Genomic DNA, 72089 nt, shown 5'->3' on the forward strand with positions numbered 1-72089 from the left:
TTCTATCTCCAGTGTTGCCTCGCTTTGGGTTTTCTTTATTGTGTCTACTTCCCTTTTTAGTTCTAGTATGGTTTTGTTCATTTCCATCACCTGTTTGGATGTGTTTTCCTGTTTTTCTTTAGGACTTCTCTCTACTTGTTTGTGTTTTTCTACTTTTCTTTAAGGGCCTGTAACTCTTTAGCAGTGCTCTCCTGTAATTCTTTAAGTGACTTATGAAAGTCCTTCTTGATGTCCTCTATCATCATCATGAGAAATGTTTTTAAATCTGGGTCTAGATTTTCGGTTGTGTTGGGGTGCCCAGGACTAGGTGGGGTTGGAGTGCTGTGTTCTGATGATGGTGAGTGGTCTTGATTTCTGTTAGTAGGATTCTTATGTTTGTCTTTCGCCATCTGGTAATCTCTGAAGCTAGCTGTTATAGTTGTCACTGTTTAGAGCTTGTTCTTCAGGTGACTCTGTTAGCCTCTATAAGCAGACCAGGGAGGCTAGCTCTCTCCTTAGTTTCAGTGGGCAGAGTATTCTCTGCAGGCAAGCTCTCTTCTTGCAGGGAAGGTAGCCAGATATCTAATGTTCGAACCTGCCTCCTGGCAGAAGTTGTGTTCCACTCACTAGAGGTCTTAGGATCCCGTGGGGAATCCTGTGTGGGCCCTTGCGGGTGTCGGACGACTCTGCTGGCAAGGTACTCTGGTGCTCGAGTGGGGCGGAAGGGACTTGTGCCCCAGGTCAGGCCCAGGTAGTCTGCTTCCCTATCTCCCACAGTCTCAGGTTCTGCGTGATTGGATTGGGGCAGACACTGTGTTCCACTCACCAGAGGTCTTAGGATCCCGTGGGGAATCCTGTGTGGGCCCTTGCGGGTGTCGTGCGACTCCGCTGGCAAGGTATCCCGGTGCTCGAGTGGGGCGGAAGGGACTTGTGCCCCAGCTAGCATCAAACTTTTTATACAGAAAAAAATAGGGAAGTTAAGTTACATATCAGCAAGGTATGAATGAGGTTACAGGATGCTTAATGACTCTTACACTAAACAGAGGAATGTAAACATAAAGACTGGCAGGAACTGGGTAATAAAACAACTGAGACAAAGTCAGCTCTATCTAAGGTCAGCTATAGTCTTAGAAGCCAGGTGTGAGGTCTTTACACTCCTAGGGGAAGGGCTTTCACACCCAAGTTATGTTCTAATTAGGGAGTTCCGCTCTAGCTAACCATCTCATGAATAATGCAACTCTAAAACCACAGTCTAATCTACTTCCTAAGCCATTGTAAATTCCTGTATATGGCAGCGACTTGGCTTTTATTCTGATAGTGTGGGGGGACATTCTACTAATAAGTCATGTACTCTGCCATACATAACTATAATAAGAATTCTAAACTTACTTTGATAAGCTTGCCCTGAGATTTCTAACTCTATGTAGTAGATAGTAAAGCCTGATTTCTTTCACTATCTCTCTTACAATACTAGAGGCAATTCAAAAATGTCACTGAATAGACAACATTCTTACTGAATTCCAAGCCCAGGGTCTGTGAAAGCCAGGAAGCAAAGTTCTATTTTGCTTAGATATTTGGCAAGTCATTGCTTGGAGGCACCTATAACAAAACAATACGGAAAGGAAGCACACAGATCCATTCACAAGGACAAAATTGGAGCATAGCTGCTATGGAATGCTACAGTTCCAGGAGACAAAGTCTCCATGAAAGTCTTTGCCTCAGGACTGCAACCAGGCTTTTGGCCTGGCATGCATGTCACTACTGGAGTGTGTGTGGCAGTTTCATTATTTTTAACCTGACCTACTATAGTGGTGATAATTCTATATGCTTATTTGAAAGAGTTTATGCAGATATGTGCACATTGTGAATTGATTAAGTTCAATAAGTATCATATCTGTCCCCACAGGTATTTATAATTTTTTATGGTGAAACACCTAAATTCTATGGTAATAACTGTTATGAAATACATTGCCAAAATCTAGTAGCAAGTACTGTATTCTCACCTGCCATCACATTGCTTTTTATTTGGATATGTGAGAACACATTGTCCTGCACTTTGTGTGTCTGTATATGTGTGTCTGTATAATACACAGTAAGTGTCCTCGGGTACCATCTCAGTTATTGTAAATTCTTTCTTTTTATGGTTGAGTAGTATTCCACTATGTACACACATAAACACATGCACACACAGAGAGAGTCAGAGACAGAAACAGAGACAGTGACCCTCTCCTCACTCTCTTCAACTATCCAGCCAATGGCCACATGCCCACACACTTGCCAATGCCTAGGTTCTCCACAGTTTGGATGTTAATCTAAAGCTCCTGGTTTGTAACCTATTCATCTGCCTTCCTGTATCCTGATGTGGAAGACTCTGGTTCTTTTAGAAGTTCCCTCAATAAAGCTGTGCTTGAGAGTCAGCTGAGTTTATATATGTGTATCACATTCTCCTTATAAACTCACATACTGATGAATATCTCTTGGCAATAATGTACAATATAGAGAGCTACAGTACACAAAGATATCTCTGCAGCATAAAGAGTTTATTTCTATTTGAAAGTTTGGTTTTCTGAACCCTTTCTACAACCAGAAACAGAATACAAGGGATTAAGAGAACATATTTTTCTTTGCTTTACCAAATTTTCTTTGACACTCAAAGTTCCTCAGCTCATTTAAGAATCTTTCAGGTTAGAGGAAAACATTCTCCAGTCTAATGTTGCCCAGATGGTCTCCTTCCCATCTTCTTAATACTTGGACACCTTAGCTGACAGTGACCCTCTCCTCACTCTCTTCAACTATCCAGCCAATGGCCACATGCCCACACACTTGCCAATGCCTAGGTTCTCCTCAGTTTGGATGTTAATCTAAAGCTCCTGGTTTGTAACCTATTCATCTGCCTTCCTGCCTCTGATGTGGAAGAATTTTTGAGAATCATAAAGAGGAATTCTGATTAGCAAAATTGCTTGGTTCAGAAAATAAAGTGTTGCCCTGGCTTTGTTTCTTCTTCTTTTTCTCATAGCTCTCATATAATGGCAGATAGAATAAAGGGCAGTTCTAGAAAGAATTTGTATTGGAAATCCTAGAAAAATAACAAACACTTGCTAGTTTTTCTCATGTTCTGGCAATCACCAAGACCATACAGCCCCACCCCACTACATCCCTCCCCATGGACAGAGAACTGAACCCCACTTGGGTTGCACACTAATCCTGCATATTCATTGTAGGAAACTGGATATACAAAGAATGAGAAGTTGTTCATACAAGCATACCAAATAGTGCAGAATCTTATGTCACTGATCTAGGACAAGTTTACAAACTCATTATTAAGAAACTAGGTGAAAAGATGAAGTCCCTAATTCATCAATGCATTGACAAAGCATAGATTGATATTCAAACTGATCCACATAAGTCACACATTCTCTCACTGTATATGTACATGAACATGCTCTGCTCTCCTACTGCCCTGTAAGATATCATTGCCAGAAGAAGTGGATTTCAAACAACACACATAATGCGTTCTAACTCATAATTTCTATTTGGACATTGGTCAGTACCATGGGCACAGAGATGAGTGGATCTCTAGTATTTAGAGAGTTTATTACAGAAAACCTTTCCAGCATGGTTGCCTAGTTGGTGCTGGTTTCAGGAAGAAGCCAAGAGCTGAGAACAGGTATGCAGAGGACAACCATCCATCCTGGCTCAGGAGGGAGGGATCATCAGCAACCTGTCTGAAGTAAGTGGGTTTTGATGGAGGATGTTTGTAAACATTAGAAACCAAAATATTTTTCCCAATGCCTCGAAGATATGGGTACAGGGAAAAAATTCCTGAATAGGACAGCAATGACTTGTGCTGTAAGATCAAGAATCGATAAATGGGACCTCATAAAATTGCAAAGCTTCTGCAAGGCAAAAGACACCATCAATAAGACAAAAAGACCACCAACAGATTGGGAAAGGATCTTTACCTATCCCAAATCTGATAGGGGACTAATATCCAACATGTATAGAGAACTCAAGAAGGTGGACTCCAGAAAATCAAATAACCCCATTAAAAAATGGGGCTAAGAGCTGAACAAAGAATTCTCACCTGAGGAATACCTAATGGCAGAGAAGCACCTGAAAAAATGCTCAACATCCTTAATCATCAGGGAAATGCAAATTAAAACAGCCCTGAGATTCCACCTCACACCAGTCAGAATGGCTAAGATCAAAAATTTAGGTGACAGCAGATGCTGTCAAGTAAGTGGAGAAAGAGGAACCCTCCTCCATTGTTGGTGGGATTGCAAGCGTGTACAACCACTCTGGAAAATAGTCTGGCAGTTCCTCAGAAAATTGGACATAGTACTACTGAAGGATCCCGCAATACCTCTCGTGGGCATATATCCAGATGTTCCAACCAGTAAGAAGGACACATGCTCCACTATGTTCATAGCAGCCTTATTTATAATAGCCGGAAACTGAAAAGAACCCAGATGTCCCTCAACAGAGGAATGGATACAGAAAATGTGGTACATTTACACAATGGAGTACTACTCAGCTAATAAAAAGAATGAATTTATGAAATTTCTAGGCAAATGGATTGATCTGGAAGGCATCATCCTGAGTGAGGTAACCCAATCACAAAGGAACTCACACAATATGTACTCACTGATAAGTGGATATTAGCCCAGAAACTTAGGATACCCAAGATATAAGATACAATTTGCTAAACGCATGAAACTCAAGAAGAACTAAGACCAAAGTGTGGACATGTTGCCCCTTCTTAGAATTGGGAACAAAACACTGATGGAAAGAGATACAGAGACAAAATTTGGAGCTGTGACGAAAGGATGGACCATCTAGTGATTGCCATATCCAGGGATCCATCCCATAATCAGCTTCCAAACGCTGACACCATTGCATACACTAGCAATATTTTGCTGAAAGGACCCAGATATAGCTGTCTCTTGTGAGACAATGCCGGGGTCTAGCAAACACAGAAGTGGATGCTCACAGTCAGCTATTGGATGGATAATAGGGCTCCCAATGGAGGAGCTAGAGAAAGTACCCAAGGAGCTAAAGGGAACAGCAACCCTATAGGTGGAACAACAATATGAACTAACAGTACCCCAGAGCTCTTGTCTCTAGCTGCATATGTAGCAGAAGATGACCTAGTCGGCCATCACTGGAAAGAGAGGCCCATTGGACATGCAAACTTTATATGCCCCAGTACAGGGGAATGCCAGGGCCAAAAATGGGGAGTGGGTGGTTAGGGGAGTGGGGGTGGGTGGGTATGGGGGACTTTGGGATAGCATTGGAAATGTAAATGAGGAAAATACCTAATAAAAATTTTTAAAAAAAAACCCAAAATATTTTCCCCAATAAAGGTATCCATAACAATTTCCATTATACCACTCTTAGAGCCCTCAGTTCTTTCCCTGTAGTTCCCCTAAAAAGATTCAGAGTTCCTCCAAGTAGGGCTTTTTAGTTCCTGTGTGAACATATGCCTTAGTTCATTTGGTCTTATATAGCAGAACACCATATTACAAGTCATAAAATAATTGTATTTTGGATAGCAGTTGGGCCAATTTCCTATAGTTCTGGGGTCTATGTAGTCTGGGGTCAGATGAAAGTGTGAAAAGATTTACTCTGGTGAAGTCCCATATTCTGATTTGTAAAATTATTACAATTTAAATTGAGTCCATGTTCTTTCAGTGTTTTCTGAGTTTATAACAATGGAAGCTAGGATTTTTATTTAAAAATGTTTTGGATGATATCATTCTCATTCTTCAATCCAAGAGTCTTCACAAAGGCATACACCACATATTAACTGTAAGCTGTCTTGTTCCTGTATTGATCACGACGAGCCAGAACAGTTCCCATGAAAGAAGTCCTTTATTGAAAATGGAGAAGGAATGAAGAAGAGAAAGAGAAAGATTGGTTAGAGACTCTGACTTTTACCTAGGCCTTGAAGTAGGTGAACCAGGTAATGACATCCACAGGTAATGCAGGTGAGACATGCAGAGGGATTGTGCAGTGTTTGCCATGACAACAGACACAGTAGGTCCTTGTTGACTAGGGATGGCATCATCACTGGATTCATGGGCTAGCTGTAAACAGTTTCTGATACTAACACCAAATGTTAATGAAGTACATATAGTATGGATTTTCTAGAGGGGACTGAAGTGAAAACTTGATTGTTCTTTGGAAAATCAGTTGTGTTGGAAGGTGATTTACTGGAGCAACCACAGGTAAAATGCTAAGGTAGACTCTTGAAGGAACAATTTCCTGAAGCACACATAGGAGAAAAGATGTTCTGCTAAAGCAAGCAAGTGAAAGGACATGTGAGGAAGGATTCTTTGCTGACAACACACGTGTATTTGTCCACCTTACATGGCTTACCTGACCTCCATTTGTCAGGACTCCATGTGGGAAATGGACCGAAAAATATCTGGTAGTGTCCTCTGACTATATTGCAGGTTCAGTGGACTGGGGATAATCAGCAGAGTGATGTCAGCAAGTGATGAGCTTGTGTTCAGGCAAGACCTGTGGAGGAAACATGGTATTTGGAGGGTATAAATAAGACTCGATGGACAGTGATGGGGGCCGAGCTAGGCTTGCTTACAGAGCTAGTTGTGCAACTCTTCTTGGTCTCAAGGCTTAGTGATCTTCATTTCCCTGAGAGCTGAGAACTCCTGGCATTCCTGCTGGTGCCTCCTGCTGACTCCTGAAGTGGATGAGGCCTGCATGTCTGTGCTAGGTAGTACCACTACTGCTGATTCCTGTTGACTATCCTGACTTTATCAAACTGGACTACTGATGCATCCTTGATGTGCTTGCAAGTGGATTGAGCGGTTCACTCCTAACCTTGTGAACTGAACTGTGGATTTCAAGACAACACACATAGGAGTTGCTCCACTTCCAAAGTATCCTTTCTTATCCACTACTTCAGGTGGGTAGTAGGCTAAAAGTGAGCTTAACATATTTAAAAACCATCATGAAAAATAAGGGTTGGAAAAAAATAAAGTTACAGGGGACCTTGAGAGGAAAGTAGATTGAAGGCACATGGTGGTATTAATAATCCCTGTGTAATAAGAAAGCAGATTATGAGTTTACTCTTGGTCTGCTTCCTTTACAAATCATAGAGATGTGCTTCATCCTGTAATACAAGTCTTAGGTCAATGTCTTCTGGTGGACATCTTTTCATGAAAAAAATTACCATTGTTGGATCTAGAGACACAGAGGACATTAGGCACTAAAATTGGACCTACTACAAAGGAGCAGAGGATCTGAGAGAAGTCCCATGCTTAAATGGATGGGTTTGCTGTGCTGGATACATCAGAGCAAGCAGCTGGAACAACTTTTGTGGCAAGAAACAGAGGACATATTTTTCCTACAAAGATGTTAGGATTTTTCTTACTGCCTTTTCTTGTAGGTGTTCCTGTAATGCCCCACCCCTGCCCATATGCTTATACACACTCATACACTTCGCAAATATGTCTAGACTCTTCTAAGAGGTAGAGTGAAATTGACTCTGTCATTAAGCTTAAATATTGAACTATAATATGTACTACTCACAGTTTGCTCTCCTCTAACTTATAGTTAGCACATGTCAAACATATCTTGGAATCAAAAGTTCATGGCAGAAGGAAATCTCCTATACATATTTCATTCTAATGCTTGAAAGCACAAATGAGATATAAATAATCTAACAATATATGTATATTAATATTTGTTATTCATATATTTATAGTTATGTTTATTATCATGGCAGAGTAATTTCAATTGAGACAAATCCTCCTACTAAGGCAAGACCCATGGAGAACACATTTGATTTGATGTGTGTTTGTGTATGTGTGTGTGTCTCTCTCTCTGTCTGTCTATGTATGTGTGTATGTGTGTTTCTGTGTATATTTAAAACTTCTCCACTGGGGGTGAAGTGAGCTAATTCAAACAAGATTATTATATATTAAAGGCAAGTTTATTGGGTAACTCTCCTAGAGTGGGAAAGTTCACTGGACCCAAGGACAAAGGCCAAGGAAGGCACCATGGGGAAAGTGAGGGGGCATTGAAGAGAGAAAGAAAAAGAGAGAAAGGGGTTGAGGAGAGAGAGAGACAGAGAGACAGAGACAAAGACAGAGAGAGAGAGCACAAAAATGTCTAGATTATATGGGGAAGAGTTTCAGGAAAGAGCTGTTTACCCCCAGGTTTGGAAAATTCAAACTTGAGGGCAGGGTATGCCAGGGAGGGACTGAGGAAGGCTAAGAGAACCTGGCAACAAGGTCTGCTTCAATATATAAAATATGCATCTAAGTAAATTGTCCCATGGTCGGAAAACAAACATATATAGATTTATGTAAGTGTGTGTGTGTGTGTGTGTGTGTGTCTTTGCTAAAACTTTTATGAATCTAGTCCCTTATCTCTAGCTATCTTACCTCTATGCTGTGTGGCCATTCACCTGCTCTTTGATCATGTTAGGGTTCTCTACCCAAGAACTTCCTAGTCCAGAGATGCCTCAGGTTTTTCTCAGACAGCTGAATTCTGGGCCCCTGAGACTACGAGGAAAACAACAGAGAAGAGGGTGAACATCTCCTGGAGGATGAGGGAGCATGAGCTAAATGTGGGAAGGCTAACTGGATACAGAAGTCTCTTATGACTTTTTTAACAGTAAATTATTAGTAATCCCCCAAAACACACAGGAGCCAATCAGATGCAACTCACAGCAAGGTATTTATTTTATTCCAGCTATCTCAGCTCACCCACCCCAAAGCATCACCATCATGCAGGATGGTTTTGATGTGGGGAAACCTGAATGTCAATGGGGCAACTAAGCAGCAAACAGGGAATATATATGCAAGCATCTAATTGGTAAGTTCCTGTGGCCCTTAGTATAATTGGCTTAGTATAAACTTAACTTCTGCTCCTCTCTGCATTGGTCATCCTATACATTGGCTGTAAGGAGTGGGCTTGTAACCTTGGGTACAGGTTTTTTTGGGGAATAACCTGCAGACCTGCTTGCTGGAGAACACTTTTCTTTTTCCCCTACCCACACGACCTATGCTACTCACAGTAGAAGTTGAGCAAGACTTTAAAGGCAAGTTTATTGGAAAAAATCCTCCTGAGTGGGATAGTTCACTGGACCCAAGGACCAAGGTCAGAGAAGTCACCATGGGGAAAGTGAGGGGGAGTTGATGAGGGAAAGAAAAAAAGAGAAAGGGGTTGAGGAGAGAGAGAGAGAGACAGAGAGACATAGACAAAGACAAAAAGAGAGCACACAAATGTCTAGATCATATGGGGAAGAGCTCTGGAAAGAGCTGGTCATCCCCAGGTTCAGAAAATTCAAACTTGAGGGCAGGGTATGCCAGGGAGGGACTGAGGAAGGCTAAGAGAACCTGGCAACAAGGTCTGCTTCAATATATAAACTATGTACCTCAGTAACTGGTCCCATGGTCGGAAAACAAACACATATGTACTTATATGTGTGTGTGTGTGTGTGTGTGTGTGTGTGTGTGTGTGTGTGTGTGTGTGTGCTTTGCTAAAATTTTTATGAATCTAGTCCCTTATCTCTAGCTATCTTACCTCTATGATGTGTGGCCATTGACCTGCACTTTGATCATGTTAGGGTTCTCTACCCAAGAACTTCTGGTCCAGAGATGTCTCAGGTTTTTCTCAGACAGCTGCTTTATGGGCCCCTGACACTACCAAGAAAATAACAGAGAAGAGGGTGAACCTCTCCTGCAGGATGAGCAAGCAGGAGGTAAATGTGTGAAGGCTAACTGGATGCAGAGGTCTCATGACTTTTTTGCCAGTAAAATATTAGTAATCCCCCAAAACACACAGGAGCCAATCAGATGCAACTCACAGCAAGGTATTTATTTTATTCCAGCTAGCTCAGCACACCCACCCCAAAGCATCACCATCATGCAGGATGGATTTGGTGTGGGCAAACCTGAATGTCTATGGGGCAACTAAGCAGCAAACAGGGAATATGATTGCAAGCATCTAATTGGAAAGTTCCTGTGGCCTTTAATATAATTGGCTGCTGATAGGAGTCATATCATAAACTTAACTTCTGCTCCCCTCTGCATTGGTCATCCAATATATTGGTTGTAAGATGTGGGCTTGTAACTTGGGGTGCAGGTTTTTTTGGGGAATAACTTGGAGACCTGCTTGCTGGAGAACAATTTTCTTTTTCCCGTATCCACACAACCTAGGCTACTCACATTAGAAGATGAGCAAGATGTTAACTAGAAAGAGAAAGATATCTGGTCTTGTTGAGGTTGTAACCTGGAAACTCTGGTTTTCTTGGGGATTAGCCTAGTGACTGGAGCTAGGCTCAAGTTTTGTTAGGAGGCAACTTGGAAACTAATGCTAGGTACCAGTTTTTACTTTACCTCAATTCAAACTTAGGTCAGGTCCTCTGAAATGGAGTCTGAATTTAAAAGATTTGGTGTCTCAGTCCATGTCCAAAAAAAAGGGGTGGGGGGCTTAAACAGTTTCCCATTTGAGTTTCCATTCAAACTTGGAGAGGTTTTAACTTATTCAAAGTCATCAAATTGTGATTATTCAGTTGCTGATGCATAGCCCCATGTCCTCAACTACTAGCCTTCATTCTCTATTAGTGGTTTGGCATTTCACAGAACCAGCTATTCTCACTGTTTGGAATATTTGTGTTCTGTGTCAACTACCCAGTGGTTGACTGATCACCTAATATGAGTATATACTTGAAACATTCCTGCCTTTGAGACTGAATGGGAAGTCTTACTCTTTTATCTATAAGAAGTTGAAGTAAAGCTAATTACCAAGCATCATTGTAAGTTATAGTTTGCATATATTATCATGATTTAGTAAATGGACATGGTCTTTCCATGAAATTCTGCCTGGATTTGTATTGAATACCTTGGTCTATGGCACAAAACAAGAACAGCAACAATTGGCTCATTAAAGACTGTGGGAGGCAGAGAGTTGTAAGGAGAAATAAACTACTGAAGCAGCTCCCCATCTGTTGTTCAGGACTGTACATGCCATGAAAGTACATAAGTGTTTGTCAATAGGCCATCACTTCTGATCCTACAAATAAGCAACAAGCTGGCTGGAGACCAATTTTCTTTTTCCCCCATCCAGACAGCCTCTGCTATTCACAGGAGATGTTGAGCAAGACATTCACTTGATGGAGAATGATAAAACCTTAAACAACAAAGAAGTTATGCATTAAAAATAAAAAAAATTAGTATTAGACATTAGAGAGGGGATAATCTTGATTTTCAAAAGAAACACTGAAAAGAATTACATATATGTGTGTCTCTCCAGGCATTCTAATTATCAGGAAATACCTGCAGTAATAATGGAAATAGATGTTTGTCTACCCATTGAATTTAGAGCAAATGAGAGAAAAGGAGGAAAGGGATATTCATATTTTTGAGAGATATCAAGATTTTCATGAGAAATTATGGAGACAATTAGAAGGCTCAGTGGGAGCCCAGGTGAGGGATGCTGCTGCTTCTACAGGGCTTCTCGGCCTCTCTTTAGGGGGTATCTGCAAATTCTCTCCTTTGCTCTCACAGCCTCTCCTTAGGATGTCTCTCTTAATTCCTTCCTTTAGGTTTAACAGCATCTCCATGAAGTATATCTGCAAATTCCTTCTTCTGGGGTTTGATGCGAAGTCAGTGGAACCTGACTTTTGTGTACACTCTAGAAATAGTAAAATAGTACTTATCATCATATAACACCACCAATAACCCAAGTGTCCTGTGAAACTTGAGCAAAGAAAATTCTCCCCTAAGAAATGTTGATGTAAACTAACTCAAAGATATTTTAGAGAAATTTTTTTTCTTTCCTATATCCTGGTTTGAGCAATTTGTGAGAGGGAGGTTGAGACAGGGTTTCTCTGTGTAGCCCTGACTGTCCTGGAACTCACTTTGTAGACAGAGAAAACTGGTCTCAAACTTAGAGCATCCAGTGCACCACTGTTGGTATTAAGGGAGTGTGCCACAACTACCAGACATGGCTTTTTATTTCTTTAACCTTAGTATTCTTTTGCTCGTGTATTACATTTTACAATTTTTCAGGATTAATGGGTTTTGTTGTATGTGTATCTCGTCATGTGTATGAGTATCTTATGCCCTTAAATGTTCTTGTTGTTTATTTCATTATAGTTTATTTTGTGTGTGTGTGTGAGTGGGGGGAGGGAGGGAGGAAGAGAGAGAGAGAGAGAGAGAGAGAGAGGGAGAGAGAGAGAGAGAGAGTGCGGGCATGGGATTGTAATGGTGAGGAGGGATTGGGACGAGATGCAAGTGGGGAACTGTGATCAAAATATAGTGTATGAAAAAGTATATGTTCAATAAAAAGGTTAGAAACCAAGGAAGAAATGTTGGTGTGTTTATACCAGGTAAGTGACACAAGAAAGAAGCACTGAAGGCTATAGCCCCATCTTGGGGCCAGCATTGAGGCAGAGTGTGGTCTGGATGAAGCAGAGGAAAATATTACCATAGTGAGTGCACAAACGTGTCAGGCTCAAGGTTAGAGGTAACAGTGCAGGATCCACTCTGAATCTTCGATTAAAATATGTGCGTTGGCTGAACATGGAAAGAAGATTGCATTAAGAAGGGCAAAAAAATAAGAATTGCATAGGAAGAAGTCAACAAAGTCTCCTTGCAGGATCTTGACTCAGTAGCGCCATCTGCTGTTCTGCTTCATGTGAATTTGCTGTTTCTGTCAGAATGACAAGGTTCATGAGTGCCTTCCTTCAAGAGAAAGATTCAGGAAAAGAACATAGAAGGCATGTGTTTATGCTACAAAAAACAGTGTTAATGACAGAGGACTTAAAAACTATAAACCTAATGCCACACAACATTATAAACTTTCAACAATTTTGTAAATCATGCCCAACAGTGATCTTGTTATATATATGAAGAGCTATGTACTCTCACATCTGAAATTATAATTATTACATGTATTTGCATATGCACAAAATTTTAATGGATACACATGCAAATATGTATGTATAACAAAGTCTATTTAACATTGCTCATATGTCCATGTGTCTATGGCTAACCATGTGGGATTGGGGCCTACAACTGACAATGGGACCTTATGAAACAAAACCTTCCCTATAGCAAAGGAAATAATCAGTCCAGTAAAAAGGAAGCTCACAGTGTGGTACAAGCTACATAACTGTATGGGTTGTCATTCAAAATATACAAAAAAACTAGGAAAGTGAATGAAGGCAGGTAGTGAAACAAACTAATTAAATATCATACATGGATCTGAACAGAGAATTTTGGAAAAAAAAGAAATAAAGTGACTGAAATGAGATCAAGAATGTTTGACATGCCATGACTGTACTGTGCAAGTCCAAGGCAAAGCATATCCTAGCAGGGACCTGGGAGTTGGATACAAAAACTCCACCACTTGCCCTGGAGGTATTGCCAATTGTTAGCTGCTAGGTGAGCGACAGTTCTTTCTGAGTGTATCTTCTGGTGAATTGATCATGTTCCAGTAGAAAGTATAAAAACATATTGGCAGTACAAATTGATCCAAATGGATTTAAAAACAAAAATTAAAAAAATAAAAAAGGAAATGAACATGGGTGGATAGGGAAAGGGGTGGATATGGTAAGAGTTTGCTCAGTGGTGAGTATTATCCAAATAGCATAACCACTTATTGGAAAATTTCAAAGAACTAATAATAATAGCCAAGAAGTATGCTTTAAAATGTTCAACATTCTTATCAGAGAAATGGAAATTTAAAGTTCTCAGAGGTTTCATCTATGCCTAGTCAGAATGATTAAGATCAAGAAAACAATTGTCCACAATTGGGAGAGAGGGTCTAGGGAAAGGGGAACCCTCAGGCACTGTTGCTGGGATTGCAAGCTGGCACAGGAACCAAGGAAGTCAGTGTGGAGAATTCTTACAAAACTACAGGGAAATCTCCATGGCACAGCTGTACCACTCCTTAGCAAATGCCCAAGACTCAGGATCCTACCTTACAGTTACTGGCTCAACAATTTCTATTGTATCTGAGTTTTCACCAGCTATAGAAAGGAAACGACATAATGTCCTTCAAATGAAAAAATGGATCATGAAAAAGTGGGACTCATTTTTGAGGGTGAATTTTTCTTTTTTTTTTCTTTTTTTATTGTACTGTATGATTTTATATATTTTTTATTTTTTTAATTAGGTATTTTCTTTATTTATATTTCCAATGCTATCCCAAGACATCCCCATGCCCTCCCCGCCCCCCACTCCCCTACCCACATATTCCCATTTCTTGGCCCTGGTGTTCCCCTGTACTGAGGTATATAATGTTTGCAAGACCAATCAGACTCTCTTTCTACTGATTGCCGACTAGGCCATTTTCTGATACATATGTAGCTAGAGACTCTTATCTAATGAACAGACAAGTTGATAGAGAGAGAAGTAGCCAGAGCAGAGTGGTTTATCTCCTTGTATCTAACCTCCTGCTCACCCTTCATGCACACCAAATGCATCCTGTACTATGCCTGGCAACCTGAGTTCAAGTCTCAGACACCACATAGTAGAGGCATCAAACAGGTTGCCATTAGCTGTCCTCAGACCTCCACATGAGTTCTATGGCACATGAGTTCTCTCTGTACATACAATAAGTGTATAGATAAATACAAAACAAATTTTGAGAAAATGCTAATGTTCACATGACAGACTTCTCTTCCGTTTAGTTACAGAAAGCATGCTTTTGTCCTAAAAAAAGGTCCTCTAGTTTAGGCTAACTCCAAAGTGTCTCAAACATTCCATTTCACTTGGACTTGGACAAACATTGAGGACCTACCAGTTTTTATAATAACTGAGAGTTGCTGTAGGTTGTGATGCTCAGAAGACATGTCCCAATTGAAATCACATCTTCTCCATCAACATGATATTGTCTACATGTTCTACCATGTGGGCCAGTGTTGTGAATAGCCCTGGGGCTAATTATATTTGGTGTTAAATTTGTCCTCCTATGAGGGGTTGCAAACAAGGAATGAGTCAGCACTAAGGTGAATTCCTGAAAACCTGCTTCCCACCTTAATTAGAAATATAAAGGAGAGCTGATAATTGGGCAGAAAAAAAGGAGGGTGGAGCAGAATTGGGGAGAGGGAAGAAATAGAAAATGGAAGAGGGAGAGGACAAAGAGGAAGAGCAAGGAAGAGGATGATGCGGGAGAGGAGGGGGAGGAGGGGAAGAGGAAGAGGAAGAGGAAGAGGAAGAGAGCAGAATCACAGGGCCAGGAGAAACTGCAAGTTCTAAGGGGTCTCATAGATGTAGAAGATGGTAGTGTAGCAGCAGATCTGCCCAATCTAGGTGCACAGCATGTAATCATTTTAAGTGTGTTGTGTTTTCATTGCCAGGTCATAACTGGGTTGGAGAGATTTACTGAAACAGGCCAAAGGCCATTACTTATTGCTACAAAGAACCTCTAAAGAAATTTCAGTGACCAATCTAGCATGAAAAAAATACCCTATAGCTGCCCACGATATTTCGAAAATAACCTGCTGATCACAGAAAATTCAAATGGACAATAAATCTTAATGGCTCATACCAGCCAACATTATTACAATCCCATATTATAGCTTCTGAATGGGACTCTGCACCCTGTGTGTAGAACACAGAGAAAAAGTGTATACACTTTTTCATAATTAGAATTGCACTAGGCACCTTTAGTTCCTCAATGTGCATCTTTAAAAAGAAGGACGTTGTCTCCATGCTCTGAGGACGTTCCTCAGCCAAATATGAAGCTAAGCCCTCTTCCAATCAATAGTCTTCATCGTAGTCTTCTGGTGAGAAATACCTGCACGTTACACTGTCAGACCTTTACTAGTTTTCTTCTTCTCACCATCATTCATATCTTGAAGGTTCTCCATCAGTTCTCAGCTCAACCAAGGCTCATATATCCTTGCATGTAACATCTTTTATCTAATTTGTAAAACTGCTTATTTGGTGTGATATCTCTTTAACATACAGATGAAAGCTATAAAGTTCTTGAGGTATTTGAAACGAGAAGATACGTTCCCCATTAGTTTAATAAATAGAAACATTCCATATTGAATACAACATATAAATTCTATGGATTTTGACAACTTCTTACCTAAAGTAAACTTTTATTTATTGTAGAGACGAAACAGCTTTGTGTTGTAACTTTATAGAAACAATGATAATTTGAAATTTGTGATAAGCCAGGCAGCATTCTCAAGGTATATAATATGTGCAGTGTATTTCTATTAGTTGATACTTACTAATTGCTAAGATCTTTTTTTACTTTGATAAGAGGTTTTCAGAATAACCAAATAAAATAGTCACGTTCATTGACCAATGTTTTGTGGGTTCGCAAAGGAACTTTAAAGAGGTTAATTGCCATACTCAAAATACACGAAAGATTAGGCAACAAGCTGTGGCCAGATCTCTTATATTTTACCTCTATCCCATATTCCACCTTAACTCCTGTGTTTTAGAGTGATGCCTTCTGTCATTTATTGAGATTATTTGTTTTCCTTCTATAGAGCCTGATAGGAGCCCAAGGTTGAAAGACATCGTTTGACAGATGGTCTCTCTACTACTTCTCCTTGATCTTTGCCTCTACTAATTATCTCCTTTGAGATTTGATGTTAAACCATCAATAAATTACCCATATTCACTAGCAATATACAAAGAAATGAAGGGGATTTTTTGACAGTTATCACAAGTAATAGCTCACATATATGATCCCTACTACAGAAATAGTGTAGATTTTTAAGGATAATTTCGAGTTCTGTTGAGTTTTTACACATGTGCAGAACAGAACACCCCCACTGTCTCAAAGTCCAGGATGCAGTACAGGAGAGCATAAGAAGATGCAAGTTCTCAAGCTGTGACCCATCTTACCAAGAGCCTCCTGTGGGTAACCAGAGTCCTGATGCCTGTGAGAAAGGAAGACGGCTAGCCCTCCCATGTGCCTAAGTGGGGCATGTGCAAGACCAGAGACTTCAGATTCCACTGGGGGTTAACATACATTCTTTGCAGAACATATTTGAATACATGATGATGCTTGGACAAGATTCACTACAAGAAGAAATAGCAATGGACTACAAAGAGCTCTTTCACTTTTCCAACATCACTTCAGTGTCTGTGGCCCACCTGCTCCAAACACTGCCCTATTTCCCAACATCTCATTTGGCATTCACACGTGATATAATACCTTGGAACACTGAAGATCCTCAACACTCTCCATGAGAAGGGGGAACTTCCTCCCTTGTGGCAGAGGGTGTGTAAGAACTGTAACTGACTTAAACACAGGATGTGGTAGGAATTTTGCTAATGCCACTAAAACACAAAGCTTGACTCTTACAGATTTAAATGGAAAGAAAAATAACTCAGAAATATTATTAAGAGATTTAAATGCCAGACTGTTTGGAATAAAAAAAAAAAAACGGGAGGAAGAAAAATGTTTACCTTAAGAAGATTTTTAATATATGCTACAAAGAAACAGTTTCCAGACTTTTTAATCAGTAGCTAAAGATTCATTAGAGAAAATGTGGGCCTGGAAGGATGGCTCTGAGGTAAAGAATACTAGGTGCTCTTTTGAAAGATCTAGGTTCAGTTCTAATACCCACATAGCAGCTCATAGCATTCTGGACCTCCAGTGCTTGGGGATTGGCCCTCTGCTCTCCACAGACAATAGCCACACACACACATACAGTCTGCCAAATCACTTATAGAACAAAAATAAGTACATCTTTCTTTAAAAATGTAGAAAGAATGTGCCAACTAATCTCTCATTGAAACATTTGACCAAACACAAGTGCACACACTTCTGGTGTCAATGCATGATAAAAATGAACTGTTATAATACTGAAATATCAATTTTATCTATCAGATTAGGATGAGGAATATAAGAAAAACATTATACTACTTGTGTCAATCTGCAATAAAAACATAAATTCCAGTCCACAGTAAATTCACAAAGCAAAAAACTGCTTTCCCCCAAGGCTCAATAAACCTGGTGGTATGTAAATGACTCCGTGCAATTCCACAGACAGAGGAGTCTGGTTTCCAAATTCTCTGGTATCTGTCCTCAAGTGAGACATCTGATGCTACCAGGGCTTGATAAGAAACAAAAAAAGTGATCATAAAGCAATAAGAAAGTGAAAAGAGGGTGCAGAACAAACTTTGCTGTACTTAAAAAAGGCATTCTTCTCTAAGGATACATTGTGTGGTTCAGCATTCTGTAATGGCCAGTTCTGTACAGGACACTGGTAGGAAGGGTACAATGAGAAATTGCATAATAAAAATCTTTAACATGAGCATGGTGGCCTTTGAGCATGCATATTTTAGAAAGTGCTACTTAGATTAATTCTGTGATGATCAGGAAAGACAATAATGAGTCTGAAGTATAAGATGTGCTTCTTAGCTCATAAATCACAGTCTACAGATGTTTTTAAGAGGTCATGTCCCATTATACAATTACATAAGTATGTGTATATATATACATATACATACATACACACACACACACACACACAAATATGTGTGTGTATGTGTGTGTAGTTTAATATGTATGTAAAATAGTATTCTCGCTGCTTAGCTAATTCTTTTTGAGTCCTCTATATAAAAATCATTTTAACATATGAATAGTATTAATTAACATATAAATATGAGGTGGCATGTATGACAGGGGGACTCCATACAGAGAATGAAAACAGCATGAACTTCTGTAACTTTTGGTGTGTATGTACTGTGAGAAATGGGATGAAACACATAGAGAACAGTGGTCATGTAGGACATGATGACACTTCTTAAGATTGGGTACTAGCTTATGACCCTCTCACATTGTAGATGTCATTTCTTATAGATCAGTATTCATTTTCTGAAAGTAAAAACATTGCAGAATCTCAGACATGTGGAATGACACATGGCTTGAGGGTCCCAAGTATGGAGATGCTCCTGGACCACACTCTTGTGAAATATGTTCTAACACTTTGGCTTCTACCAAACAACTCACTCTAGCTTCGCTCTTACAAACTCTGTCTCTTAAACTCAATTCAATAGGGGCACAATGAGGCCATCTTACTTTCTCTATAATGGCCCCAAGTAGGGAGTTCACAATGTTACCTCACAGGAGGATGATTGATAATACCTGAATCATGCAAAGAACTGACTCTCCAGTCCACCTAGTCAAACTCTGCTCCAGACTACCTGAGGAGAGCATCCTGCAAGTTCAAAACATAAAAATCCTTTGTTCAGTGAGCTTTTTAAATTACAAACTGCCTACCTCTTTACATCCCTGACCACTGGGACGTAAATACTCCAGCAGATGGGAAACAGGGGAAGATAGCAAGGCCCCTTCATCATTATTAATGGGAGGGCTGATGTTACTGAACACACAAAGCAACATCATGATAGTAGGCTTCAGGACATTGGCACATCAAAGAGATCTTGATGATAACAGACTCTCCCAGTTCCCATCAAAGAGTGCCTTCTCTAAGTGTGGACCTTTCTCTGCCCTATAAATGTATGCTGCCTATTCTTTCTCCACACATTGGGCTCCTGCTCACCAATTCTCCAGGTGACTCACAGCCATGAAGACACTTGTCCTCCTCTCTGCCCTCGTCCTGCTGGCCTTCCAGGTCCAGGCTGATCCTATCCAAAACACAGATGAGGAGACTAATACTGAGGAGCAGCCAGGGGAGGAGGACCAGGCTGTGTCTGTCTCCTTTGGAGACCCAGAAGGATCTGCTCTTCATGAAAAATGTGAGTAATGGTACCCAGTGTGATGGATGCCTGCATTCTCCCGAGGGAGGGATGAAGATGAGTCCTAGAATCCTGGTAGAGTAATGTGGCTCCCAAGGCAACTCTATTTTAATTCCTTTTATATTCATAACAGTAGCAATGAGAGGAAAGTAATCTTAATTGAATTTCTTTCTTATAAGGCTTTTACTGCAAAAAGATACACATGGGAATTTCAACACTGACCGTACTCCAATACTCTGATTAGATGCCTATAGAACAGGATTAGTCTTGGGTATTAGTAGAAATTTTTCTTTCTCTAAAGGAACTTTGAATCAATTTAAGAGTATACAAAAGAGTCTACACAGTGACAAAAGGAGCACAGAAAATAAAGACACCTCAGAATGGCTCTCAAGGGCATGACCAACACACCTGAAGTGTTTTTTTGGTTGAGATGTCCATGCTGAAGGCTGTACTGTGGCCAATGCAGCACATCCATGCTTTATCACATATCCCCATAGGATCACATACGTGCTTCCAACCTCAAAACTTAATGCCTGATTCTTTTTGTGTCTCCAGCGTCGAGAGATCTGATATGCTATTGTAGAAAAGGAGGCTGCAATAGAGGAGAACAAGTTTATGGGACCTGCTCAGGACGACTTTTGTTCTGCTGCCGCCGCCGCCACCGCCACTGAACATGCAGATGACAGAGATATGACAACCATCAGCTCTGAGGCTACTGATGCTGGGGCCTGATAACCACTTCTCAATAAATTGTTTGCAATATGCTTCCTGTGAGTTTACATTCTTTGAATGTTTGCTAAAACTCTCAGACAAAACTTTGTATATAAACTATCAGAACCTTCAAGAAAACCTTTGCAATGAATGAATACTTTAATTTTTAACTTGGAAAATACTGGCTCTAAATACTATCAATTTAAGGATGACTCCAGGTTCAGACACAAAATGTATAGAAAACTCAGAATTCTCATGATCCTCACATATGCCACTCCTGACTTTTGACTCTATCTTTAGGCAGTCTTGACTCACTACCAAACACATTGCCTATATGTTAAGAAAAACTACCCCTTTGGGTTTCAGGTGTACAGAGTTCTAAAATGATATTTTTTAGGAAGCTGCAGTATCCTTTAAAAGTATTGAAGTTTTTATGGACCAGGCCTGAATTATGCCTCTGGCTTCTGAACCGAGGGTTATTTTTGGCTCTGTGGTGACAACTTTTATCAATATTAGAAAAAGTTCGTCAGAGACAGAATGGGTAGGATGAAAAGCAGGGCATCCCACACTATAATCTGCATGTAATCTGCAGTGTCTACAGTCGAATAAGACAAAATACAGTTTCTATACAGAAAACATATACAGAAAGTGTACATGTCTAATGAATGCAATGTGCTCTACAAGATACACTCAAGTGACTTACCCTACAGCTTTGAAGGACTTAATGCAGCTTGGCAGAGATATGCAAGATAAATAAAGGAGCTGGTAGGCAGTTCTTGAAACAGGGACTCCCATGATGGTACAGGGTGCTAAGGGTCAGACTATGAACTATCACACAATCCTTCAGGGAAAACCATGTCCTGATGAGGTGGTGACCTCTAGATTGCAGATTCTAGTAGCACAGATGGTGTGGGTTCCCAGAAGACATGGTTGTGGACACTCAATAGTGATAGAACCATACTAGGAGAATTGAATACCCTATCACACTTTGAGGAAGACAAGATGCTAGAAGCATCTTACTTGGTAGATCATAGCAACCATGGCAGAGACTAGCTCCACTGAGTGAACTAGGAGAGAAAGTCTAACTCTAGACATTATAACTCTTTTAGCCTCAAATACTAGAGAATTCCAATTATAGGATTGCAAAGGAAAGGCAGTTATCGTAGTCCCACAAGACATTTCAGACTTTAAATAAGTCACTTGTGACCTGGACAAAATAAATTTAATAATTAACTCAATGTGTGTCATCCTTCTGAAATGTAATTATCTGAGGATATAGGTTCTCTGTTTCCAGGAACATTGAGCATAACTCCAGTAACTGTCAATCAGCAAACACATGACACAGCCACATTAGTCAACCTCTCTACTAATGTTCTCCAAGGACTCTCCTCTATTTTACATAGCTAAAAGTCTCTCTTGTCTTTGTCTCCGGAGTTTATTCCAACAGCTCTCCCAGTTGCAAATTCTTGACCCTGGATGCAATAAGCTCATGTATTCTTCCTTCCTCATTTACAATGTGGGGAGAATTTTTCTTGTAAAATGCAAGGTTTCAATGTTTTTAACCTGACCTATATCAGTGACGAAAATTCTAGATGCTTATTGGTAAGATTTTATGAGTGTATGTGGACATTGTGAATGATTAAGTTGGGAAAGTTTCTTATTTGTCATCTCAGGTGTTTATAATTTGTTATGGTGAAACACCTAAATTCTACTGTACTAAGTGTTTTGAATTACCTATTCCATTACTATTTACAACCGTGTTGTTGTGTAATAATCCACCAAACTCATTACTCCTAACTAAATGTAATTTTGTACCCAGTGACCAACCTTGCCAGAATGAAGTAGCAAGTATACTATTATTGCCTGCCATTACATTGCTTTATATCTTGGATATGTGAGGTCTGGATATCGTGCTCTTAGTGTGTCTGGATATTACACACAAAGTATCCTCAGGTACCATTGCACATATTGAAAATCCCATCATTCTATGGCTGAGTAGTGTTCCACTGTGTGGAAGACCCTGGTTCTTTGAGAATTTCCCTCAATAAAGGTGTTCTTTGAGTCAGCTCAGAACGATGATGCATAGGGTAGACAAAGAACACATGTACCCAGCATTTTCATGTCAGATGCTCTTTGTTAGCAATGATCACATATCCCTTGTGTATTAATTAGAGTATTGAATTCAGTTTCTGGAAACACCCCTGCTTCAGTATTTTCACACAAATACTTGAGAACCATAAGGAGGAATTCTGATTAGCAAAATTGGTTGATTCAGAAAATAAAAGTGTTGCCCTGGCTTTTTTTTTCCTTTTTTTCTTTCTTTTCCTCTTGGATCTTATATGCTGGCACAAAGAATGAAAGGCAGTTCTAGAAAAGCTTTGTAGTCTAAAATTCTAGAATAATGACAAACACTTGCTAGTTTTTATCATGTTCTAGCAATCACAAAGACCATACAGTCCACCCTACTAAATCCCTTCCCATGGACAGAGACCTGAACCACACATGGGTTGCACACTTGTCTTGCATACCCATTATAGAAAACTGGATATACAAAGAATAAGAAGTTGTTCATCAAGTCACCCCAAATAGTCCAGGACCTTATGCCTCTTATCTAGGATGTGCTTTGAGAGTCAGTCTTTAGAAATTAGGTGAAAAGATGAAGTCCCGACTTCCTCAATGCATTGACAACACAAAGTTTGATATTCAAAATAATCCACATAAGTCACACATGTTATCATTTTGAATGTACTTGAACATGCTCTCCTATCCTACAGCCCTGTAAAATATCATTACCAGAAGAAGTGGATTTCAAACAACACACATAAATGCGTTCTAACTCATATTTTCTATTTGGACATTGGTCAGTACCATGGGCACAGAGATGAGTGGATCTCTAGGATTTAGAGAGTTTATTACAGAAAACCTCTCCAGCATGGTTGCCTAGTCGGTACTGGTGTCAGGAAGAAGCCAAGAGCTGAAAAGAGGTGTGCAGAGGACATCCAAGTATCCTAGCTGAGGAGGGAGGGATCATCATGAACCTGTCTGAAGTAGAATGGGTTTTGATGAAGGATGTTTGGAAACATTAGAAACCAAAATATTTTCCACAATAAAGGTACCGATAACAATTTCCATTATACCACTATTAGGGCCATCAGTTCTTTCCCTGTAGTACCCCTGAAAAGATTCAGAGTTCCTCAAAAAAGGGCATTTGTGTTCCTGTGTGAACATATGCCTTAGTTCATTTGGTCTTATATAGCAGGACACCATACAACAAGTCATATAATAATTGTATTTTGCATAGCAGTTGGTACCAATTTCCTATAGTTCTGGGGTCTATGAAGTCTGGGGTCAGATGAAAGTGTGAATAGATTTACTCTGCTCATTTCCCATTTTCTGATTTATAAAATTATTACAATTTAAATTGAGTATATGATCTTTCAGGGTTTTCTGAGTTTGTAACACTGGGAGCTAGGATTTTTATTAAGAAAAGGTTTTACTTTATATGCCCGAGTACAGGGGAACGCCAGGGGCAAAAAGTGGGAGTGGGTGGATAGGGGAGTGGGGGCAAGGGTATGGGGGACTTTTGGGAGAGCATTGGAAATGTAAATGAGGAAAATACCTAATAAAATATAAAAAGAAAAAAGAAAAGATTTTAGATAATATCATTCTCATTCTTAAATTGAGTCTTCACAAAGGCATACACCACATATTAATTGTAAGCTGTCTTCTTCCTTTGATCACACCAAGCCAGAACAGTTCCCATCAACAAGGACCTTTATTGAAAATGGGTAAGGAATGAAGAAAGAAAGAGAAAGATGGGTCTGAGACTCTGTCTTTTATCCGAGCCTTGAAGTAGATGACCCAGGTAATCCCATCCACAGGTAATGCAGGTGAGACATGGAGAGAGTTTGTGCAGTGTTTGCCATGACAAAAGACACAGTAGGTCCTTGTTGACTGGGGATGGCACCATCACTGGATTCATGGGCTAGCTGTAAACAGCTTCTGATACTAACACCAAATGTTAATGAAGTACATATAGTATGGATTTTCTACAGGGGACTGAAGTGAAAACTGAAGTGATGGTTCTTTGGAAAATCAGTTTTGTTGGAAGCTGTTTTGCTGGGGCAAACACGGGTAAAACGCTGAGGCAGACTCTTGAAGGAACATTTTCCTGAAGCAGACACAGGAGAAAGGATGTTCTGCTAAAGCAAGCATGTGAAAGGACATGTGAGGAAGGATTCTTCACGCACAACACACATGTATTGGTCCACCTTACATGGCTTTGCTGACCTCCATTTGTCAGGACTCCATGAGGGAAATGGACCATAAAGCATCTTGTGGAGTGCTCTGACTATTTTGCAGCTTCAGTGGACAGGGGATAATCAGCAGAGTGATGTCAGCAAGTGATGAGCATGTGTTCAGGCAAGACCTGTGGAGGAAACATGGTATATGGAGGGAATAAATAAGACTCGATGGACAGTGATGGGGGCTGAGCTAGGCTTGCTTGTAGAGCTAGCTGTGCAACTCTTCTTGGTCTCAAGGCTTAGTAATCTTCATTTCCCTGAGAGCTGAGAACTCAGGGCATTCCTGCTGGTGCCTCCTACTGACCTCCTACTGATGTGGATGAGGACTAAGTATCTATGCTAGGTAGTACCACTACTGCTGATTCCTGTTTACTATCCTGACTTTATCAAACTGGACTACTGATGCTTCGTTGAAGTGCTTGCAAGTGGATTGAGTTGTTTACTGCTAACCTTGCGAACTGAACTATAGATTTCAAGACAACACACATAGGAGTTGCTCCACTTCCAAAGTATCCTTTCTTATCCACTACCTCAGGTGGGTCGTGGGCTAAAAGTGAGCTTAACACATTTAAGAACCGTCATGAAAAATAAGGGTTGGAAAAAAATAAAGTTACAGGGGACCTTGAGAGGAAAGTAGACTGAAGGAATATGGTGGTATTAATAATCCCTGTGTAATAAGAAAGTAGATTAGGAGTGTACTCCTGGTCTGCTTCCTTTACAAAACATAGAGATGTGCTTCATCCTGTAACACAAGTCTTAAGTCAATGTCTTCTGGTGGACATCTTTTCGTGAAAATATGTACCATTGTTGGATCTAGAGACACAGAGGACATTAGGCACTAAATTTAGTCCTACTACACAGGAGCAGAGGATCTGAGAGAAGCTCCATGCTTAGAGGGATGGGTTTGCTGTGCTGGATACATCAGAGCAAGCAGCTGGAACAACTTTGGTGACAAGAATCAGAGGACCTACTGTTCCTACAAAGATGTTAGGATTTTGCTTACTGCCTTTTCTTGTAGGTGTTCCTGGAATGCCCCTCCCCTGCCCTTATGCTTATACACACTCATACACTTCTCAAATATTTCAGGACTCTTCTAATGGGCAGAGTGAAATAGACTCTGTCATTAAGCTTAAATATTGAACTATAATATGAACTACTCACAGTTTGCTCTCCTCTAACTTATAGTTAGTACATTTCAAACATATCTTGGAATCAAAGTTCATGGCAGAAGGAAATCTCCTATACATATTTCATTCTCAGGCTTGAAAGCACAGATGAGATATAAATAATCTAAAGATATTTGTATATTAATATTTATTATTTATATATTTATAGTTATGTTTATTATTATGACAGAGTAATTTCAGCTGAGACAGATGATCCTACTAAGGCAAGACCCATGTCAACACATGTGATTTGTTGTGTCTGTGTGTGTTTGTGTCTGCGTGTGTATGTCTGCGTGTGTGTGTATGTGTGTGTGTGTGTGTGTGTGTGTGTGTGTGTCTGTCTGTGTGTCTGTGTATGTGTTTATGTGTGTTTCTGTGTATATTAAAACTTCTCCACTGGGGGTTTAGGGAGCTAATTCAAACAAGATTATTTTATATTAAAGGCAAGTTTATTGGGAAAAATCCTCCTGAGTGGGATAGTTCACTGGACCCAAGGACCAAGGTCAGAGAAGTCACCATGGGGAAAGTGAGGGGGAGTTGAGGAGGAAAAGAAAAAAAGAGAAAGGGGTTGAGGAGAGAGAGAGAGACAGAGAGACATAGACAAAGACAAAGACAAAGAGAGAGCACAAAAATGTCTAGATCATATGGGGAAGAGCTCAGGAAAGAGCTGGTCACCCCCAGGTTCAGACAATTCAAACTTGAGGGCAGGGTATGCCAGGGAGGGACTGAGGAAGGCCAAGAGAACCTGGCAACAAGGTCTGCTTCAATATATAAACTATGTACCTCAGTGTATTAGTCAGGGTTCTCTAGAGTCACAGAACTTATGGATAGTCTCTAGATAGTAAAGGAATTTATTGATGACTTACAGTCGGCAGCCCAATTCCCAACAATTGTTCAGTCGCAGTTGTGAATGGAAGTCCAAGGATCTAGCAGTTACTCAGTCTCACGTAGCAAGCAGGCGAAGGAGCAGGAGCAAGAGCAAGAGCTGGAGCAAGAGCTGGAGCAAGAGCTGGAGCAAGAGCTAGACTCCCTTCTTCCAATGTCCTTATATTGTCTCCAGCAGAAGGTGGAGCCCAGATTAAAGGTGTGTTCCACCACACCTTTAATCCCAGATGAAAGGCGTAGCCCAGATTAAAGGTGTGTTCCTTAAACTCCGAGATTCAATCTTCTGGAATCCATAGCCACTATGGCTCAAGATCTTCAAACCAAGATCCAGATAAGGATCTCCAAGCCTCCAGATAAGGGTCACTGGTGAGCCTTCCAATTCCGGATTGTAGTTCATTCCAAATATTGTCAAGTTGACAACCAGGAATAGCCACTACAATCCACCCCTTGTCAACTTGACACAAATAATATCTCATGTTCACATGAAACAATAACAAGGTTGTAAATACGCCTAACATGATATAACTATCCCTCGTACAATCGCAAACGCATTAGTAAATTTACAATGGGCATTCATATTACTTTATAATCCTCGTTTCTGCAACTGGTTACGTGGCCTTAATTGGTATTTATAACTACCTTCCTCTACTACCCATTCTGTATTTCCTTCACCTTCAGCCAGCACCTCAGCAGGTCTTGGCTCTTTTCCTGGAGGATTGACCCATACCTTCATTCCTGATGGGTCTGCGTCCTTTGTCATCCTGCTTGGATTAGGCTGTTGTAGTTTCCCATTGACTTTAATCACAGGACATGGTAGTACTAAGAGACGCCCTAAGGGATCTCCTGCACTCCAGACATAATCTTGCTTACCACCATTGTGAAGAGGTAATCCAATTTCCCCATGGTAATCTGGATCTATCACCCCTCCTAACACTGTTATTCCTTTTTTAGCCTGTTGGTTTAAGGGCATTAGAAGCCCAAAATGACCAGGGGGAAGTCTGAGCTTCCAGTTCAATGAAATGTTTGTTGTAGCTCCTGGTAGGAGCACTCCCCTCTCTGGAGCCAAAACTTCTAAGCCAGCAGAACCTAGAGTTATGGGGACAGGAAGCAAAAATTTTCCTAGAGGGTCACTAGGAGTGATAGTAAGTGGAACTATTCCGTTTTCCACCCCTTGATTCCTGGACCCATGAATCCTGGCTATGGGTGAAACTGTACCATATATCGAGCGCTGATTCAAAGCATATACTGCCTTCTGAAGAACTCTGCCCCAGCCTTCCAAGCTGTTACCACCTAATTGGCGCTGTAACTGCGTCTTCAAAAGGCCATTCCATCTTTCTATCAGCCCAGCTGCTTCAGGATGATGGGGAATGTGGTAAGACCAGTGAATTCCATGATCGTGAGCCCACTGTCGTACTTCTCTGGCTGTGAAATGAGTTCCTTGGTCAGAAGCAATACTGTGTGGAATACCATGACGATAGATGAGGCATTCTGTCAGTCCGTGAATGGTGGTTTTAGCAGAGGCATTACGTGCAGGAAAGGCAAATCCATAACCAGAATAAGTATCTACTCCAGTAAGAACAAAACGCTGTCCTTTCCATGAAGGAAGTGGTCCAATGTAGTCAACCTGCCACCAGGTTGCTGGCTGGTCACCTCGAGGAATGGTGCCATATCTGGGGCTCAGTGTTGGTTTCTGCTGTTGGCAGATCTGGCAATCAGCAGCAGCAGTAGCCAGGTCAGCTTTGGTGAGTGGAAGCCCGTGTTGCTGAGCCCAAGCATAACCTCCATCTCGACCACCATGACCACTTTGTTCATGTGCCCATTGAGCAATGACAGGGATGGCTGGGGAGAGAGGCTGACTGTCCACAGAACGGGTCATCTTATCCACTTGATTATTGAACTCCTCCTCGGCTGAAGTCACCTTTTGGTGAGCATTTACATGGGACACAAATATCTTCACATCCTTTGCCCATTTGGAGAGATCTATCCACATACTTCTTCCCCAGATGTCTTTCTCACCAATTTTCCAATTGTGATCTTTCCAAGTCCCTGACCATCCAGCCAATCCATTGGCTACAGCCCATGAGTCAGTGTATAATCGTACATCTGGCCATTTCTTCTTGCAAACAAACTGTAATACCATGTGTACTGCCCGAAGTTCTGCCCACTGTGAAGATTTCCCTTCACCTGTGTCTTTCAAGGTTGTCCCAGAAAGGGGTTGTAATGCTGCAGCTGTCCACTTCTGGGTGGTGCCTGCATAACGTGCAGAGCCATCAGTAAACCAGGCTCTAGTCTTCTCCTCTTCGGTCAGTTGATCATAGGGAACACCCCATGAGGCTATAGGTGCATGCTTGGCAGCAGATGGCATTGTAACAGGAGTAGAAACCATAGGCATTTGAGCAACTTCTTCATGTAACTTGCTTGTGCCTTCAGGACCTGCTCTGGCCCGATCACGTATATACCACTTCCATTTGATAATAGACTGCTGCTGTGCGCGTCCCACTTTATGACTTGCAGGGTCTGATAGTACCCAGCTCATGATGGGTAGTTCAGGTCGCATAGTAACTTGGTGTCCTATTGTCAAACGTTCAGTTTCCACTAAGGCCCAATAGCAGGCCAAGAGCTGTTTTTCAAAGGGAGAATAGTTGTCTGCAGATGATGGCAGAGCTTTGCTCCAAAATCCCAAAGGTCTTTTCTGTGATTCACCTACAGGGGCCTGCCAGAGGCTCCAAACAGCATCTCTATCAGCCACAGACACCTCAAGTACCATCGGGTCTGCTGGGTCATATGGTCCAAGTGGTAGAGCAGCCTGCACAGCAGCCTGGACCTGTTGAAGGGCCTTCTCCTGTTCCAGGCCCCACACAAAGCTAGCAGCTTTCCGAGTCACTTGGTAAATAGGCCTAAGTAACACACCCAAGTGAGGGATGTGTTGTCTCCAGAATCCAAATAGACCCACTAAACGTTGTGCTTCTTTCTTGGTTGTAGGAGGGGCCAGGTGCAATAATTTATCTTTCACCTTAGAAGGAATATCTCTGCATGCCCCACACCACTGGACTCCTAAGAATTTCACTGAGGTAGATGGTCCTTGAATTTTGGTTGGATTTATTTCCCATCCTCTGATACGCATATGTGTTACCAATGAGTCCAAAGTGGTTGCTACTTCCTGCTCACTTGGTCCAATCAGCATAATGTCATCAATATAGTGCACCAATGTGATATTTTGTGGAAGATCCAAACGATCAAGATCCCTTCTAACTAAATTATGACACAGGGCAGGAGAGTTAATATATCCTTGAGGCAAAACTGTGAAGGTATACTGTTGGCCTTGCCAACTGAAAGCAAATTGCTTCTGGTGGTCCTTATGGACAGGTACTGAGAAGAAGGCATTTGCCAGATCAATAGCCGCATACCAGGTGCCAGGAGATGTGTTAATTTGCTCAAGTAAGGAAACTACATCTGGTACAGCAGCTGCAATTGGAGTTACTACCTGATTTAGTTTTCGGTAATCAACTGTCATTCTCCATGATCCATCTGTTTTCTGCACTGGCCAGATAGGAGAGTTAAATGGAGATGTGGTGGGAACCACTACCCCTGCATCTTCCAAGTCCTTGATAGTGGCAGTAATTTCTGCAATTCCTCCAGGAATACGATACTGTTTTTGATTCACTATTTTCTTTGGCAGAGGCAACTCTAAAGGCTTCCATTTGGCCTTTCCAACCATAATAGCCCTCACTCTACAGTTCAGGGAACCAATATGAGAATTCTGCCAATTTCTGAGTATATCTATCCCAATTATACATTCTGGAACTGGGGAAATCACCACAGGATGTGTCCGGGGACCTACTGGACCTACTGTGAGTCGGACATCAGTCAAAACTCCATTAATCACCTGCCCTCCATAAGCCCCTACTTTAACTGGAGGGCCACAATGTTTCTTGGGATCCCCTGGGATCAGTGTCAACTCAGAACCAGTATCCAGCAGACCCCGAAAAGTCTGATTATTTCCTTTTCCCCAGTGTACAGTTACCCTTGTAAAAGGCCGTAGGTCCCTCTGGGGAAGAACTGGAGAAAGGGTAACAGCAAAACCTTTGAGTGTCTTATCAAGATCCTTCCTCAGAGGAACCTGGCCACCCCTTCATTCAAGGGGTTCCGGATCTGCAAACTGTCTCAAGTCTGGAAATTGATTCACTGGCCGAGATTGCTGTTTACCACGATCTAATGTAGCCTTTCTTTCATTTGTTTGAGAATTTTTCTGCTTATACAGATCAAACAAATATGCAGTAGGCTTCCTATGTATTTCATTCCTGGAAACACCATGATTGATTAGCCAGTACCAAAGGTCCAAGCGAGTCATGCCATTATAAATTTCACCTCTCCTGTGCTGACCATTACTGGGTATGTTATTATAAACATTCTTTTGTCTACGCTGTCCATTATAATAACTAGGATCACCTTGTCTCCGGCGATTCAATGCTGCCACCTGGCCCTTGTTACCTCGGGATCCAACTAAACCCAGTGAATTTAATTCATCTAATTGAGCAGAAGCATCTCCAATGCTAAGATCTGGCACAAGGAAAAGGGAAAGAACAAAACCCTTCAAATGTGCTGGTGCCCCTCTCACCAATTTGCGTCTTATAGAGCTGGTGAAAGGCATATCTTCTGGACCTTCCCATTGTGGACAATTATGCTTTACACAATATATCCACTCTAGCATTGCAATTTCCCTAAGTCTTAAAATCCCTTCATCAACACTAAGCCACGGAATATCAGGCATCTCCAAGTCATTTCCAGTAGGCCATCTTTTGATAAACACCTCAGCCAACCATTCAAACAAACTTTTGACACCTTTTTTAACTATGCGAGCTTCCGTATTAAACCTAGAATCTCTACTCAGAGGACCCATGTCAATAAACTCAGCCTGCTCTAGTTTTATGTTCCTTCCACCCTTATCCCACACCCTTAAAATCCATTCCCACACATATTCACCAGGTTTCTGCTTGAATGAATTAGCAAACTCATTAAGCTCCTTAGTAGTGTAGCGAATTTCCTCATGGACTATACTTTCTACCTCCCCTCTAGGAGCCTGTTTTGCTTTGAGTCTGGTTACAGGTCTAGAAGAAACTATTGGTGGGCCGTGAGCAGACTCTGCAAAATTAATTTCCTCATGTGGGGAAGGCATTATTTCAAGAGGTGGGGCTGAGGGTACTACTTCCTCAGGTGGGGCAAACCCTTGAGAATCTGAGGATTCAAAATTCTCAGCTTCAACATGGTCTTCCCACACATCCCCGTCCCATGTTGTAGGATCCCATTCTTTGCCAATTAGAGCCCTTACTTTAACTGTCGACACACTCTGAGGCTGAGACTTGAATTTTCTCTGTAGTTCAGCCAACCTTACAATGAGAGTTTCTGTTTGATTTTCTGCAACTTGAGCTCTATTGCTACAAGAGAGAAGATTCTCCTCAAGGACACACTTAGCAACTTTTAGATCGTTTACTTGTGTCTGGAGCCTTTCGATTTTATCACACAACTCCTTCCTTTCATTCATCATTTTTTCCACAGATACTAAGAGCAGCCAGCCAGTAAAATCATTTTTCGATTTTTTCCCCATCTTGTAGAAAGCTTTGTGCACTGAATCACCTAATTCATTAAGAAAATCAAGGGCATTAGCTTCTTTAAGTTCGGAATATAGTTTCAACCATGGGTCTTCAAAATTCTCTGAGCTCCCAGGAGGGAGAGAATCTGGAGAGGTTTCAATATTTGAAAGTGCTGGTGGATCAACAAGCCAATTCCAGTATTTTAAAAGATTCATCCTTGTACTTCTGTTACTCTAGAACCACTCCTGGTACCAACTTCTGTATTAGTCAGGGTTCTCTAGAGTCACAGAACTTATGGATAGTCTCTAGATAGTAAAGGAATTTATTGATGACTTACAGTCGGCAGCCCAATTCCCAACAATTGTTCAGTCGCAGTTGTGAATGGAAGTCCAAGGATCTAGCAGTTACTCAGTCTCACGTAGCAAGCAGGCGAAGGAGCAGGAGCAAGAGCAAGAGCTGGAGCAAGAGCTGGAGCAAGAGCTGGAGCAAGAGCTAGACTCCCTTCTTCCAATGTCCTTATATTGTCTCCAGCAGAAGGTGGAGCCCAGATTAAAGGTGTGTTCCACCACACCTTTAATCCCAGATGAAAGGCGTAGCCCAGATTAAAGGTGTGTTCCTTAAACTCCGAGATTCAATCTTCTGGAATCCATAGCCACTATGGCTCAAGATCTTCAAACCAAGATCCAGATAAGGATCTCCAAGCCTCCAGATAAGGGTCACTGGTGAGCCTTCCAATTCCGGATTGTAGTTCATTCCAAATATTGTCAAGTTGACAACCAGGAATAGCCACTACACTCAGTAACTGGTCCCATGGTCGGAAAACAAACACATATGTACTTATGTGTGTGTGTGTGTGTGTGTGTGTGTGTGTGTGTGTGTGTGTGTGCTTTGCTAAAATTTTTATGAATCTAGTCCCTTATCTCTAGCTATCTTACATCTATGCTGTGTGGCCATTCACCTGCACTTTGATCATGTTAGGGTTCTCTACCCAAGAACTTCCTGGTCCAGAGATGCCTCAGGTTTTTCTCAGACAGCTGCTTTCTGGGCCCCTGACCCTACCAGGAAAATAACAGAGAAGAGGGTGAACCTCTCCTGCAGGATGAGCAAGCAGGAGGTAAATGTGTGAAGGCTAACTGGATGCAGAGGTCTCATGACTTTTTTGCCAGTAAAATATTAGTAATCCTCCAAAACACACAATCAGATGCAACTCACAGCAAGGACTTATTCTAGTCCAGCTAGCTCAGCACACCCACCCCAAAGCATCACCATCATGCAGGATGGTTTTGGTGTGGGGAAACCTGAATGTCTATGGGGTAACTAAGCAGCAAACAGGGAATATGATTGCAAGCATCTAATTGGAAAGTTCCTGTGGCCTTTAATATAATTGGCTGCTGATAGGAGTCATATCATAAACTTAACTTCTGCTCCCCTCTGCATTGGTCATCCAATACATTGGTTGTAAGATGTGGGCTTGTAACCTGGGGTGCAGGTTTTTTGGGGGAATAACTTGGAGACCTGCTTGCTGGAGAACAATTTTCTTTTTCCCTTACCCACACAACCTAGGCTACTCACATTAGAAGATGAGCAAGATGTTAACTAGAAGGAGAAAGATATCTGGTCTTGTTGAGGTTGTAACCTGGAAACTCTGGTTTTGTTGGGGATTAGCCTAGTGACTGGAGCTAGGAAAAAATCCATATGTTTGCAAGACCAATCAGCCTCTCTTTCTACTGATTGCCGATTAGGCCATCTTCTGATACATATGTAGCTAGAGACTCTTATCTAATGAACAGACGAGTTGATAGGGAGAGAAGTAGCCAGAGCAGAGTGGTTTATCTCCTTGTATCTAACGTCCTCCTCACCCTTGATGCACACCAAATGCATCCTGTACTATGCCTGGCAACCTGAGTTCAAGTCTCAGACACCACATAGTAGAGGCATCAAACAGGTTGCCATTAGCTGTCCTCTGACCTCCACATGAGTTCTATGGCACATGAGTTCTCTCTGTACATACAATAAGTGTATAGATAAATACAAAACAAATTTTAAGAAAATGGTAATGTTCACATGACAGACTTCTCTTCCGTTTAGTTACAGAAAGCATGCTTTTGTCCTAAAAAAAGGTCCTCTAGTTTAGCCTAACTCCAAAGTGTCTCAAACATACCATTTCACTTGGACTTGGACAAACATTGAGGACCTACCAGTTTTTATAATAACTGACTGAGAGTTGCTGTAGGTTGTGATGCTCAGAAGACATGTCCCAATTGAAATCACATCTTCTCCATCAACATGGTATTGTCTACATGTTCTACCATGTGGGCCAGTGTTGTGAATAGCCCTGGGGCTAGTTATATTTGGTGTTAAATCTGTCCTCCTATGAGGGGTTGCAAACAAGGAATGAGTCAGCACTAAGGTGAATTCCTGAAAACCTGCTTCCCACCTTAATTAGAAATATAAAGGAGAGCTGATGATTGGGCAGAAAAAAAGGGAAGGTGGAGCAGAATTGGGGAGAGGGAAGAAATAGAAAATGGAAGAGGGAGAGGACAAAGAGGAAGAGCAAGGAAGAGGAGGATGAGGGAGAGGAGGGGGAGGAGGGGAAGAGGAAGAGGAAGAGGAAGAGGAAGAGGAAGAGGAAGAGAGCAGAAGCACAGGGCCAGGAGAAACTGCAAGTTCTAAGGGGTCTCATAGATGTAGAAGATGGTAGTGTAGCAGCAGATCTGCCCAATCTAGGTGCACAGCATGTAATCATTTTAAGTGTGTTGTGTTTTCATTGCCAGGTCATAACTGGGTTGGAGAGATTTACTGAAACAGGTCAAAGGCCATTACTTATTGCTACAAAGAACCTCTAAAGAAATTTCAGTGACCAACCTAGCATGAAAAAATACCCTATAGCTGCCCAAGATCTTTCGAAAATAACCAGCTGATCACAGAAAATTCAAATGGACAATAAATCGTAATGGCTCATACCAGCCAACATTATGACAAGCCCATATTATAGCTTCTGAATGGGACTCTGCACCCTGTGTGTAGAACACAGAGAAAAAGTGTATACACTTTTTCATAATTAGAATTGCACTAGGCACCTTTAGTTCCTCAATGTGCATCTTTAAAAGAAGGACGTTGTCTCCATGCTCTGAGGACGTTCCTCAGCCAAATATGAAGCTAAGCCCTCTTCCAATCAACAGTCTTCATCGTAGTCTTCTGGTGAGAAATACCTGCATGTTACACTGTCAGACCTTTACTAGTTTTTTTCTTCTCACCATCATTCATATCTGGAAGGTTCTCCATCAGTTCTCAGCTCAACCAAGGCTCATATATCCTTGCATGTAGCATCTTTTATCTAATTTGTAAAACTGCTTATTTGGTGTGATATCTCTTTAACAAACAGATGAAAGCTATAAAGTTCTTGAGGTATTTGAAACGAGAAGATATGTTCCCCATTAGTTTAATAAATAGAAACATTCCATATTGAATACAACATATAAATTCTATGGATTTTGACAACTTCTTACCTAAAGTAAGAATACTAAACTTTTATTTATTGTAGAGACGAAACAGCTTTGTGCTGTAACTTTATCAAACAATGATAATTTGAAATTTGTGATAAGCCAGGCAGCATTCTCAAGGTATATAATATGTGCAGTGTATTTCTATTAGTTGATACTTACTAATTGCTAAGATCTTTTTTTTACTTTGATAAGAGGTTTTCAGAATAACCAAATAAAATAGTCATGTTCATTGATCAATGTTTTGTGGGTTCGTAAAGGAACTTTAAAGAGGTTAATTGCCATACTCAAAATACACTAAAGATTAGGCAACAAGCTGTGGCCAGATCTCTTATATTTTACCGCTATCCCATATTCCACCTTAACTCCTGTGTTTTAGAGTGATGCCTTCTGTCATTTATTGAGATTATTTGTTTTCCTTCTTTAGAGCATGATAGAAGCCCAAGGTTGGAAGACATCGCTTGACAGATGGTCTCTCTACTTCTTCTCCTTGATCTTTGCCTCTACTAATTATCTCCTTTGATATTTGTTGTTAAACCATCAATAAATTACCCATATTCACTAGAAATATACAAAGAAATGAGGGGATTTTTTGACAGTTATCACAAGTAATAGCTCACATATGTGATCCCTACTACAGAAATAGTGTAGATTTTTAAGGATAATTTCGAGTTCTGTTGAGTTTTTACACATGTGCAGAACAGAACACCCCCACTGTCTCAGAGTCCAGGATGCAGTACAGGAGAGCATAAGAAGATGCAAGTTCTCAAGCTGTGACCCATCTTACCAAGAGCCTCCTGTGGGTAACCAGAGTCCTGATGCCTGTGAGAAAGGAAGAGGGCTAGCCCTCCCATGTGCCTAAGTGGGGCATGTGCAAGACCAGAGACTTCAGATTCCACTGGGGGTTAACATACATTCTTTGCAGAACATATTTGAATACATGATGATGCTTGGACAAGATTCACTACAAGAAGAAATAGCAATGGACTACAAAGAGCTCTTCCAGTTTTCCAACATCACTTCAGTGTCTGTGGCCCACCTGCTCCAAACACTGCCCTATTTCCCAACATCTCATTTGGCTTTCACACGTGATATAATACCTTGGAACACTGAAGATCCTCAACACTCTACGTAAAGAGGGGGAACTTCCTCCCTTGTGGCAGAGGGTGTGTAAGAACTGTAACTGACTTAAACACAGGATGTGGTAGGAATTTTGCTAATGCCAGTAAAACACAAAGCTTGACTCTTACAGATTTAAATGGAAAGAAAAATAACTCAGAAATATTATTAAGAGATTTAAATGCCAGGCTGTTTGGAATAAAAAAAAACTGGAGGAAGAAAAATGTTTATCTTAAGAAGATTTTTAATATATGCTACAAAGAAACAATTTCCAGACTTTTTGAACAGTGGCTAAAGATTCATTAGAGAAAATGTGGGCCTGGAAGGATGGCTCTGAGGTAAAGAATACTAGGTGCTCTTTTGAAAGATCTAGGTTCAGTTCTAATACCCACATAGCAGCTCATAGCATTCTGGACCTCCAGTGCTTGTGGATTGGCACAATAGCCACACACACACATACAGTCTGCCAAATCACTTATAGAACAAAAATAAGTACATCTTTCTTTAAAAATGTAGAAAGAATGTGCCAACTAATCTCTCATTGAAACATTTGACCAAACACAAGTGCACACACTTCTGGTGTCAATGCATGATAAAAATGAACTGTTATAATACTGAAATATCAATTTTATCTATCAGATTAGGATGAGGAATATAAGAAAAACATTATACTACTTGTGTCAATCTGCAATAAAAACATAAATTCCAGTCCACAGTAAATTCACAAAGCAAAAAACTGCTTTCCCCCAAGGCTCAATAAACCTGGTAGTATGTAAATGACTCTGTGCGATTCCACAGACAGAGGAGTCTGGTTTCTACATTCTCTGGTGTCTGTCCTCAAGTGAGACATCTGATGCTACCAGGGCTTGATAACAAACAAAAAAGAGATCATAAAGCAATAAGAAAGTGAAAAGAGGGTGCAAAACAAACTTTGCTTTACTTAAAAAGGCATTCTTCTCTAAGGATACATTGTGTGGTTCAGCATTCTGTAATGGCCAGTTCTGTACAGGACACTGGTAGGAAGGGTACAATGAGAAAATGCATAATAGAAATCTTTAACATGAGCATGGTGGCCTTTGAGCATGCATATTTTAGAAAGTGCTACTTAGATTAATTCTGTGATGATCAGGAAAGACAATAATGAGTCTGAAGTATAAGATGTGCTTCTTAGCTCATAAATCACAGTCTACAGATGTTTTTAAGAGGTCATGTCTAATTATACAATTATATAAGTATGTGTATATATATATATATATATATACACACACACACACACAAATATGTGTGTGTAGTTTAATATGTATGTAAAACAGTATTCTTGCTTCTTAGCTAATTCTTTTTGAGTCCTCTATATAAAAATCATTTTAACATATGAATAGTATTAATTAACATATAAATATGAGGTGGCATGTATGACAGGGGGACTCCATACAGAGAATGAAAACAGCATGAACTTCTGTAACTTTTGGTGTGTATGTACTGTGAGAAATGGGATGAAACACATAGAGAACAGTGGTCATGTAGGACATGATGACACTTCTTAAGATTGGGTACTAGCTTATGACCCTCTCACATTGTAGATGTCATTTCTTATAGATCAGTATTCATTTTCTGAAAGTAAAAACATTGCAGAATCTCAGACATGTGGAATGACACATGGCTTGAGGGTCCCAAGTATGGAGATGCTCCTGGACCACACTCTTGTGAAATATGTTCTAACACTTTGGCTTCTGCCAAACAACTCACTCTAGCTTCGCTCTTACAAACTCTGTCTCTTAAACTCAATTCAATAGGGGCAAAATGAGGGCATCTTTCTTTCTCTATAATGGCCCCAAGTAGGGAGTTCACAATGTTACCTCACAGGAGGATGATTGATAATACCTGAATCATGCAAAGAACTGACTCTCCAGTCCACCTAGTCAAACTCTGCTCCAGACTACCTGAGGAGAGCATCCTGCAAGTTCAAAACATAAAAATCCTTTGTTCAGTGAGCTTTTTAAATTACAAACTGCCTACCTCTTTACATCCCTGACCACTGGGACGTAAATACTCCAGCAGATGGGAAACAGGGGAAGATAGCAAGGCCCCTTCATCATTATTAATGGGAGGGCTGATGTTACTGAACACACAAAGCAACATCATGATAGTAGGCTTCAGGACATTGGCACATCAAAGAGATCTTGATGATAACAGACTCTCCCAGTTCCCATCAAAGAGTGCCTTCTCTAAGTGTGGACCTTTCTCTGCCCTATAAATGTATGCTGCCTATTCTTTCTCCACACATTGGGCTCCTGCTCACCAATTCTCCAGGTGACTCACAGCCATGAAGACACTTGTCCTCCTCTCTGCCCTCGTCCTGCTGGCCTTCCAGGTCCAGGCTGATCCTATCCAAAACACAGATGAGGAGACTAATACTGAGGAGCAGCCAGGGGAGGAGGACCAGGCTGTGTCTGTCTCCTTTGGAGACCCAGAAGGATCTGCTCTTCATGAAAAATGTGAGTAATGGTACCCAGTGTGATGGATGCCTGCATTCTCCCGAGGGAGGGATGAAGATGAGTCCTAGAATCCTGGTAGAGTAATGTGGCTCCCAAGGCAACTCTATTTTAATTCCTTTTATATTCATAACAGTAGCAATGAGAGGAAAGTAATCTTAATTGAATTTCTTTCTTATAAGGCTTTTACTGCAAAAAAATACACATGGGAATTTCAACACTGACCGTACTCCAATACTCTGATTAGATGCCTATAGAACAGGATTAGTCTTGGGTATTAGTAGAAATTTTTCTTTCTCTAAAGGAACTTTGAATCAATTTAAGAGTATACAAAAGAGTCTACACAGTGACAAAAGGAGCACAGAAAATAAAGACACCTCAGAATGGCTCTCAAGGGCATGACCAACACACCTGAAGTGTTTTTTTTGGTTGAGATGTCCATGCTGAAGGCTGTACTGTGGCCAATGCAGCACATCCATGCTTTATCACATATCCCCATAGGATCACATACGTGCTTCCAACCTCAAAACTTAATGCCTGATTCTTTTTGTGTCTCCAGCGTCGAGAGATCTGATATGCTATTGTAGAAAAGGAGGCTGCAATAGAGGAGAACAAGTTTATGGGACCTGCTCAGGACGACTTTTGTTCTGCTGCCGCCGCCGCCACCGCCACTGAACATGCAGATGGCAGAGATATGACAACCATCAGCTCTGAGGCTACTGATGCTGGGGCCTGATAACCACTTCTCAATAAATTGTTTGCAATATGCTTCCTGTGAGTTTACATTCTTTGAATGTTTGCTAAAACTCTCAGTCAAAACTTTGTATATAAACTATCAGAACCTTCAAGAAAACCTTTGCAATGAATGAATACTTTAATTTTTAACTTGGAAAATACTGGCTCTAAATACTATCAATTTAAGGATGACTCCAGGTTCAGACACAAAATGTATAGGAAACTCAGAATTCTCATGATCCTCACATATGCCACTCCTGACTTTTGACTCTATCTTTAGGCAGTCTTGACTCACTACCAAACACATTGCCTATATGTTAAGAAAAACTACCCCTTTGGGTTTCAGGTGTACAGAGTTCTAAAATGATATTTTTTAGGAAGCTGCAGTATCCTTTAAAAGTATTGAAGTTTTTATGGACCAGGCCTGAATTATGCCTCTGGCTTCTGAACCGAGGGTTATTTTTGGCTCTGTGGTGACAACTTTTATCAATATTAGAAAAAGTTCGTCAGAGACAGAATGGGTAGGATGAAAAGCAGGGCATCCCACACTATAATCTGCATGTAATCTGCAGTGTCTACAGTCGAATAAGACAAAATACAGTTTCTATACAGAAAACATATACAGAAAGTGTACATGTCTAATGAATGCAATGTGCTCTACAAGATACACTCAAGTGACTTACCCTACAGCTTTGAAGGACTTAATGCAGCTTGGCAGAGTTATGCAAGATAAACAAAGAAGTTGGTAGGCAGTTCTTGAAGCAGGGACTCCCATGATGGTACAGGGTGCTAAGGGTCAGACTATGAACTATCACACAATCCTTCAGGGAAAACCATGTCCTGATGAAAGGACAGCAGTGGTGGTGACCTCTAGATTGCAGATTCTAGTAGCACAGATGGTGTGGGTTCCCAGAAGACATGGTTGTGGATGGGTTGAGGGATGGGTTTGTTGTGCTGGATACATCAGAGCTAGAAGCTGGAACATCTTTAGTGGCATGAATCAGAGGACCTATTGTTCCTACAAAGATGTTATGATTTTTCTTACTCCCTTTTCTTGTAGGTGTTCCTGGAATGCCCCTCCTCTACACTTATGCTTATACACACTCATACACTTCTCAAATATATCATGACTCTTCTAATGGGCAGAGTGAAATAGACTCTGTCATTAAGCTTAAATATTGAACTATAATATGAACTACTCACAGTTGCTCTCCTCTAACTTATAGTTAGTACTTTTCAAACATATCTTGGAATCAAAACTTCATGGCAGAAGTAAATCTCCTATAAATATTTCATTCTCATGCTTGAAAGCACAGATGAGATATAAATAATCTAAAGATATATGCATATTAATATTTATTATTCATATATTTATAGTTATGTATATTATTGTGGCAGAGTAAATTCAGCTGCGACAAATGATCCTACTAAGGCAAGACCCATGAGGACACATGTGGTTTGTTGTGTTGTGTGTGTGTGTGTTTGTGTGTGTCTGTGTGTGTCGGTGTCTGTGAATGTGTCTATGGTCTTTCTGTGTATATTTAAAACTTCTCCACTGGGGGTGAATTCAAACAAGATTATTTTATATTCAAGGCAAGTTTATTGGGAAAATCCCCATAAGTAGGATAGTTCACTGGACCCATGGACCAAGGCCAGGGAAGTCACCATGGGGAAAGTGAGGGGGATTTGAGGAGGGAAAGAAAAAGAGAGAAAGGGGTTGAGGAGAGAGAGACAGAGAGACAGAGACAAAGACAGAGTGAGAGCCCAAAAATGTCTAGATCATATGGGGAAGAGCTCAGGAAAGAGCTGTTCACCCCCAGGTTTGGAAAATTAAAACTTGAGGGCAGGGTATGCCATGGAGGGACTGAGGAAGGCTCAGAGAACCTGGCAACAAAGTCTGCCTCAATATTTAAAATATGCACCTCAGTAACTTGTCCCATGCTCTGGAAAAAAACACATATGTATTTATATAAGTGTGTGTGTGTGTGTGTGTGTGTGTGTGTGTGTGTGTGTGTGTGTCTATGAGTAGTTGAAGTAAAGCTAATTACCAGGCATCATTGTAAGTCATATTTTGCATATATTATCATGATTTAGTAAATGGACACGATCTGTCCAGGAAATGGTGTCTGGAGTTCTATTGACTACCACCCTGGTCTATGGCACAATACAAGGACAGTAACAATTGGCTTCCTTTGGGTTTAACAGCATCTCCATGAAGTGTATCTGCAAATTCCTTCTTCTGGGGTTTGATGCGAAGTAGGTGCAACCTGACTTTTGTGTACACTCTAGAAATAGTAAAATAGTACTTATTATCCTACAACACTACCAGTAACCCAAACGTCCAGTGAAACGAGCAAAGAAAATTCTCCTCTAAGAAATGTTGATGTAAACTAACTCAAAGGTATTTTAGAGAAATTTTTTTCTTTCCTATGTCCTGGTTTGAGCAATTTGTGGGAGGGAGGTTGAGAAAGGATTTCTCTGTGTAGCCCTGACTGTCCTGAAACTCACTTTGTAGATAGAGAAAACTGTTCTCAAACTTAGAGCATCTAGCACAACACTGTTGGTATTAAGGGACTGTGCCACCACCACCAGACATGGCATTTTTTTCTTTAACTTTAGTATTCTCTGCTTGTGTATTACATTTTACAATTTTGTGGGTTTCATTGGTTTGGTTGTATGTGTGTCTCTACGTGTGTATGAGTATCTTGTGCTCTTAATTATTCTTGTTGTTTGTTTTATTATTGTTTCATTATTGTGTTTTTTTGGGTGTGTGTGTGTGTGTGAGAGAGAGAGAGAGAGGCTGAGAGAGAGAAGGCATGGGACTGGAATGGTGAGGAGTATTTGGGACAAGATGCAAGTGGGGAACTGTGATCAAAATATAGTGTATGAAAAAGAATATGTTCAATAAAAAAGTTGGAAACAGAGGAAGAAATGTTGGTGTGTTTATACCAGGTAAGTGACACAAGAAAGAAGCACTGAAGGCTATAGCCCCATCTTGGGGCCAGCATTGAGGCAGTATGGTCTGGATGAAGCAGAGGAAAAATGTTACCATAGTGAGTGCACAAACGTGTCAGGCTCAAGGCTAGAGGTAACAGTGCAGGATCCACTCTGGATCTTTGATTAAAATATGTGCATTCGCTGAGCATGGAAAGAAGATTGCATTCAGAAGAGCAGAAAATTAAGAATAACATAGGAAGAAGTCAACAAAGTCGCTTTGCTGTCTCTTGACTCAGTAGCACCATCTGCTGTCCTGCTTCATGTGAATTTACTGTTTCTGTCAGAATGACAAGGTTCATGAGTGCCTTCCTTCAAGAGAAAGATTCAGGAACAGGACATAGAAGGCATGAAAAAACAAACGTTGATATTCAAAATAATCCACACAAGTCACAAATATTATCATTTTGAATGTACTTGAACATGCCCTCCTATCCTACTGCTGCGTAAGATATCATTTCAAGCAACACACACATGTGTTCTAACTCATATTTTCTATTTGGACATTGGTCAGTCCATGGGCACAGAGATGAATGGTCCTCTAGGATTTAGAGAGTTTGTGGCTGAAAAACTCTCCAGCATTTTTACCTAGTCGGTACTGGTGTCAGGAAGAAGCCAAGAGCTGAGAACAGGTGTGCAGAAGACACCCATCCATCCTGGCTCAGAAGGGAGGGATCATCGTGAACCTTTCTGAAGTAGAGTGGATTTTGAAGAAGGATGTTTGTAAATATTAGAAACCAAAATATTTTTTTCAAATAAAGGTACCCATAATAATATCCATTATACCACTATTAGGGCCCTCAGTTATTTCCCTGTAGTTCCCCTGAAAAGATTCAGAGTTCCTCAAAGTAGGGCCTTTGTGTTCCAGTGTGAACATCTGGCTTAGTTCATTTGGTCTGATATAGCAGGACACCACAAAACAAGTCATATAATAATTGTATTTTGCGTAGCAGTTGGTACCAATTTCCTGTAGTTCTGAAGTCTATGAAGTCTGAGTCAGGTGAAAGTGTGAAAAACTTCACTCTGTGGTGATGTCCCATTTTTCTGGTTTATAAATGAAAATTTCAGAAGATATCAGCACATGGAAAAAAAGGACACGGTAGTTCTCTGAATCTGAATCTCTTTTATAAGAGAAGTGAGCTATCCCTGGGGCTTCTTCCCATTTACCACAATACCATGACAGAAGACCCCACTTTTGAATGTCATAACCTTTGGGAGTATGATTGCCATATATTAATTTTAATAGGACTTAAGCATTCTGGCCACAGCATTATCTAAGAAGGAAATAAATTAAATATTAACACTTTGAATCTTGGAAATAAATACAGCATGTTGACAAGTTTGAGACCAGTTGGTCAAGACATGACCAATTTTATGATCAAGGGAAGCTGGGACAAATCTGCATTTTGATAGCAGTGTCAGAGGATTTCAGGTCACCTTAAAGTACTGTCTTTATTCTTAGGGTGTATACTGGAAAGTCAGAGCATCTCCACCATGGATTGTCCATTCTGATCATTCTGAGTCTAACATTGTCTTTATACATGGCCAGTACTGGTGTTGGAACAATACTTCTGAGAATGTATCACTTGGTAAGACTAGCTAGTTCCAATCTCTCTGCCATCTGCCACCCAGTACTACATTGAGAAGACATTAAGATTCAAGGAACAATGTCATGAGTGTTTTGCCCATATGGCTCTAGAGAACTGTTAACTGTACTCAGTCTCCAAGAAACCTTGCATGCTGTCCCTTCAGAGGATGACTTGATAAATACACTTCAATCACATGGGAGACTCCATTAGAACCTGCACATTCTCACAGCAGAGCTAATGTACAATCTCAGCAATGTCCTTACTCTGCTGAATGGCTTAACTCATCCTAACAGTTGTAACATAGGCCCTGGAGAGGTTCACCAAGCCCTAATTTTTAAATCCTTCTGTACATGTTTATTTAGTATGTATCCTAGTCATCTCTACAAAGCATAAACCCTGATTTTAGGCCATACATTTCCCGTGTACTCTTTCATACTTTCTCATTCCAATGATTAAGTTTCAGACACAGAGCTATGCAGTACAATTTTCTCAGAGTGAGCAGATATGGGCAAATGGGTGTGATCTAGAGCTAGACAAGATAAATAAGAAGTCCTTCTGAGAAGCATGTCTTTGCCCCCAGCTTTTCCACATATTTTAACTGTCCTTGAACCACAGGTGATTGGAGTAGTCAATAAAAATTAGCCACAAAAAAAAAATAAGACATCACAAGTGACTCTTACATAGTAGAAGTCTGTCCAAGATTTTCAGCTGCTATTGTTTCCCATGGTCTGGACAGAAGAGTGCTGTACCTCTTGCTCTGCTCTTGCAGCATACCACAAGGTTCTGTTAGTAATGAAAGTAACTTTTTACAGATATCATTGAGGCCTAGCTGCAAAGGACTCACTTAAGGCAAGGCTACTGTGCAGGAGCCCACATGATGAGATACCTTTATAAGATTCTTCTGTCTGGACCTCAACTATCTGTGAAGGACAGTAATTACTGATTAATGGGAAAATCACACAAGTATTGCCAAAACACAGATAGGTTAGTAATATAATTCTTAAAAAGTTTGGTTCAACCTGCAGTCAGCATGTAAAGAAATGCAAATCAACCCATTCTTATCTCCCTGTTCAAAGATCAAGTCCAAGTGGATCAAGGACCTCCACAAGAAACCAGATACACTGAAATTTATAGAGAAGAAAGTGGGGAAGAGCCTCAAACAGATGGGCCTGGGGGGAAATTCCTGAACAGAGCACAAATGATTTATGCTCTAAGATGAAAAATAGACAAATGTGACCTCATAAAATTGCAAAGCTTCTGTAAGGCAAAGGACAATTTGTCAATAGGACAAAATGACAGCAAACAGATTGGCAAAAGATCTGTACCAATCCTACATCTGAAAGGGGACTAATATCATATATATATATATGGAGAGAGAGAGAGAGAGAGAGAGAGAGAGAGAGAGAGAGAGAGAGAGAGAGAGAGAGAGAGACCTCAAGTAGTTAGACTCCAGAACATCAAATAACCTAACTTTTTTTTTCCCAACAAATACTGTCTATTTTACTCAACCCTTTTCTCTGGGACACCCACTATGTCCCTTCATTATTTTCTTTTTTTTTAAGTTCATTTACATTTCCAATGCTATCCCAAAAGTCCCCCACACACTCCCCCACCCACTCACCCACCCATCCTCTCCCACTTCTTGGCCCTGTCGTTCCCCTGTACTGAGGCATATAAAGTTTGCAAAACCAATGGGCCTCTATTTCCACTAAAGGCCGACTAGGCCATTTTCTGATTCATATGCAGCTAGAGACACAAGCTCTAGGGGGTACTGGTTAGTTCATATGGTTGTTCTACCTATAGGATTACAGATCCCTTTAGCTTCTTGTGTACTTTCTCTAGCTCTTCCATTGGGGGCCCTGTGACCCATCCAATAGCTGACTGTGAGCATCCACTTCTGTGTTTGCTAGGCCCCAGAATAGTCTCACAAGAGACACCTATATCTGGGTCCTTTCAGCAAAATCTTCCTAGTGTATGCAATGGTGTCAGCGTTTGGAAGATGCTTATGGGATGGATCCCCGGATATGGCAGTCTTAAGATGGTCCATTCTTTCATCACAGCTACAAACTTTGTCTCTGTAACTCCTTAAGTGGGTGTTTAGATCCCAATTCTAAGAAGGGGCAAAGTGAGCACACTTTGGTCTTCGTTCTTCTTAAGTTTCATGCGTTTAGCAAATTGTATCTTATATCTTGGGTATCCTAAGTTTCTGGGTTAATATCCACTTATCAGTGAGTACATATTGTGTGAGTTCCTTTGTGATTGGGTTACCTCACTCAGGATTATGCCCTCCAGGTCCATCCATTTGCCTAGGAACTTCATAAATTCATTCTTTTTAATAGCTGAGTAGTACTCCATTGTGTAAATGTACCACATTTTCTGTATCCATTCCTCTGTTGAGGGACATCTGGGTACTTTCCAGCTTCTGGCTATTATAAATAAGGCTGCTATGAACATAGAGGAGCATGTTACTAGTTGGAACATCTTCTGGCTATATGCCCAGGAGAGCTATTGCGGGATCCTCCAGTAGTACTATGTCCAATATTTCTGAGGAACAACCAAACTGATTTCCAGAGTGTACGAGCTTGCAATCCCACCAACGATGGAGGAGTGTTCCCCTTTCTCCACATCCTCGCCAGCATCTACTGTCACCTGAATTTTTGATCTTAGCCATTCTGACTGGAGTGAGGTGGAATCTCAGGGTTGTTTTGATTTGCATTTCCCTGATGATTAAGGATATAGAACATTTTTTCAGGTGCTTCTCTGCCATTCGGTATTCCTCAGGTGAGAATTCTTTGTTCAGTTCTGAGCCCCATTTTTAATGGGGTTATTTGATTTTCTGGAGTCCACCTTCTTGAGTTCTTTATATATATTGGATATTAGTCTACTATCTGATTTGGGATAGGTAAAGATCCTTTCCCAATCTGTTGATGGTCTTTTTGTCTTATTGAAGGGGTCTTTTGCCTTGCAGAAGCTTTGCAAATTTATGAGGTCCCATTTATCGATTCTTGATCTTATAGCACAAGCCATTGATGTTCTATTCAGGAAATTTTCCCCTGCACCCATATCTTTGAGGCTTTTCCTTACTTTCTCCTCTATAAGTTTCAGTGTCTCTGGTTTTATGTGGAGTTCCTTAATCCACTTAGATTTGACCTTAGTACAAGGATATAGGACTGTATCAATTCACATTCTTCTACATGATAACCTCCAGTTGTGCCTGCACCATTTGTTGAAAATACTGTCTTTTTTCCACTGGATGGTTTTAGCTTCCTTGTCAAAGATCAAGTGACCATAGGTGTGTGGGTTCCTCTCTCGGTCTTCAATTGTATTCCATTGGTCTACTTGTCTGTAGCTATACCAGTACCATGCAGTTTTTATCACAATTGCTCTGTAGTACAGCTTTTGGTCAGGCATGGTGATTCCAACAGAGGTTCTTTTATCCTTGAGAAGAGTTTTTGCTATGCTAGGTTTTTTGTTTTTCCAGATGAATCTGCCGATTGCCCTCTCTAAATCGTTGAAGAATTGAGTTGGAATTTTGATGGAGATTGCATTGAATCTGTAGATTGCTTTTGGCAAGGTAGCCATTTTTACTATATTGATCCTGCTAATCCATGACCATGGGAGATCTTTCCATCTTCTGAGATCTTCTTTAATTTCTTTCTTCAGAGACATGAAGTTCTTATCGTACAAATCTTTCACTTCCTTAGTTAGAGTCACACCAAGGTATTTTATATTATTTGTGACTATTGAGAACGGTGTTGTTTCCCTAATTTCTTTCTCAGCCTGTTTATCATTTGTGTAGAGAAGGCCATTGACTTGTTTGAGTTAATTTTATATCCAGATACTTCACTGAAGCTGTTTATCAGGCTTAGGAGTTCTCTGGTGGAATGTTTAGGGCCATTTATATATACTATCATATCATCTACAAAAGTGATATTTTGACTTCTTCCTTTCCTATTTGTATCCCCTTGATCTCCATTTGTTGTCAAATTGCTCTGACTAGGACTTGAAATACTATGTTGAATAAGTAGGAATAGAGGTGACAACCTTGTCTAATCCCTGATTTTAGTGGGATTGTTTCAAGCTTCTCACTATTTACTTTGATGTTGGATACTGGTTTGCTGTAGATTGCTTTTATCATGTTTAGGTATGGTCCTTGAATTCCTGATCTTTCCAAGACTTTTATCATAAATGGGTGTTGGATTTTATGAAATGCTTTCTCTGCATCTACCGAGATGATCATGTGGGTTTTGTCTTTCAGTTTGTTTATATACTGGATTACGTTGATGGATTTCCGTATATTGAACCATCCCTGCATCCCTGGGATGAAACCTACTTGGTCAGGATTTATGATTGTTTTGATGTGTTCTTGTATTCGGTTAGTGAGAACTTTATTGAGGAGTTTTGCATCGATATTCATAAGGGAAATTGGTTTGAAGTCCTCTATCTTTGTTGGGCCTTTTTGTGGTTTAGGTATCAGAGTAATTGTGGCTTCATAGAATGAGTTGGGTAGAGTACCTTTTGTTTCTATTTTGTGGAATAGTTTGTGAAGAACTGGGATTAGATCTTCTTTGAAGGTCTGATAGAACTCTGCACTAAACCCATCTGGTCCTGGGATTTATTTGGTTGGGAGACTATTAATGACTGCTTCTATGTCTTTAGGGGATATATGACTGTTTAGATCATTAACCTGATCTTGATTTAACTTTGATACCTGGTATCTGTCTAGAAATTTGTCCATTTCATCCAGGTTCTCCAGTTTTGTTGAGTATAGCCTTTTGTAGAAGGATCTGATGGTGTTTTTGATTTCTTAAGGATCTGTAGTTATGTCTCCCATTTCATTTCTGATTTTGTTAATTAGGATGCTTTCTCTGTGCCCTCTAGTGAGTCTGGCTAAGGGTTTATATATCTTGTTGATTTTCTCAAAGAACCAGCTCCTTGTTTGGTTGATTCTTTGAATAGATCTTGTTTCCACTTGGTTGATTTTGCCCCTGATTTTGATTATTTCCTGCCATCTACTCCTCTTGGGTGGATTTGCTTTCTTTTATTCTAGAGTTTTTAGGTGTGTTGTCAAGCTGCTAATATGTGCTGTCTCTAGTTTCTTTTTGGAGGCACTCAGAGCTATGAGTTTCCCTCTTAGAAATGCTTTCATTGTGTCCCATAAGTTTGGGTATGTTGCGGCTTCATTTTCATTAAACTCCAAAAAGTCCTTAATTTCTTTCTTTATTCCTTCCTTGACCAAGGTATCATTGAGAAGAGTGTTGTTCATTTTCCACGTGAATGTTGGCTTTCTATTGTTTATTTTGTTATTGAAGATCAGCCTTAGTCCGTGGTGATCTGATAGGATGGCTGGGACAATTTCAGTATTTTTGTATGTCTTGAGCCTTATTTTGAGACTTATTATGTGGTCTCTTTTGGAGAAGTTACCATGAGGTGCTAAGAAGAAGGTATATCCTTTTGTTTTAGGATAAAAGTGTTCCGTAGATATCTGTTAAGTCCATTTGTTTCATAACTTCTGTTATTTTCACTGTGTCCCTCTTTAGTTTCTGTTTCCACGATCTGTCCATTGATGAAAGTGGTGTGTTGAAGTCTCCCACTATTATTGTGTGAAGTGCAATGTGTTTTGAGCTTTACTAAAGTTACTTTAATGAATGTGGCTGCCCTTGTATTTGGAGTATAGATGTTCAGAATTGAGAGTTCCTCTTGGAGGATTTTACCTTTGACGAGTATGAAGTGCCCCTCCTTGTCTTTTTTAATGACTTTGGGTTGGAAGTTGATTTTATTAGATATTAGAATGGCTACTCCAGCTTGTTTCTTCAGACCATTTGCTTGGAAAATTGTTTTCCAGCCTTTCATTCTGAGGTAGTAGCTAACTTTTTCTCTGAGATGAGTTTCCTGTAAGCAGCAGAATGTTGGGTCCTGTTTGTGTAGCTATTCTGTTAGTCTATGTCTTTTTATTGGGGAGTTGAGTCCATTGATATTAAGAGATATTAAGGAAAAGTAATTGTTGCTTCCTATTATTTTTGTTGTTAAAGTTGGCATTCTGTTCTTGTGGCTGTGTTCTTTTAGGTTTGTCAAGGGATTACCTTCTTGCTTTTTCTAAGACGTGGTTTCTGTCCTTGTATTGTTTTTTTTTCTGTTATTATCCTTTGAAGGGCTGGATTCATGGAAAGATAATGTGTGAATTTGGTTTTGTTGTGGAATACTTTGGTTTCTCCATCTATGGTAATTGAGAGTTTGGCTGGGTATAGTAGCCTGGGCTGGCATTTGTGTTCTCTTAGTGTCTGTATAACATCTATCCAGGTTCTTCTGGCTTTCATAGTCTCTGGTGAAAAATCTGGTGTAATTCTGATGGGCTTGCCTTTGTATGTTACTTGACCTTATTCCCTTTCTGATTTTAATATCCTATCTTTATTTAGTGCATTTCTTGTTCTGATTATTATGTGTCCAGAGGAATTTCTGTTCTGGTCCAGCCTATTTGGAGTTCTTTAGGCTTCCTGTATGTTCATGGGCATCTCTTTCTTTAGGTTTGGGAAGTTTTCTTCTATAATTTTGTTGAAGATATTTGCTGGCCCTTTAAGTTGAAAATCTTCACTCTCATCTATTCCTATTATCCGTAGGTTTGGTCTTCTCATTGTGTCCTGGATTTCCTAGATGTTTTGAGTTAGGATCCTTTTCCATTTTCCATTTTCTTTGATTATTGTGCCGATGTTCTCTATGGAATCCTCTGCATCTGAGATTCTCTCTCCCATCTCTTGTATTCTGTTGCTGATGCTGGAATCTATGGTTCCAGATTTCTTTCCTAGGTTTTCTATCACCAGCGTTGCCTCACTTTGGGTTTTCTTTATTGTGTCTACTCCCCATTTTAGGTCTTGTATGGTTTTATTCAATTCCATCACCTGTTTGGTTGTGTTTTCCTGAAATTCTTTAAGGGATTTTTGTGCTTCCTCTTTAATGTCTTCTACCTGTTTAGCAGTGTTCTCCTGTATTTCTTTAAGTGAGTTAATAAGTCCTTCTTGATGTCCTCTACCATCATCATGAGATATGCTTTTAAATCCAGGTCTAGCTTTTTGGGTGTGTTGGGGTGTCCTGGACTGGGCAAAGTGGGAGTGCTGGGTTCTGATGATGGTGAGTGGTCTTGGTTTCTGTTAGTAAGATTCTTACATTTACCTTTCGCTGTCTTGTAATCTCTGGAGTTAGTTGTTATAGTTGTCTCTGTTTAGAGATTGTTCCTCTGGTGATTCTGTTTCCCTCTATCAGCAGACTAGCTCTCTCTGAGTTTCAGTGTTCAGAGCACTCTCTGTGGGCAAACTCTCCTCTTACAAGGAAGGTGCACAGATATCTGGCATTTGGACCTCTCTCCTGGCCGAAGATAAAGGCCCAAAACAGGACCTTTCCCAGAAGCTGTGTTACTTTGGCCTGTCCCAGAAGCTGTTAGCTTCTGTAGTGCACACTCTCACCTGTGCAGACTACTTTCAGCGGAGTCCCAGAACCAAGATGGTTCCTGCCTATGCTGAGACAAAGCCCTCCCAGGCTGGGCAGACACCTGTCCTCTGGACAGGAAGGTGGCCAGTTGTCTGGAGCCCGAAAAGGGGGCTGCTTCAGAAGCTCAATGGCTCCCACCTGTCTCAGAAGTTGTTAGCTTCTGTAGTGCACACTCTCACCTGTACAGACTACTTTCAGTGAAGTCCCTGATCCAATATCCCTACTTTAAAAATGGGGTATAGAGCTAAACAAAGAATTTTCAACTGAGGAAACTCAAATGGCCGAGAAGCACCTAAAGAAATGTTCAACATCCTTAGCCATCAGGGAAATGCAAATCAAAACAGCACAGAACTCACCACACACCAGTCTGAATGGCTAAAATCAAAAATTCAGGTGGCAGCAGATCCTGTCAAGGATGTAGAGAAAGAGGATTACTCTTAAACTACTGGTGAGATTACAAGCTGATAAAAACTCTCTGGAAATCAGTTTGGTGGTTCCTCAAAAAATTGGACATGGTACAGCCTGAAGATCCAGCCAAACCATTTCTGGGCATATACTCAGAAGATGCTCTAACATGTAATAAGGACACATGCTCCACTATAACCATAGCAGCCTTATTTATAATAGTCGTGAGCTGGAAAGAACCCAGATGTCCTTTAACAGAGGAATGGATACAAAAATTTGGTACAATTACACAATGGATTACTACTCAGCTATTAACAATGATGAATTTATGAAATTCTTTTCTAAACAATTTTTATTAGATATTTTCTTCTTTCACATTTCACATACTATCATGAAAGTCCCCTATACCCTGCCCTGCCCTGGCCCCCAACCCTCCGACTCCTGCTTCTTGGCCCCAGCTTTCCCCTGTACTCAGGCATATAAAGTTTGTAAGACCAAGGGGCCTCTCTTTTCTATGATGGCTGACTAGACCGTCTTCTGCTACATATGCTGCTAGAGGCACAGGCTCTGGGGGTACTGGTTAGATCATATGGTTGTTCCTCCTATAGGGTTTCAGACCCCTTCCGTTAATTGGGTAATTTCTCTAGGTCCTTCATTGGGTGCCCCTTGTTCCATTCAATAGATGACTGTGAGCATCCACTTCTGTATTTTCCAGGAACTGACATAGCCTCACAAGAGACAGCTATATCAAAGTCTTGTCAGCAACATTTTGCTGGCATATGCAATAGTGTCTGCATTTTGTGGCTGATTATGGGATCCATCCCAGGGTGAGACAGTCTCTGGATGGTCCATCCTTCTATCTCAGCTCCAAAATTTGTCTCTTTAACTCCTTCCATGCATGGGTATTTTGTTCCCTATTCTAAGGAGCAATGAAGTATCTACACTTTTGTCTTCCTTCTTCTTGATTTTCATGTATTTTGCAAATTGTTTCTTGGGTATTCTAAGTTTCTGGGCTAATATCCATTTAATAATGAGTGCATTATCAGGTGAGTACTTTTATGATTGGGTTACCTCACTCGTATGATATCCTCCAGATCCATCCATTTAGCTATGAATTTCATAAATTAATTGTTTTTAATAGCTGAGTGGTACTCAGTTGTGGAAATGTACATTTTCTGTATCCATTCCTCTATTGAGGGACACCTGGGTTCTTTCTTGCTTCTGGCTATTATACATAAGGCTGCTATGAACATAGTGGAGCATGTGTTCTTATTACCAGTTGGAACATCTTCTAGGTATATGCCCAGGAGTTGTATTGCTTTATCTTCGAGTAGTACTATGTCCAATATTCTGAGGAGCCACCAAACTGATTTACAGAGTGGTTGTACCAGCTTGCAACCCACCAGCAATGGAGGAGTATTCCTCTTTCTCCACATTCTTACCAGTATCTGCTGTCACCTGAATTTTTAATGAGTAAGGATGTTGAACATATTTTAAGGTGCTTCTCGGCTATGTGGTATTCCTCAGTTGAGAATACTTTGTTTAGCTCTGTACTCCATTCTTTTTTTTTTTCTTTTTTTTTCTTTTTTTCCATTTTTTATTAGGTATTTAACTCATTTACATTTCCAATGCTATACCAAAAGTCCCCCATATCCACCCACCCCCACTCCCCTGCCCACCCACTCCCCCTTTTTGGCCCTGGTGTTCCCCTGTACTGGGGCATATAAAGTTTGCAAGTCCAATGGGCCTCTCTTTCCAGTGATGGCCGACTAGGCCATCTTTTGATATATATGCAGCTAGAGTCAAGAGCTCCGGGGTACTGGTTAGCTCATAATGTTGTTCCACCTATAGGGTTGCAGATCCCTTTAGCTCCTTGGCTACTTTCTCTAGCTCCTCCATTGGGAGCCCTATGATCCATCCATTAGCTGACTATGAGCATCCACTTCTGTGTTTGCTGGGCCCCGGCATAGTCTCACAAGAGACAGCTACATCTGCGTCCTTTCAATAAAATCTTGCTAGTGTATGCAATGGTGTCAGCGTTTGGATGCTGATTATGGGGTGGATCCCTGGATATGGCAGTCTCTACATGGTCCATCCTTTCATCTCAGCTCCAAACTCCGTCTCTGTAACTCCTTCCATGGGTGTTTTGTTCCCAAATCTAAGGAGGGGCATAGTGTCCACACTTCAGTCTTCATTCTTCTTGAGTTTCATGTGTTTAGCAAATTATATCTTATATCTTGGGTATCCTAGGTTTGGGGCTAATATCCACTTATCAGTGAATACATATTGTGTGAGTTTCTTTGTGAATGTGTTACCTCACTCAGGATGATGCCCTCCAGGTCCATCCATTTGGCTAGGAATTTCATAAATTCATTCTTTTTAATAGCTGAGTAGTACTCCATTGTGTAGATGTACCACATTTTCTGTATCCATTCCTCTGTTGAGGGGCATCTAGGTTCTTTCCAGCTTCTGGCTATTATAAATAAGGCTGCTATGAACATAGTGGAGCATGTGTCCTTCTTACTTGTTGGGGCATCTTCTGGATATATGCCCAGGAGAGGTATTGCTGGATCCTCTGGTAGTACTATGTCCAGTTTTCTGAGGAACCGCCAGACTGATTTCCAGAGTGGTTGTACAAGCCTGCACTCCCACCAACAATGGAGGAGTGTTCCTCTTTCTCCACATCCTCGCCAGCATCTGCTGTCACCTGAATTTTTGATCTTAGCCATTCTGACTGGTGTGAGGTGGAATCTCATTATCTTTCCACGAATCCAGTCCTTCAAAGGATAATAACAGAAAAGAAGCAATACAAGGACGGAAATCACGCCCTAGAACAACCAAGAAAGTAATCATTCAACGAACCAAAAAGAAGACAGCCACAAGAACAGAATGCCAACTCTAACAACAAAATAAAAAGGAGCAACAATTACTTTTCCTTAATATCTCTTAATATCAATGGACTCAATTCCCCAATAAAAAGACATAGACTAACAGACTGGCTACACAAACAGGACCCAACATTCTGCTGCTTACAGGAAACCCATCTCAGGGAAAAAGACAGACACTACCTCAGAGTGAAAGGCTGGAAAACAATTTTCCAAGCAAATGGACTGAAGAAACAAGCTGGAGTAGCCATTTTAATATCGGATAAAATCGACTTCCAACCCAAAGTTATCAAAAAAGACAAGGAGGGACACTTCATACTCATCAAAGTTAAAATCCTCCAAGAGGAACTCTCAATTCTGAATATCTACGCACCAAATGCAAGGGCAGCCACATTCATTAGAGACACTTTAGTAAAGTTCAAAGCATACATTGCACCTCACACAATAATAGTGGGAGACTTCAACACACCACTTTCTTCAAAGGACAGATCGTGGAAACAGAAACTAAACAGGGACACAGTGAAACTAACAGAAGTTATGAAACAAATGGACCTGACAGATATCTACAGAACATTTTATCCTAAAACAAAAGGATATACCTTCTTCTCAGCACCTCACGGGACCTTCTCCAAAATTGACCATATAATTGGTCACAAAACAGGCCTCAATAGATACAAAAATATTGAAATTGTCCCATGTATCCTATCAGACCACCATGGCCTAAGACTGATCTTCAATAACAACATAAATAATGGAAAGCCAACATTCATGTGGAAACTGAATAACACTCTTCTCAATGATACCTTGGTCAAGGAAGGAATAAAGAAAGAAATTAAAGACTTTTTAGAGTTTAATGAAAATGAAGCCACAACGTACCCAAACCTATGGGACACAATGAAAGCATTTCTAAGAGGGAAACTCATAGCGCTGAGTGCCTCCAAGAAGAAACGGGAGACAGCACATACTAGCAGCTTGACAACACATCTAAATGCCCTAGAAAAAAAGGAAGCAAATTCACCCAAGAGGAGTAGACGGCAGGAAATAATCAAACTCAGGGGTGAAATCAACCAAGTGGAAACAAGAAGAACTATTCAAAGAATTAACCAAACGAGGAGTTGGTTCTTTGAGAAAATCAACAAGATTGATAAACCCTTAGCTAGACTCACTAAAGGGCACAGGGACAAAATCCTAATTAACAAAATCAGAAATGAAAAGGGAGACATAACAACAGATCCTGAAGAAATCCAAAACACCATCAGATCCTTCTACAAAAGGCTATACTCAACAAAACTGGAAAACCTGGACGAAATGGACAAATTTCTGGACAGATACCAGGTACCAAAGTTGAATCAGGATCAAGTTGACCATCTAAACAGTCCCATATCACCTAAAGAAATAGAAGCAGTTATTAATAGTCTCCCAACCAAAAAAAGCCCAGGACCAGATGGGTTTAGTGCAGAGTTCTACCAGACCTTCAAAGAAGATCTAATTCCAATTCTGCACAAACTATTTCACAAAATAGAAGTAGAAGGTACTCTACCCAACTCATTTTATGAAGCCACTATTACTCTGATACCTAAACCACAGAAAGACCCAACAAAGATAGAGAACTTCAGACCAATTTCTCTTATGAATATCGATGCAAAAATCCTCAATAAAATTCTCGCTAACCGAATCCAAGAACACATTAAAGCAATCATCCATCCTGACCAAGTAGGTTTTATTCCAGGAATGCAGGGATGGTTTAATATACGAAAATCCATCAATGTAATCCATTATATAAACAAACTCAAAGACAAAAACCACATGATCATCTCGTTAGATGCAGAAAAAGCATTTGACAAGATCCAACACCCATTCATGATAAAAGTTTTGGAAAGATCAGGAATTCAAGGCCCATACCTAAACATGATAAAAGCAATCTACAGCAAACCAGTAGCCAACATCAAAGTAAATGGAGAGAAGCTGGAAGCAATCCCACTAAAATCAGGGACTAGACAAGGCTGCCCACTTTCTCCCTACCTTTTCAACATAGTACTTGAAGTATTAGCCAGAGCAATTCGACAACAAAAGGAGATCAAGGGGATACAAATTGGAAAAGAGGAAGTCAAAATATCACTTTTTGCAGATGATATGATAGTATATATAAGTGACCCTAAAAATTCTACCAGAGAACTCCTAAACCTGATAAACAGCTTCGGTGAAGTAGCTGGATATAAAATAAACTCAAACAAGTCAATGGCCTTTCTCTATACAAAGAATAAACAGGCTGAGAAAGAAATTAGGGAAACAACACCCTTCTCAATAGTCACAAATAATATAAAATATCTTGGCGTTACTCTAACTAAGGAAGTGAAAGATCTGTATGATAAAAACTTCAAATCTCTGAAGAAAGAAATTAAGGAAGATGTCAGAAGATGGAAAGATCTCCCATGCTCATGGATTGGCAGGATCAACATTGTAAAAATGGCTATCTTGCCAAAAGCAATCTAGAGATTCAATGTACTCCATTCTTTAATGGTGTTGTTTGTATTTCTGGAGTCCAGCTAATTGAGTACTTTGTATATATTTGATATTAGTCCCTTATCAGATATAGGTTTGGTAAAAATCCTTTCCCAATCTGTTGGTGGTCTTTTTGTCTTATTGAAGTGTCTTTTGCCTTACAGAAGAACCTATGCAATTTCATGAGGTCCCCTTTTGTCCATTCTTAATCTAAGAGCACAAGCAAAAATATGTAATGCTTCACGAATTGCCTGTCATCCTTAAACAGGGGCCATGCTAATCTTCTCTATATCATTCCAATTATAGTATATGTGCTGCTGAAGAGAGCACAAGTTCATGAAATTCTTAGGCAAATAGATAGAACCAGAAAATATCACCCTGTGTGAGGTAGCCCAACCACACAAGAATACACGTGTATACACTCACTGACAATTGTATATTAGCCCAAAAGCTTCAATTAACCAAGATACAATTCACAAATCACATGAAGCTCAAAGAAGGAAGACCAAAGTGTAGGTGCTTCAGTCTGTCTTAGAAGAACAAAACGCTCACAGGAGCAAATATGGAGATAAAGTGTAGAGCAGAGACTGAAGAAAAGGCCATCCAGAGACTGTCCCACGTGACAATCAACCCCATATAAAGTTACCGAACATAAACACAGACATTATAATGGATGCCAAGATGTGCATGTTGTTAGCAGCCTTATATGGCTGTCTTCTGAGAGGCCCTGCCAGAGCCTTACAGAGGCAGATGCTGGCAGACAACCATTGGACAAAGTGAGGGATCCCCAAAAGAGGAGTTAGAGAAAGTACCAAAGGAGTTGAAGGGGATTGCAATGCCACAAGAAGAACAGAAATATCAACCAACCAGTCACTCAAGGGCTCTCAGGGACTAAGCCATCAACAACGGAGTACACATGGCTCCACCTGCATATGTAGAAGAAGATGGCCTTGTTATGCATCAATGGAAGGGAGGTCCTTGGTCCTATGAAGGCTCTAATTAAGTCTCAGTGTAGGGGAACTGAGGGCTGGGAGGTGGTAGTGTGTGGGTTGGTAGAGGAACACTCTCATAGAAGCAGAGAGAGGGAGGATGAGATAGGGTGTTCCTTCTCGGGGAGGGAGAGAGGATAGGAAAAGGTTATAACATTTGGAATGTGAATAAAGAAAATATCCAATAGAAAATAAAACAAAATGTCTTTCTACTTTAAGAAATATCACTTAGTATTGCTTGGTTTTTGGCTACTGAGTTGTACATTTTGGCTATATGTTTCTGTATTGCCTTCTATTCAGATGTATGCTTTCTAAGCTTTTCCACCATATTCTAGCTTGTGACCTCACACCAATGCTCATTTTTTTTCTACTATGCAGAAGCTGTGCAGCCCAGTGCAATTGCACAATTCCACATGCCCACCTGCCTTGTTCCTAGCACATCTGGTGTCATGCAAGACATCACTGCCCAGATCTAGTTCTGAGTTTTCTTCTAATAGTTTCTTGCTTTTATGCCTTATATCCAGGTCTTTAATTCATTGCACTTGAGATAAATTTCCAATTTTGCCTGAAATCATTAGGTTATATGCTTTAATACTTACTATCTTCATTGCCATTCATACTTTCTTAGAAATATAAAGAATAAACACTTGTCCTCCTTAGACCAATACTTTGCCTAGAGTCACCAGAGCTCATTTCATCCATAGTTTGATAAGGTCAATGTGGTCAAAAAGAACTGACTCTCTACATCAGCAGGATTCAGGTCTGACTCCAGAGTCAAAACCTTCAGATAACAAATAAGAATCCACCTTCAAAGAGTTAGAGGTATCATTTCTTAGACTAAAGGCATCAAAGTGGTGTTTCTTTTCTTCTCTCTTTACATTAAAAAGTAAACACTCATTCAAGTGTAAGCACAAATCCAAGTGGTAACAGGAAAATATCAGGGTCCTCTTCATCATCATCTGCTCACACCAAATGCAGCCACCAAACACGAGGATCAACGCCTGTCACAAGGAAGCTATAAGAACAAAAATTGTCAACAAGACCTTGAGAACAAAACACTCTCCTTATGAATTTATACTTTTTCTGTGCAGGACCTCTCTCGGAACATTCCCTAGACAGATAGAAACAAACACACAAACATGACACACACACACACACATGCACACAGACACAGTAACATACATAAGCCACACACACTCACACACACACACACACACACACACACACACAGAGAGAGAGAGAGAGAGAGAGAGAGAGAGAGAGAGAGAGAGAGAGAGAGAGAGAGAGAAACACACACTCTTCCTTGTTGTGGATAGCCCTGGGGCTAATTATATTTGATTTTAATTCCATTCTCCTGAGAGTGGATGCAAACAAGGAATGAGTCAGGACTCAGGTGATTTACTGTAAACCTGCTCCCCACCTTAATTTGTAAAATAAAGGAGAGCTGATGATTGGGCAGATAAAAAGGAAGATGGAGAGGAAGGGAGGAGAGAGAGGAAGGAGAAAATGGAAAAGAGGAGGCAGAGGAGGAGGAAGAAGAAAAGTAGAGCAGAAGTACATCACCTGAAGAGACCTCAAGTTCCAAGGGGTCTCATAGATGTGGAAGATGGTAGTGTAGCAGTAGATCTGCCCAATCTAGGCATGCAGCATGTAATCATATTAACTGTGTTGTGTTTTCATTGCCTGGACATATTTGGGAGGAGATTTACCACAAGGAAATGGCACCCAACATATTGATTTAAATCCAGCTAACTTGAGGTAAAAATTCACTGACCCCAACTCCTGAAACGAAACTGGGCAGTGAACAAGGCTTTAGTAGTATGGATTTGGAGCTGCTTAAATCTAAGGGGCCTACAGAGAATCTTTGCATGAAAGAGCCTTTCTATGCTTGCCTCCCTGTATTCTTTGCTCCCCACACTGCCTCCCCCATCTACAAACAGGGACACAGATAACTCACAACGTTTTACACTCAGCTTTTCCCTGTGAGTAAAGAATTGGGAGACAAAGATACAAAGGACTCTGGACCAGGTAATTCACTTCTATAAAGACAGAAATATAACCATTTGATACTTGAAGAAGGTGTAAAGATATAGTGCTCTAATAATCTTCCAGGATATTAATATTCTGTCTACCGTGGGCTCCACTCAAATTTTGGGTTTAAATCCTGGTTTGACAAGCTGCTTCTTAGAAGTAGTTGTAGTACCTAAAGATGGGAAATTTCACCTGTGGTTCAGAACCAGATAGGGAATGTTAGTCACTAACTCCAAGTAAAGAGAGCAGTGATAATCACCTGCTATGAATATAGGTATTAATTAATAGAAGTCCGTCACTCTAGGTAAAGAGCATAACAGATAGATATTATAATAGGTATTAATTAAATAAATATCTGTGGCTCCTGGTAGAGAAAACAACAGTTAGAAGGCATAAATAAATGCCTGTGGCTCCTGGTAGAGAACACAACAAACAGGATGACTGCTCTAGGCAGAGAGCTTATTAATTATGAGAAATTTCATGTTCAGAATTAGAAGGGAATGTAAGTCATTGACTCCAAATAGAGAGAGCAGTGATAATTACCTGCTGTGAACAGGTATTAATAAATAAAGTCTGTGGCTCCAGGTAGAGAGCATAACAAATAGATATTATAATGAGGGTTAATTAATGTCTGTGGCACAAGGTAGAAAGCACCCTAATAAGTCTTACAGGATACTCATATTCTGTCTAATATTGGCTCCACAGAAATTTTGAGTTTTATCCTGGCTTGACAAGCTGCTTCTTATAAGCAGATGTAGACAGAAAAGAGAAAAGAGAAAAGGAAAGAAGAAAGGAAAGAGGAAAGAAAAAAAGCAAGGAAAGAAGCAAAGAAAGAGGCAAGGAAAGAGGAAAGGAAATAAAAATAGATGTGTGAATTTATTGTTTTAAAAATGGTATAATAAAGTCTGCAGGAGACTCATATTCTGTCTAATGTGGGCTCCATGGGAATTTTTGGGTTAAATCCTGACAGGACAAATTAGAAAGACCTAAATAGGCTAAAATGTGTGTGATTTTTTAATATTGTGGTTGTTTTATTGTTCCTCTGGAACAGAGGGCAAGCTACAGGTTTTCCTGGTTACCAGCTGAAGGATATGCTGATTTGGGGAAAAGGTTTTATCTTTGCATTTTTGGAAAAGATGATTAACTTATTTATACATTCCATAGTTATTTGGATAAGATTTGATAAAGGGAAACCACCCTTGAGAACTAGATCAGAGAATCAAACAAAAAGGTTATCTTAATGATACTAAAATTTCATTTGAGATTTATATATTACAGAATATACAGTCTTGTTGAATTACATCATCAGACATACTGAACTAACCTGCCTAAAAACCTGATGTCTTGGTTTTTCATCTGGATCCAGTCAGGACACAGATATCAGAACTCCCCCATTTCCCTAACCTTCCCCCTCCCTTCGAAAATATCTCAACGCCCATATTCAGCTTGAAGAAGTTATGAAGAGCTGTCGTCCCAGTTCCCTAAACTTTGGGGCTGGGAGTAGTTATTATAGGTTGTCTATGATACTAAAAATTTTGAAATACAGGACTTAGACCCAGTCCTTCTATTGCTGTTATTATAAACAGATCTGAGATGTGTAAGCCCGTGAGTTAAGGACCAAATAGGAAATTCATGACTCTGAGTTTATCTTTAGAGTGTTTTCAGTTATTTTAATTAGAAAGGGTTGAGAGTAGTTAACAAACAACAGTCGAGATTACAAAACATAGTTGGTTTTCAAAAACATCAGAAATCCACAGAATGTGACCTTTAGTGTTATTAATTCATTTGTTGTTGAGACCAGTCTGCTCCTGACAGCCTTCTCTGTCTTAGATTCAAAGAAGAAACTGAGTATCTTTGAGTTACTCCAGTTGTAGCAAAACGGCCACTAAGCAAGAATTTCCTCATTTCATCTATAGACATAATATTGTCCAAAGAAAGGACACAGATACAGGTAAGGACAGGTAAGGACTCTAATTGAGTATCTTTTTTTTTTAAATTTTTTATTAGGTATTTAGCTCATTTACATTTCCAATGCTATACCAAAAGTCCCCCATACCCACCCACCCCCACTCCCCTACCCACCCACTCCTTCTTTTTGGCCCTGGCGTTCCACTGTACTGGGGCATATAAAAGTTGCGTGTCCAATGGGCCTCTCTTTCGAGTGATGGCCGACTAGGCCATCTTTTGATACATATGCAGCTAGAGTCAAGAGCTCCGGGGTACTGGTTAGTTCATAATGTTGTTCCACCTATAGGGTTGCAGATCCCTTTAGCTCCTTGGGTACTTTCTCTAGCTAGTCCATTGGGAGCCCTGTGATCCATCCATTAGCCGACTGTGAGCATCCACTTCTGTGTTTGCTAGGCCCCGGCATAGTCTCACAAGAGACAGCTACATCTGGGTCCTTTCGATAAAATCTTGCTAGTGTATGCAATGGTGTCAGCGTTTGGAAGCTGATTATGGGGTGGATCCCTGGATATGGCAGTCTCTACATGGTCCATCCTTTCATCTCAGCTCCAAACTTTGTCTCTGTAACTCCTTCCAAGGGTGTTTTGTTCCCACTTCTAAGGAGGGGCATAGTGTCCACACTTCAGTCTTCATTTTTCTTGAGTTTCATGTGTTTAGGAAATTGTATCTTATATCTTGGATATACTAGGTTTTGGGCTAATATCCATTTATCAGTGAGTACATATTGTGTGAGTTCCTTTGTGAATGTGTTACCTCACTCAGGATGATGCCCTCCAGGTCCATCCATTTGGCTAGGAATTTTGTAAATTCATTCTTTTTAATAGCTGAGTAGTACTCCATTGTGTAGATGTACCACATTTTCTGTATCCATTCCTCTGTTGAGGGGCATCTGGGTTCTTTCCAGCTTCTGGCTATTATAAATAAGGCTGCTATGAACATAGTGGAGCATGTGTCCTTCTTACCAGTTGGGGCATCTTCTGGATATATGCCCAGGAGAGGTATTGCTGGATCCTCCGGTAGTACTATGTCCAATTTTCTGAGGAACTGCCAGACTGATTTCCAGAGTGGTTGTACAAGCCTGCAATCCCACCAACAATGGAGGAGCGTTCCTCTTTCTCCACATCCTCGCCAGCATCTGCTGTCACCTGAATTTTTGATCTTAGCCATTCTGACTGGTGTGAGGTGGAATTTCAGGGTTGTTTTGATTTGCATTTCCCTGATGATTAAGGATGTTGAACATTTTTTCAGGTGCTTCTCTGCCATTCGGTATTCCTCAGGTGAGAATTCTTTGTTCAGTTCTGAGCCCCATTTTTTAATGGGGTTATTTGATTTTCTGAAGTCCACCTTCCTGAGTTCTTTATATATGTTGGATATTAGTCCCCTATCTGATTTAGGATAGGTAAAGATCCTTTCCCAATCTGTTGGTGGTCTTTTTGTCTTATTGACGGTGTCTTTTGCCTTGCAGAAACTTTGGAGTTTCATTAGGTCCCATTTGTCAATTCTCCATCTTACAGCACAAGCCATTGCTGTTCTGTTCAGGAATTTTTCCCCTGTGCCCATATCTTCAAGGCTTTTCCCCACTTTCTCCTCTATAAGTTTCAGTGTCTCTGGTTTTATGTGAAGTTCTTTGATCCACTTAGATTTGACCTTAGTACAAGGAGATAAGTATGGATCGATTCGCATTCTCTACATGATAACAACGAGTTGTGCCAGCACCAATTGTTGAAGATGCTGTCTTTCTTCCACTGGATGGTTTTAGCTCCCTTGTCGAAGATCAAGTGACCATAGGTGTGTGGGTTCATTTCTGGGTCTTCAATTCTATTCCATTGGTCTACTTGTCTGTCTCTATACCAGTACCATTCAGTTTTTATCACAATTGCTCTGTAGTAAAGCTTTAGGTCAGGCATGGTGATTCCACCAGAGGTTCTTTTATCCTTGAGAAGAGTTTTTGCTATCCTAGGTTTTTTGTTATTCCAGATGAATTTGCAAATTGCTCCTTCTAATTCGTTGAAGAATTGAGTTGGAATTTTGATGGGGATTGCATTGAATCTGTAAATTGCTTTTGTCAAGATAGCCATTTTTACAATGTTGATCCTGCCAATCCATGAGCATGGGAGATCCTTCCATCTTCTGAGATCTTCTTTAATTTCTTTCTTCAGAGACTTGAAGTTTTTATCATATAGATCTTTCACTTCCTTAGTTAGAGTCACGCCGAGATATTTTATATTATTTGTGACTATTGAGAAGGGTGTTGTTTCCCTAATTTCTTTCTCAGCCTGTTTATTCTTTGTATAGAGAAAGGCCATTGACTTGTTTGAGTTTATTTTATATCCAGCTACTTCACTTAAGCTGTTTATCAGGTTTAGGAGTTCTCTGGTGGAATTTTTGGGGTCACTTATATATACTATCATATCATCTGCAAAAAGTGATATTTTGACTTTCTCTTTTCCAATTTGTATCCCCTTGATCTCCTTTTGTTGTCGAATTGCTCTGGCTAATACTTCAAGTACTATGTTGAAAAGGTACGGAGAAAGTGGGCAGCCTTGTCTAGTCTCTGATTTTAGTGGGATTGCTTCCAGCTTTTCTCCATTTACTTTGATGTTGGCTACTGGTTTGCTGTAGATTGCTTTTATCATGTTTAGGTATGGGCCTTGAATTCCTGATCTTTCCAGAACTTTTATCATGAATGGGTGTTGGATCTTGTCAAATGCTTTTTCTGCATCTAACGAGATGATCATGTGGTTTTTGTCTTTGAGTTTGTTTATATAATGGATTACATTGATAGATTTTCGTATATTAATCCATCCCTGCATCTCTGGAATAAAACCTACTTGGTCAGGATGGATGATTGCTTTAATGTGTTCTTGGATTTGGTTAGCGAGAATTTTATTGAGGATTTTTACATCGATATTCATAAGAGAAATTGGTCTGAAGTTCTCTATCTTTGTTGGATCTTTCTGTGGTATCTTTCTCATAAGTTTTTACTGTAAAATGATATACACAGGAATTTCAACACTCACAGAACTCCAACACTCTTATTAGATGCTTATAGAACAGGATTAGTCTTGGGTATTAGTAGAAATCTTTCTTTGTGTAAAGCAACATTGAATCAATTTCAAAGTATACTAAAGTGTCTACATGGTGACAAAAGTAACACAGAAATTAAAGACACCTCAGAATGGCTCTCAAGTTCATGACCTATACCCCTGAAGTGTGTTATTGGTTGAGATAACCTTGCTGAATGCTATACTGAGTCGAACACAGCAGTCATGCTGTATCACAGATCCCCATAGGATCACATACTATTACATGCTGCCAACCTCAAATCTTAATGCCTGATTTATTTTCTGTCTCCAGCGTTGAGAGATCTGATATGCTATTGTAGAACAAGAGGCTGCAAAGGAAGAGAACGCATGAATGGGACTTGCAGAAAGGGTCATTTAATGTACACACTCTGCTGTCGCTGAACATGGAGATCACAGAGAACAAGACGACCATGAGCACTGAAGCCACTGATGCTGGTGCCTGATGACCACTTCTCAAAAAATTGTTGGCAATATGCTTCCTGTGTGTTCACATTCTTTCAATATATGCGACAAGGCTCAGTCAAGGCTCTGTATATAAAGTACCGCAACCTTCAAAGAAACCTTTGCAGATGAATGAATACTATAAGTTTTTATTTGCAAGATACTGGCTCCAATTAATATCAATTTAAGGATGACTCCAGGTTCAGACATAAAATGAATAGAAAGTTCAGAATGCTCATGATCCTCACATATGCTGCTCCTGATTTTTGACTCTGCCTTTAGGTACTCTTGACTCACTCTCAAAAGACATTGCCTAAATGTTAAAAAAAAACTAACACTTTGGCTTTCAGGTTTACAGAGTTCTAAAATGATTTTTTTGAAAGCTACAGTGTCCTTAAAAAGTGTGTAAATTTTAATGAGCCAGACCTGAATTATGGCTTATAAACTGAGGGTTACATTTGGCTCTGTGGAGACAAATTTTATCAATATTTAAAAAAGTTAGTCAGAGCAGAGTGGGTAGGATGAAAATCAGGGCATCCCACACTATGATCTGCATGTAATCTGTAGTGTCCAAAGTCGTATAGGACAAAATACAGTTTCTATACAGAAAATTTATTTATACACAAAAAGTATACATGTCTAATGACTGCAGTGTGCTCTACAAGATACACTCAAGTGACTTACCCTGCAGTTTTGAAGGGTTTAATGCAGCATGGAAGAGATATGCAAGATAAATAAAGAATTTGTTAGGCAGTTGTTGAAGCAGGGGCCTCCAGTCATGGTACAGGGTGCTAAGAGTCAGATTCTAAATCATCACACACTCCTTCAGGGAAAACCATGTCCTAAATGAAAGGACAACAGTTATGGTGATCTCCAGATTGCAGGTTCTAGTAGCACAGATGGTGTGGATTCACATAAAATATAGTTGTGGGCATTCAATAGTGATGGAACCATGCTAGGCGAATTGGATACCCTTTCACACTTTGAGGAAGAAAGCATGCTAGAAGCATCTTACTTGGCCGATTATAGCAACCATGGCAGAGACTAGATCCACTGATTGAGCTAGAAGAGAAAGCCATTACAACTCTTTTCGCCTCAAATATTACAGAATTCCAATTAGAAGATTCAAAGCAGAAGGCAGTTATCATAGTCCACAAGACATTTTAGCCTTTAAATAAGTCACTGGTGACCTGAGCAAACTAAATTTAACAGTTAAGTCAATATGGGTCATCCCTCTGAAATGTAATTATCTGAGGGTATAGGTCCTCTGTTTCTAGGAACAGTGAGGATAACTCCAGTAACTGTCAATCAGCAAATACATGACACAATCACATTGGTCAACCTCTCTACTAAAGTTCTCCAAGGACTCTCCTCTAGTTCACTTGGCTAAAAGTCTCTCTTGTCTTTGTCTCCAGAGTTTATTCAACAATTCTCCCTGTTGCAAATTCTTGACCCTGGATGCAATAAGATCATGTATTCTTTCTTGCCCATTTACAATTTGGGGAGAATTTTTCTTTTAAATGCAAAGTTTCATGCTGCAGATCCTCTGGGTCCCTTTGTCTGCTTGGAATGGGTCTCTGGTCACAGGTGGGCAAGGAGTTGGAGGGAATGACAGATAGACCAACACTGGAGATTGTGTAGAATCTGAATGTAATTTGTCAAATTGAGCATCAAACTTTTTATACAGAAGAAAATAGGGAAGTTAAGTCACATAGCAGCAAGGTACAAATGAGGTTACCAGATGCTTAATGACTTTTACACTAAACAGAGGAATGTAAACACAAAGACTGGCAGAAACTGGGCAATAAAACAACTGAGACAAAGTCAGCTCTATCTATGGTCAGCGATAGTCTTAGAAGCCAGGTGTGAGAACTTTACACACCTAGGGCAAGGGCTTTCACACCCAAGTCATCATTCTAATTAGGGGGTTCTACTCTAGCTAAAACGTGTCAGGCTCAAGGCTAGAGGTAACAGTGCAGGATCCACTCTGGATCTTCGATTAAAATATGTGCGTTGGCTGACCATGGAAAAAAGATTGCATTCAGAAGGGCAGAAAATTAAGAATAGGATAGGAAGAAGTCAACAGAATCACTTTGCTGTCTATTGACTTGGTAGGGCCATCTGCTGTCCTGCTTGATGTGAATTTACTCTTTCTGTCAGAATGACAAGGTTCATGAGTGCGTTCCTTCAAGAGAAAGACTCAGGAAGAGGACATAGAAGGTATGTGTTTATGGTACAAAAGACAGACTGTGAATGACAGAGGACATACAAACTATAAACCTAAAGCCACAGAATATTATAAGCTTTCAGAGATTCTGTAAATCATGTACAACAGTGCCAATATTATATATATGAAGAGCTATGTACTCTCTCATCTTATATTATAATTGTTACATGTATATGCATATTCATAAAATTTTAATGGATACATATGCAAATATGTATGTATAATAACATTGCTCATATGTCCATGTGTCTATGGCTAACCATTCAGGATTGGGGCCTATAACTGACAATGGGACCTTATGAAACAAAACCTTCCCTATAGCAAAGGAAATAATCAGTCCAGTAAAGAGGAAGCTCACAGTGTGGTACAGACCCTTTACAAGCTACATAAATGTATGGCTTGTCATCCAAAATATACAAAAAACTAGAGAAATAAATGAAGACAGTTAGTGAAACAACCTAATTAAATATCATATATGGGTCTGAACAGAGAATTTTGGAAAAGAAGAAATAAAGTGACTGAAATGAAATCAAGAATGTTTGACATGCTATGGCTGTACTGTGCAAGTCCAAGACATAGCATATACTAACAGGGACCTGGGAGTTGGATACAAAAACTCCACCCCTTGCACTGGAGGTATTGCCAATTGTTAGCTGCTAGGTGAGCGACAGTTCTTTCTGAGTGTATCTTCTGGTGAATTGATCATGTTCCAGTAGAAAGTATAAAAACATATTGGCAGTACAAATTGACCCAAATGGATTTTTTGAAAAATTAAAGAAAAAAAATGAAATGAACTTGGGTGGATAGGGAAAGGGGTAGATATGGTAAGAGTTTGCTCAGTGGTGAGTATTATCCAAATAGGATAACCAGTTATTGGAAATTTACAAAGAACTAATAATACTAGCCAAGAAGTATGCTTTAAAATGTTCAACATTCTTATCAGAGAAATGGAAATTTAAAGTTCTCAGAGGTTTCATCTATAACTAGTCAGAATGATTAAGATCAAGAAAACAATTGTCCACAAGTGGGAGTGAGGGTCTAGGGAAAGGGGAACCCTCAGGCACTGTTGGTGGGATTGCAAGCAGGCACAGGAACCAAGGAAGTCAGTGTGGAGAATTCTTACAAAACTACAGGGAAATCTCCATGGCACAGCTGTACCACTCCTTAGCAAATGCCCAGGACTCAGGATCCTACCTTACAGTTACTGGCTCAACAATTTCTATTGCATCTGAGTTTTCAGCAGCTATAGAAAGGAAAGGACATAATGTCCTTCACTGAAAAATGGATCATGAAAAAGTGGGACTCATTTTTGAGGGTGAATCTTTCTTTTTTTTTTATCGTACTATATGATTTTATCTATTTTTTTAATTAGGTATTTTCTTCATTTACATTTCCAGTGCTATCCCAAGACACCCCCATGCCCTCCCCGCCCCCCACTCTCCTACCCACACATTCCCACTTCTTGGCCCTGGTGTTCCTCTGTACTGAGGCATATAATGTTTGCAAGACCAATCAGCCTCTCTTTCTACTGATGGCCCACTAGGCCATCTTCTGATACATATGCAGCTAGAGACTCTTATCTAATGAACAGACAAGTTGATAGAGAGAGAAGTAGCCAGAGCAGAGTGGTTTATCTCTTTGTATCTAACCTCCTGTTCACCCTTGATACACAAAAAAATGAATCATGTACTATGCCTGGCAACCTGAGTTCAAATCTCAGACACCACATTGTAGAAGCAACAAACAGGCTACCATTAGCTGTCCTCTGACCTCCACGTGAGTTCTATGGCACATGAGTTCTCTCTGTACATACAATAAGTGTATAAATAAATACAAAACAAATTTTAAGAAAATGGTAATGTTCACATGACAGACTTCCCTGCGTGTAGTTACAGAAAGCATGCTTTTGTCCTAAAAAAAAGGTCCTCTAGTTTAGCCTAACTCCAAAGAGTCTCAAACATTCCATTTCACTTGGACTTGAACAAACATTGAGGAACTGCCAGTTTTTATAATAACTGAGAGTTGCTGTAGGTTGTGATGCTCAGAAGACATGTCCCAATTGAAATCACATCTTCTCCATCAACATGGTATTGTCCACATGTTCTACCATGTGGGCCAATGTTGTGAATAGCCCTGGGCCTAATTCTATTTTATGTTAAATCTGTTCTTCTGTGAGGGGTTGCAAACAAGAAATGAGTCAGCACTCAGGTGAATTCCTGAAAACCTGCTTCCCAACTTTATTTGTAAAATAAAGGAGAGCTGATGACTAGGCAGATAACAGGGAAGGTGGAGCAGGATGGGGGAGAGGGAAGAAGGAGAAAATGGAAGAGGGAGAGAGAGGACACAAAGGAAGGGGAAGGAAGAGGAGGAGGAGTGGGGAAGGAGAGAGATGAGGAGGAGAAGAGGAAGAAAAAGGAAGAGGAAGAGGAAGAGGAAGAGGAAGAGGAAGAGGAAGAGAAAGAGAGCAGAAGCATAGGCCAGGAGAAACTGAAAGTTCTAAGGGGTCTTATAGAAGTGGAAGATGGTAGTGAATGAGTAGATCTGCCCAATAGATGTGCACAGCATGGAATCCTGTTAAGTGTGTTGTGCTTTCATTGCCAGGTCATAACTGGGTTGGAGAAATTTGCTGAAACAGGCCAAAGCCATCACTTTTTGCTACAAAGAACCTCTAAAGAAATTTCAGTGACCAACCTATGATATCATGAAAACATACCCTATAGATGCCCAAGATCTTTTTAAAATAACCTGCTGATCACAGAAAATTCAAATGAACAACAAATATTAATGGCTCATACCAGCCTGCTCTATGACAAGCCCATATTATAGCTTCTGAATAGGACTCTGCATTCTGTGTGTAGATCACAGGGAAAAAGTGTGCACACTTTTTCATAATGAGAATTGCATTAGGCATCTTTAGTTCCTAAATGTGCATCTTTAAAAGAAGGATGTTTGTCTCCATGCTCTGAGGACGTTCCTCAGCCAAATATGAAGCTCAGCCCTCTTCCAATCAATAGCCTTCATCATAGTCTTCTGGTGAGAAATACCTGCACGTTACACTGTCAGACCTTTACTAGTTTTCTTCTTCTCACCATCATTCATATCTGGAAGGTTCTCTATCATTCTCTGCTCAACCAAGGCTCATATATCCTTGCATGTAACATCTTTTATCTAATGTGTAAAAGTGCTTATTTGGTGGGATATCTCTTTAACAAACAGATGAAAGCTATAAAGTTCTTGAGGTATTTGAAACGAGAAGATACGTTCCCCATTAGTTTAATAAATAGAAACATTCT

At 40.2% G+C, this 72089-nt stretch overlaps 2 protein-coding genes and 1 non-coding gene across 3 annotated transcripts; 2 read left to right on the top strand and 1 right to left on the bottom strand.

Moving 5' to 3' along the window:
* The first annotated feature begins 19479 nt into the window (after window positions 1–19479).
* On the top strand, window positions 19480–20459 carry Defa20 (defensin, alpha, 20). Its single transcript, NM_183268.4, has 2 exons — window positions 19480–19694; window positions 20250–20459. Exons 1-2 carry the CDS (start codon window positions 19523–19525, stop codon window positions 20363–20365), a joined length of 288 nt encoding a protein of 95 aa, NP_899091.2. The 5' UTR covers window positions 19480–19522; the 3' UTR covers window positions 20366–20459.
* Window positions 20460–39251: 18792 nt separating this feature from the next.
* Window positions 39252–40234, top strand: Defa32 (defensin, alpha, 32). Its single transcript, NM_001177521.1, has 2 exons — window positions 39252–39468; window positions 40025–40234. Exons 1-2 carry the CDS (start codon window positions 39297–39299, stop codon window positions 40138–40140), a joined length of 288 nt encoding a protein of 95 aa, NP_001170992.1. The 5' UTR covers window positions 39252–39296; the 3' UTR covers window positions 40141–40234.
* Window positions 40235–58281: 18047 nt separating this feature from the next.
* Window positions 58282–58387, bottom strand: Gm24423. The gene has a single exon (XR_003947648.1). It is a non-coding gene; the product is annotated as a U6 spliceosomal RNA (small nuclear RNA).
* Between the last annotated feature and the right edge of the window lie 13702 nt (window positions 58388–72089).

This window comes from Mus musculus, chromosome 8 (assembly GCF_000001635.26).
Source record: "Mus musculus strain C57BL/6J chromosome 8, GRCm38.p6 C57BL/6J".
Classification (NCBI taxonomy): domain Eukaryota; kingdom Metazoa; phylum Chordata; class Mammalia; order Rodentia; family Muridae; genus Mus; species Mus musculus.

Coding starts and splice junctions, on each gene's coding strand:
- Defa32 (NM_001177521.1), top strand. CDS start 39,297: ATGAAGACACTTGTCCTCCTCTCTGCCCTCGTCCTGCTGGCCTTCCAG. Junction 39,469..40,024: donor ATCTGCTCTTCATGAAAAAT/GTGAGTAATGGT, acceptor TTGTGTCTCCAG/CGTCGAGAGATCTGATATGC.
- Defa20 (NM_183268.4), top strand. CDS start 19,523: ATGAAGACACTTGTCCTCCTCTCTGCCCTCGTCCTGCTGGCCTTCCAG. Junction 19,695..20,249: donor ATCTGCTCTTCATGAAAAAT/GTGAGTAATGGT, acceptor TTGTGTCTCCAG/CGTCGAGAGATCTGATATGC.